Below are 72,089 nucleotides of genomic sequence, written 5' to 3'. Positions count from 1 at the left end.
ATTACAGTGGCAGCCACACCGATCTGTCTGTCGATCTCCCGGTCCATTCTTCCCTCACTCGTGAACAAGACCTCGAGATACTTAAACTCCTCCACTTGAGGCAGGAACTCCCCTCCAACCTGAAGAGGACAACCCACCCTTTTCCAGTCGAGAACCATGGCCTCAGACTTGGAGGAGCTGATCTTCATCCCAGCCGCTTCACACTCGGCTGCGAACTGCCCCAGTGCATGCTGTAGGTCTTGGCTAGATGGGGCCAGCAGGACCACGTCATCTGCAAAAAGAAGAGACGAAATCCTCTGGTCCCCAGACCAGACCCCCTCCGGCCCTTGGCTGCGCCTAGAAATCCTGTCCATAAAAGTTATGAACAGGACCGGTGACAAAGGGCAGCCCTGCCTATAATGATGTCTTGTTAGCAAATGATGGTAGAATGGAGCTAGAGATGGATTGACAGATTGGAGCCTTGGGTTGTTCCATTCTTTTGTAAAAAAGGGAGAGTTTAGCACAAAAATAGCTCTTATTTATGTTTTGACTCCTTTACCTATGATTTTGAGGTATGGAGTATGATGAAATTAGAACACATAAAAACCAATGAAATGAGATTCCTTGTTTGGGTGACTGGCCTTGAAGAAGATGGCGCTCCATCAGCTGGGCGAAGCTCAGACTGAAACCGCTGCAACTCTTCATTTAAAGGAGTCAGTAGAAGGACGTTCGGACATCTATTTAGTAGACCGCCTGGATTGTTCCTTTTTGGGGCTTATCCGGCAATCCCCTGAAGATTCTAGGGCTGACCCAGAAGTCTCAGAAGGGACTCTATTTTGCTTCAAGCCTGGGAACACATAGGAATCCCTTAGAATGAGCGAGAGAGTGCTCTTGGGGCGAATGAAGTCTGAGTTGCACCTGATCTGTTACCTTGTCACCTAATTTCAGGTAAGCAGAAGATAATACATGGATGGATGGTGTTTGTTCATGTGTGGCTGGACCATCTTGTAGCAGCACAGAGGAAATACAAAACATGGCAAAGTGAAGCTGTCAGCTCTGGTAAAATAACAAACACATTACCAAAATATTCATGTCTTTACATGGCTAGAAACTGTTGGCTGCGCTATAAAAGTTTAAATATGGCATTCTAGGGATTTTGGTTATTAGCTGTGTGACTTAATCTCATATAGATACATGTTTCTGCAGAATGTTTCCTGATTTATTCTCTACTCAGCAGAGGTGAGTGATCCCTCTAAATATTTGTCCTTTTGGAACTGAGCTCAGATGCTGAAAATAGAGATTCAACTTCTCACTGAAGCCAGAGAAAATACTTATGCTGGCCTCTTTTCTGTCTCACAACTACTGTTCAGACATTCTTTGCATAGATGTTAAAGAGATTTTGCAGTCTCTCACAAATTATTTATTTTTAAATTACCTCACATTTGAAGCTACGTTTAAAAAATCTTTAAAAATATTACAAGAATTACGTTGACATTACTGTGGTATAAACGTTTGAGTGCAAGGCTCTGCTGAGTCTTACTGTTTCTTGCAACTGTATTCATACCCCTGGAACCTTTTGCATTTTGTCATGTTGCCACCACTAATTTCATAGTATTGTGGAACAATTCCATGTGATGGGCAATATAAAGTAGCACATAATTGTAAAGTGGAAGGAAAACGATTTATGGCATTCTAAAATCTTCCTAGAAAGTGTACTTTGAGGAACCGGCTGTTGTTGCAATACCAGCTACAGGTCTTTTGGGGAACATCTCTATTAGCTTTGCACTGCTTGAAACTGACATTGCATTATAAACTGAAAGAGGGCTGGGTTTTTTCTTCTTCCACTTTAACATTATGCACTACTTTTTGTTGGTCTATGACAAAATTAATGTTTGTGGTTGTAGAATGACACATTGCTAAAAGTGCCACTGGTATACATCCTTTCGCAAGGCGCTAACTTGCTCAACAAACTTACTTGTTACTATTCTTATCATATTCTTAAGAAAACATCTCCAACAAAAGAAAAAAGAGGAAGAAAACGAATGACATCATGTTTAAAGAGTCAAAGCATGGAATCATTGAGTTTCAAATAATTCACCAAAGCTAAAATTAGTTGCTGCTGTAATTAAAAACTTGAGTTTTAAGGGAATCATTGTCTCAAAAATAAAAGTAGGTTGAGCATTTTCTTTATTTTTGCCATTGCTATGAGCATTTGGTTTCGCTCCAATGATCTGGAAATACTTCAAATTTGTCAGTCACTCAAGATAAACCAAATTGTTTGCCTAAATTATTCTAAAATAATGATTTTTGCTCTTAAAGAAGATGTCATTGTACAATTCTTCATGCATCACCTGATTCTTGTGCATATAAGTATTTTTGTGTTTCCATGAGTACCTATTGTGCTGCATATGTTACATTATTTAGGCCTGGAGTGGAAAACCTCAGCAGAAGGAGGATCAGAGTTACGATCTCAAACTAAACGCTGTACACAGGAGCCCCTCGCTCTGAGATCCCATCTGCCCTCTAAAAGCTGCTTCTGCTGGCAGATGCCTGCAGTGCACATTTTATGGGGGGGGGCACAGAGGTCAAAGACGGAGACATGTGTTTTCATGCCATGGAAAGAAGGTGTGGGGAGAAGCAGAGAGCACAGACCTGGAATGCATCCATCTAAAGGAGATTTAATGAGCAGTTTGTGAATGCTGGAGAGATTGTACACTGACAAGCTGGATGTAAAGCACTTTGTGACTTTCCATGTCTGTGAAAGGTGCTATATATATAAAGTTTACTTACTTACTTTACTTATGATAAGCTGCATTAACACTTGTGTTGTCATGTCAGTTTTATTGCACGACAAGTGTGCACTAATGTAGAAATAAAAAAGATGCAACTTAATAGTGGACAGATGAGTCATCTGCAGGTAAAACTTCAATCATGCTATTATCATTTTAATTTAGGGATTCATGCATATTAGTTAAAATGAATTCTCTTCTTCTGAAAAACCCGGAGTCTCTATAGGCTCCAAACAACATGCAGGTACAGTAGGTGCTTCTTATCTCAGTTCTTTTTGCTTTGAGGATTACGAGGCCAAACCTTGACCTTTATCAGGTTTCCTTTTACTGTTTATTCATACAACCTTCTTACAATGTAAACCACAAACACAAGCTTTGCAAGGCAACCTTTAGAAAACAACTGGGCGAGGCATCTTTCACATGAAACACAAACTGCAAACACATCCAATTGAAAGACTGTAATTTGTATTATCATGAAACTTATTTGGCCCATAATGCTCCACTTCACCCCAGTGGTGAGCTTTGATGATGAGTGGCATCTTGTAGAAATCTCGCCACTAGCCCTGAATTTACACACCTCAGTTTTGTTTCACCCTTTTCTCACCTGCAGCCGAACATCCCGTGTCTGTCTAAACGTATCCCAACCTGTCCCCGCCTCTGCAAAAGGCTATAGTGTATTTGCACTAAATGGCAGGCTTTGGTTTGTCATCACATAATCCTAAAAACGTGTGTTTTGAAAGTCATAGACGCCCTGTAATTAGACCTCTCTCATTTCTCTTTGAAGCCTGATTTTCACCCCTTCCCCTGTCATTTGTGTTCTTTTTTTCTGCCCTTCTCCTTATTGTTTTACCCTATTCGCCTAACACTAACTTAACACTCAAACAAAAGGGGAGTACAAATCAGCCCCAGGGATGAGCAGAAATGTGCCAGCCATTAGGAGATGCAAGCAGGAATTTGATCACTGATGCATTACGAGGAAAGATTTAACCCTGGCATGAGCAAGGCTGAACTCTCCGCAGCCCCAGCAACTCCTCATCCATTAACCTACCAGAATGGGTTAGGTGAATCGAATAGGTCAGTTTCTTGGACCTATAGTTATACACCTATAATTTTTTTGCCACCCTATAACCACCAACTTTATTGTGTTTTGTTTGGATGTTTTGTTTGGATTGTATTTGATACACCAAATTAGTTCAAAACTATGAAGTGGAAGAAAAAAAGTGTAGCATGTATTCAGCACACAAGGTTAGGTCATTAAACAATATCACAAGCTTTGGACAACTCAAAGGGTACTGTTCAATAGAAAATCAATAGACACATGTCTTAAACTGACAGATTCTAAAATGGTTTAGATTCTAAACCATTTAGAATAAAGCATGTGTTAGAATTGACCAGTAAAACTCTAGATCTAAATCCAAATGAGGATCAGTGTGACTAATGGCTTTTGATTTTTTGCAAAGAATGGGCAGACAAAGACTCTAGGGACTCAATGCATATGCACACCACACTATTAAGATGTTTATTGGTAAACAGAGCCATTTTACTTTAACTTCACAGTTATGCTGTGTGATTTTGTTATTGCCGGTCACATAAAACCCAAATAAGATGAGGTTTGTGGTTGTAATGGGAAAAAAGGTTCACGGAGTATTAATACAGTTGCAAGACAATGTACTTTGCCTCCAATATTTAAAAGAGGAAAGGGAAGAGCTGTAACCCAAGAGAGAAGCAGTGGAAGGAAGGTTGATTTGGATTGATGAGCCTGAAAGTCCAATGGGTGTGTTATCCAATGTAATTTCAGGTAAACAGACGGTATCCAGGGAGCTTTACTGGCTGGCTTCTCAGCTTAGAAACCAAAATAATAAGTAACATGTGGGATCTAGATATGTTTTTACTCCACAACAGGGTGAAACATTGATAAGAGCTTTGCTCCTAAAACAAGTCTTTAGGAGAGCAAAACCATCTTTTGGATTTATCACTCCTAGCTTTCATTTTCTTTTTACGCCATGAAAACTACAAGCAACATTAATGCAAAATGTCACTGTGCCCTCTCAAGCGCATGGCTGTAATAAAATTTGGTCAAGACAGAGGACGGCGGCCATGAAGATTTACAGCTTTGCTCACTGAGATGGAGCACAGCTGGGGAAATGTTGGTACTAAAACCATCTGTGAAGTGGCTACTGTAGATCTAGATATATTACATATGTCATGCACTTTACAGGCAGGGTCACTTCTTGTTTGGTCAGACACCGATTAAATCTATTGTGAAAACTGATATTTTTTTCTTATGTAGCATGCAATTATTTTGCAATTAGGATGTCAACTCCTGCATCACAGCACCTGACATATTACAGTGATTACATGTTTACCCTGTTCCCAGAGAGGCTGCTTTCACCAAAACAGTTCAGTCTTCTCTTTAAAGCTGGCCTCTGTAACACAGGGAAGTACTGTGAGTCCTGCAATCTTTTTCAAATGTTAATTTCTGAAGTCCAACAAAAAATATAAATCATAGATTAAATTGTCACGCCCATGGATCATAAAGTTCAGTAATATATCACTTGTATATGTTTTCCCATGTGTGTACACTACTTAAAATGGCTGTGTGAAGAGTATATGCAGAATAGGTTTTAGTGTAAAACAGGTATAGTGCTTTCAGACAATCCAAGGCAAAAATTAAACAAATCTTTCAATTTTTTAATGTGTTCCCCATCACCTCTATTAAACAATACCGAGTCAAATTTGCTGAGTAGCCAAGAGGTAGAGAATGAATAATTAATGAATAATATTTAGTACTATCTTCCACATGTAACCACAACACCAACGCAAGAACATTTTCAGTTGAGGTAGTTATTTAGTCTTGGCTACATCTCCTAGCTCTAGATTTGTCTATTGCTATTTTTAGAAAATTTATAAAGAATTGTTTATTTTTTCTGTCTAGATTTTTACAGGTACAGCTGAGAAAATTCAAATGTTGCTTTTTAGAGTGTTGTGAAGTTATGAAACATTTTTAAAAATCATATCATTGCACATGTCTTTAATTTTTGCCCATTAATATTTACAATGGGCTCCACCTTTCCTCATTTCAGAAATATAAATCCAGTGTACATAGAAATAAGATAATCAGGTTTAGGAAGTTTTGTTAACTTAGATTTCTTTTAGTGCAATATTTTGTTTTGTCTTTATTTTAGGAAGGTCCTGATCCAATCCCAGCTATCAGTCACTCATTTTTAAATGATCGGTATCAGAGCCTCTGACTGCAGTCAACGTTCGTGTGGTTACCATGCCTCCAGTGAAATCTAATTAGAGTTTACCAAAATGAAAACTTAGAGTGTTACCCATTACAGCCGATACATGTTCTATTGTTACTATGGTTGATTTTATGTCTGCCAATTTAGCAAATCTGGGATTTTCTAAACTATGAAAGTGTTTTTCATACTTTACATGACATTCACAGGTTAAGTGAGATTGCATTGTCTGCTGCAGTTTCCCGTCAGTCTGTGTCATGTACCGCTGTCCTTTGCTAATAAAATGTTATGATTTCCCCAGACAATGAAAGCTATCTGGGGATATCATTATTCAGTAAGTTTTTCTGCAAACATTTGACTGGTGACACACATGTTGGAAAAATATGAGCGAATCATATAAAAAAAAAAAACATCTCTAACTTAGATCGAAACATATTTTCAAGACTCTTTGTCATTTTTCGTGATCTCTCTAAACAAGTACGTTTTATTCAGAACAAGTACTTTTTATTCTGAAGCTGACCCAGTTGTATTTGCAACTTAACATGTCAAAGTGTGTTTTTAAATTTACCAGGATATAGAATGTTTAAAGCAAATATTCAACTATACAGTGGCGCGTCTTTCATATTTATAGACAGAAAGCTTTCCTCTCAAAAATATGAACATACCTCTCAAAGACTTAGAACGTGACCCAGACTTCCCCTTAAACACTTACTTCTCAAATTCTTGAGAATAGTCTTGTACATTCCCCTTACTTGAGACTTGACTTGGACTTGTCCCTCAAATCTATTGATATGACTTGGGCATGAAATCTCTGAGTTAGATCCAAACTTATTTTGAGGACGAGTGTAATTTTTTTCTAATTTCAATAAAACAAAGGGGCACCTTTGTCATTGGTAGATTTAGGGGATCTTCCTTTGTCTCTCAACTTCTTCCTCTTTGCCTTGTACTGTAAATATTACAGCACATAAACCTCAGTGCTTTGTTTCACGCATACACAGTTTAGCCTTTTTTGAGGCTGTGTCTAAAAGAGTTATGAAACTGGATTTGTCCAAATTAAGCAAAGCCTCCTAACCTTTTCTTTTGAATGTTACAAATGACCCAATTGTATTTGAAAGATGACATTTTAAAGGGCTTTTTTTATATATTTACCAAGACTGTATGTGTTAAGCTATTAACTGGCTCAACATCCATATTTTTTTGGAAAGAAGAGAGAAACTTGTTTAATTCTAATAAACAAAGATTATAATGGGGTAAAATTATGCAAATAACAATGTTTTTTTCCAAAATAAATCTAGTTGTGTTCATTATAGATTTATCTCTTGGCAACAAAATGAAAGTAATCAACAATACTTTGTTGTTTATGTTTTTTTCATCCTTGTCACATTGGACTCTGCACAAAGAGACTTGGCCTATTTGCCTAAGGGTTGCCTTTTTTTCCTTAAAAACAAAGGAAAAGCTCCCCACACACCCACAAACCCACAAAACACACACACACACACACACACACACACATAACACAGCTCTTATCCCTCCCTTCTTCCTGGAGTTTGCCCTTTTTAGGCTGTTCCTCTTTTTTTCCACGAGGGTTAGGGTTAGAAGGAGGGATAGTATGACAGCTTTTCCTGCTCCTTGCGGACCTGAGCTGGAGAGAGAGGAAAACTCTGTTACTCACTCAGTCTCCAACTTTGAGAGGAAGTTACCACCTCTTCCCCAGACTGAACACGCACTCCAGGCGGAGGCACACACACTCACACAAACGTTGCTCAGGACAGCAGCAAGCGTAAAACAGTCAGGACTGTTTGTAAATGTGTTCGGCTTGGGAAAGAAGATTTGCAGTTTGTCTGAAGATCTCGGAGTGGACTGAACAACTTCATCTGGGACATTTTCCTCTCATCACCTACCAGTGAGTTTGACAGTTTGTTTCAGTGTGTATGCAGTACCATAGAAACCTCTGCAAAACATACAATGTAGCCCTCTGTTAAAGTTTGAATGCTTTGCTGATTATTAAAACTTTAGCTGTTTTGGAGGAGTTGGTATTAGAAAATGTACATATTTTTGGGTGAAATTAGACCTCTTTCTAAGGTTGTTTCTTCTCAGTAAGCTTTGTTAAATATAAAAGAATTCGGAGAGTTTTGGAAACAACGACTCACTCAACTTTTACGTGTGATGCTCATAATAACAACCATATGTTGTCATAGATTAAACCACTGTTAATATCATAACCAGGCATTTTCTAAGCTGAATATCCATCCAAACAGTGCATCATTGTGTGGTCTTCTTTCATATGTGTGTTTTCTGTTTGTAATAAGTGAACCGGTGCATAGAGAATACTTGAAGCTGTGCTGTTTCAGGCGGGACAGGGGAGCCTGCTAATGCCTTTCCGGTGCAGCTGCACATTATTTAATGACTGGTTAGTTGCTGTCTTGACAAAATAAAAACAGTCTGTTGTTTTTGTAAATGTTAAGGTTAGAAAAAACTTACTTTATTAAGTCAGAGACAGGCTTTTAAAAGCAAGAACTAGAAGCATGCACCCCTTGGACATGGTTCTATTTCTCATTCAACTTAAGTGCAATCTTACACAAGCATTCTTGCATGATAGCAATTAACCATATGGCTCAGCTTTCATATCTCCCTCTGTCTTTGCTGGATGATTATAGTTAGCCTGTCAGAGAAGAGGGAGAAGGAAAGTGATGGGTGGAGGCTGGACCGGGCCTGCTCTTTGGTGTGTCTAATTCAGACAATCTGAATAGTCTGGCATTACTTTAGCTGCACCTTCTCTTCTCAATCTAATAACCCCTCATTGTGTGAAAGTCAGGTAAATAACACTTTCAAGCATGGCTTCCTGAAGAGTGTTTACTTCTGTGTGACCTTTTTTGGCTATTCAAGTTGGCAGGCTTTCCTTTCACCTGAAACCCCACAGTCTCATTCATCAGTCAGTTAACTTACTTTATTTACCTTGAGGTCAAAGGCAATGCTCTGATTTGAAGTGCTTGTCTAAACCCCCATAGTGCCAGCCTGTTTGGAAGATACTTACATGGAGTTTCAGTCTAGTCTCATTCAGGTAAAACTACGTAAAGGGATTCCATGTAGACAGCACTGTGCAGAGAGATAAACATGGCTTCCCGTAAGAGAAGAGAGGTGAAAAGTGCACTTAGGCTGCTTGTAATCATCATTTAGCAACAGCTCAAAGCTAGACAATATAGTTTGACAAATAATGTTTATCGCATAACAGTTTTGTAACAACTCTACTTTCAAAATCTCTAATCATGTGGAAATGCAGTTGATCTATGTTGCACTTTAGATAGGAAACAGTATTCTGCATTCTTAACTTCTTAGAAGCTCAGACATGTGCCTTTTTGTCCAATTGGAGTTAAACCCGTAACCTTTTTATTTGAGCAAAAATGCATAAGTAAATATTTTCCAATGTGCAGCCAAAATGCTGTAAAATTGGCTAAATGGAGCAGAAGGTCACACCAGATCAGATGATCATCAGCAGATCCCTTAGACCTCCAGCTATTGTGAACACTCAGCATCCAAATAGTCCTTAGAAAAACCATGTTTCGGTTTCTGACTGTTTATTTTTCGTCGCTAGCTGTTATGTCCAAAAGGGACTCAAAAAGTATTAAAAAATGTGTTATTTCTCAGTTAAATATAATTATTTTATACAGTGCAATGACTGAAAATACAAGTGCATGCCCCCTTTACCATCTTCCAGGATGGAATGTGTGAAGTTTTTTCTTATTCAAACGACATGTACCTCTCTTAAAATTTCTGCTTCTGTTCCCATGGTCTTCCATGATGACCAGTGGCAGGTCTTGCACCAGTTGTGGCCTGGATTAGCTGGTACTTCTGTTGCCCCATACCATCAAACACATGCTCTCTTATCAGAAATATCAAGAACATTCACTGGTGTCACCCCATGGAAATAAAAACAAGACATCACAGAGATGTGTGTTTCAGAAGCTTCGTATTTAGAAACACTTACAGGGGTTGGACAATGAAACGGAAACACCTGGTTTTAGACCACAATAATTTATTAGTATGGTGTAGTGCCTCCTTTTGCGGCCAATACAGCATCAGCTCGTCTTGGTAATGACATATACAAGTCCTGCACAGTGGTCAGAGGGATTTTAAGCCATTCTTCTTGCAGGATAGTGTCCAGGTCACTACGTGATACTGGTGGAGGAAAACGTTTCCTGACTCGCTCCTCCAAAACACCCCAAAGTGGCTCAATAATATTTAGATCTGGTGACTGTGCAGGCCATGGGAGATGTTCAACTTCACTTTCATGTTCATCAAACCAATCTTTTACCACTCTTGCTGTGTGTATTGGTGCATTGTCATCCTGTTTCACGGCACCACCTTCAGGATACAATGTTTGAACCATTGGATGCACATGGTCCTCAAGAATGGTTCGGTAGTCCTTGGCAGTGACGCGCCCATCTAGCACAAGTATTGGGCCAAGGGAATGCCATGATATGGCAGCCCAAACCATCACTGATCCACCCCCATGCTTCACTCTGGGCATGCAACAGTCTGGGTGGTACGCTTCTTTGGGGCTTCTCCACACCATAACTCTCCCAGATGTGGGGAAAACAGTAAAGGTGGACTCATCAGAGAACAATACATGTTTCACATTGTCCACAACCCAAGATTTGCGCTCCTTGCACCATTGAAACCGACATTTGGCATTGGCAAGAGTGACCAAAGGTTTGGCTATAGCAGCCCGGCCGTGTATATTGACCCTGTGGAGCTCCCGACGGACAGTTCTGGTGGAAACAGGAGAGTTGAGGTGCACATTTAATTCTGCCGTGATTTGGGCCGCCGTGGTTTTATGTTTTTTGGATACAATCCGGGTTAGCACCCAAACATCCCTTTCAGACAGCTTCCTCTTGCGTCCACAGTTAATCCTGTTGGATGTGGTTCGTCCTTCTTGGGGGTATGCTGACATTACCCTGGATACCGTGGCTCTTGATACATCACAAAGACTTGCTGTCTTGGTCACAGATGCGCCAGCAAGACGTGCACCAGCAATTTGTCCTCTTTTGAACTCTGGTATGTCACCCATAATGTTGTGTGCATTTCAATATTTTGAGCAAAACTGTGCTCTTACCCTGCTAATTGAACCTTCACACTCTGCTCTTACTGGTGCAATGTGCAATCAATGAAGACTGGCTACCTGGCTGGTCCAGTTTAGCCATGAAACCTCCCACACTATAATGACAGGTGTTTCAGTTTCATTGTCCAACCCCTGTATATTGCCAACTTTTGTTCAGCCAAACGTGGCAAACTTTATTCAAGCCAAGTATTATTCATACCCCTGGAAGATTTAGGTTTAAAGTAATTTCTTAAAAGTTTACCACCATGTTTCTTCTGACGGGACGTTATGTTATCGTACAAGAGTACCATTTAAAGGTTTGGACAGTAAAAGGTGCACAGTATCACAGACTGAAGGTGTTTTTCCCAGGATGCTGCAAACATAAAACCTTTTTCAAAATACATAATTCAGCTCCAACATGTTTTGTAAGCAAAATTGGAAATTGCTACAAGACAAAAATGTAAAAGTTTATGCATGTGGGCATGACTTCTGCACCTTCCTCATTTTGTACCTGTTGGTTATTTTATACCAGGGACAGTTCGGTATGAAATAGAAAACTTTGATTAAAGTAAATTTAAAGTTAATGTCTAAATTATGTGAGGAAATGTGACAATATGACTCCAGTAAACAACATTAACCAGCAGGAAGTTGCTTATGGTTAATACACATGATCAGGTGTCTGCCATGTTTAATAACAGTCAACTGGCCCAAATGGGTTAAAAACAAAATAAATAAAAATGGGTGTGTAATATAAAGTTTTCAGATAATAACAATGCAGGTACGTTATATGTAAGATTGGGGATTTTTCATTATTTCTAACCATAATGCATGAAAATACTTAAAAATAAAAAGATATATAAGGGTGTACATGCACAGTTATGGAATGGTTTGTATAAGTAGGGTGAGGCTGCAAATGAAGATGCAAATTGGGCAAACAAGCAAACTGACCTGGGGCTAAATAAAGACTGTCTGTTTGCAACAACCCTTTTTTGCAAAATAGTCCATACTAAGTGTAGCCCTTACATACATAAATACATGCCACAATTATACACAGATCAAGTTGGCTTTAATGTCTTTGCAATGTAAGGGTTTGAGTTATTTAATGTAATAAAACCGTTTGTTAGGTTAATTCTTATTATTCGTTTACGCAAGCATATTTCATTTCAGTGTAACACTTGTTAAATCTGAAGACACTGCAGCACATTCATGGGTAGTATAAACCGATTTCTTTGGACCAGGTCAAACAAAGGGCAAATATGTTTTTTGAATGACAGAGCAATTCTGTGGGTGCATAGATTTAACAAATGATCTGACGTTTTGACAATAGTTTCCCTGACCAGTGACCATGATGTCCTTGCAGCTCCATTTATTGAGCTTTAAATGTGTTAGGATGCAAAAGACACTCATATGAAATGATTTTGAAGTACAAGAGGATATATAGGTATCTTTCACATGTTAACACACTGGCACACTCTAAACACAAATACACACACCAAAAACTGTTTAAATGCTTATGTCCTCCAACCTGGCTTCAAACCGCCATGGGCTTGATTTGCTTCATAGTGTCTTAATAAGGTATGTATGGAGACAAAACCTTGTATATATCCTTTGAATTTACAAAGTGAAGCATTCAGACTCTGCCTCACATCTGCGACACATCTGGATGACATTAACCACTTGCCCTAACCCCCAGCTCAGTCCCCATCTCTATTACCCTTGCATTACTTGCCTCAGCTAGCTAAACATGCCCTTCACACGGCGAGCAGCGCAGTACAGCACACCCTTAACGAAACAATGGGATTCAGTTCTTTGTTTTACTCTTAGCCACACTGGCAACATATTAGCAAAAAGAAATATGTTGATTTTATAGCCCAAAAACTGCTGAAAGGCACATACTCTGCTGTCAAATAATAATAGGACAAGAATGTCTGATTTGGTTGATTTTGTGTTTACTCCTGTAAAAGTTTGTGTGTTGGAGAGAAAAGCTGGTGTTTATTTATTCATGAGTCTGTGTCAAATAAGGTACATGCCCAAAGCAGAATACATCTCCACATGAAAAGCAAAGGAATCTTTATGTTGAATTTATTATTTAAAAAAGAGGTTTTAGTCCCACATATCGAAAGCTCTTTCTAATTCACACTTTCTTAACACAAATGCAATAAAAGTTGGGCAGACCTTAGCATTCTTTGGCACTTGGCAATTCCAGCTAGGAGCAGGCCAGAGCTAAGACTGTTTTCAAATAAAATTGTGGTTACAAATGAATAATTTTAAAGTCAGTTTTGTCTAAATCAAAAACTAACCAAGCTTTAGCATACTGACGAATATTTTACAGCTGTACTCTAACAGACTTTTTTTTAGGTTTTGTGGGTTTTGTACAGGCGAAAATTATTTTTAATATGTTCCATATTTAGTAAGAGGAGTAAATCTTTGAGTTTCAAGATAGGAAAATTAGGAAAAGTGTCCTGAAGTCATAATTCAAAGTGGGAACGCTGGTGGTTTTTCATCAACCCTGAACTTAAAATTAAATATGGCTGCCATTCATTTAAAATGTATTGATAGATGCAATAAAAACTGTTTTAACAACATTTACATCTCTGACCAAATCCAACATACTTTCCACTGTTGCATTCACATTGGTCACAATAACACTTACCCTGAAAATGGGCAGAAGAGTGAAAACCACTCCAACTAATATCAGCTCAGCAAAACCACCTGCCCTTGACCATAAGTGTGAAGTTTTTTTGTCAGGTGACTTTTTCTTGAAGCCTGAGGTATTTTTTTTATGCCAGATTCAGCGCAGTCTCCCTATCCACTGTGATATGGTTTTAAATGTATGGATGCAGAATAACCATAATAATTTACACTGACAAACATCAATTACTTGCTCTTATTAAGAAAAAGGTTTTTGAACAAATGTTCACTTTGATTTAAGCAATAAAAAGGATAATGTCCTCTGAAAGCACCCAGTTGGAGTTTGTGCACGCCATGCTCTGAAAAGAATCATTTTTTCACTGTTTATCAGCTATCAGAAAAGAAACACTTCAGTAATCAAATTCTGTCATGATGATGGTTATAGGATGTTTTCAGAGCTAATGTCTGCTGCTGTCTGATCTAAGAAGAAACAGAATTTTCTACAGACTGGATTATGGCGCTTTCATCAGTGAGTCGATGATCAAAGCTTTTATGAACATAATTTCTTGGTATTGGATAAAAATGTCTGATTAGACTTTCTTAAGTCTAACATATTTTATTTATTGTTGAAACAAATTGTTTATTTACTAAGTTGAACTTTACAGAGTAAAGAATGTCTGGTTACTCGGGTCTAAAATATAAAGAAGTAGACGAAAACCTAAGACTTCTGCACCACACTTTACATTTGAGATGTTTTCTTCACCACTTGTGCCTCACAAAACGTGTTACAAAGTAGTGTGCAACTGTGAAGTACAAAGAAATTTGGTCATTTTAATTTTTGTTTACAAATAAAAACCTGAAACGTGTAGTGTGCATTTAATTTTTTTGTCAGTACTATGTAGAAATACTTTAAAAGCAATTACAGCTTGAAATGTTTTAGGGTGTCTCTCCATCAGCTTTGCAACTATAAGGACTAAAATGTTTGCCAATGTTTGATTGCAGATTAGCTCAAGCTCTGTCTGATTGGATGGAAAGCACCTGTGAACATCAGTTTTTACATTTGCTGGATGTTCTCAGTTGGATTAGGACTGTACTTTGACTGAGCCATTCTAACACATAAATAAACTTTGATTTGAACCATTCCATTGTAGTTGTAACTATATGTTTGGGATCATGGTCCTGCTGGACGTTCTGCAGTCTCTGAAAGGTTTCCTTCCAGGATTGTCTAGTATTTAGCTTCAGGAGTCTTCCAATCAAATCTAACCAGCTTTCCTGTTCTTGCTGCACAAAATAAAGAATCCCCATGGTGGGCTTTGAGTGTATAAGGATATGTGCAGTATTATGTTTTCCACCACACATAGCGTAGGCACAAAAGTTTAATTTCGGACTCATCAACCGGAACACCAAAGAATTGCTTTTCCGAAATTGAAAAGCAATACCTGCATCATTGCTTTCATGGGGAGAATTGAAGCTCCATTATCTTTGAAGAATTTTAGCCTATTTTCTGGCTTGATTATAGATGTAAAATAATTGTCATAAAAATCTCTCCAGCAGAAGTTTTGCTGATATATTTTCAAAATGTTTTGCACTTTGAGAACTCTGATTGACATTTTCTCAGTTGCTCAGGAAATTTCATTATGAGTAAAAGAAAAAGCAGCGCTGAGACACAGCTCTAATTAAGTATATTTACTTAAGCGGAACTTGCTAAAGCACATTTCAAAATGTGCTCCGTGAGTTGAAAATAGTAAATAAATGACCCATATTAGTGCTTTTGATGCCACACACCATTAAGTCTAGGCCGCTTGCTCAGTAGCGGACAAAAAATCAAAGCAGAAATGTTTTAATAAATGCAAGCAAGAGGAAAAACACTAGTTGATATAAATCCTGATGGCAGCCTTGTGATCTCGCTCACTAGAGAGCGCCTGTGTGTGGACTCATAACAGTAAAATATGATTAAACAGAAATGCAGCTATTTCATTGTGCGTAGTTATATTCGAGGCTAACCACAGTTGTAGGAGCTTCGCTGAAATTTGAGGTATGAAAAAAAAATACATCTTCCTTTTCTGTGGTTCAGCATGTGTCATTACAATGGAGAAATAGCCCAGGCTGGCTCCCTTGTGTAATCTGACCTTTTTATCTTCTGTGTATAAATCAAATGTGGCTTGACTCCCTTTGTAAATTTCACTGAAGGGTTATGACTTTGATTTCTTCATTGTGGAAGATGTGTGGACAGTTTATGAAATGAGTATCAGAGATTACTGCTTGTGTTTTGTGACAAGCTTTTGCTGCTGATATGTTTTCTTCAGTTAGGTCCGATGGTCTACCTGAAATAAGGCAGAAACAGATATTCTACATTTTGATTTTAAGGCAGCATTATAGACCTTCAGCAAGACATATTGCCTATGTACAGAACCAGCATCAGAATGGGACAGAAAAGAGATTAAAGTAACTTTGAACATGCAATGGTTGCTGGTGCCAAAAAATAATGGTGTGGAGGATATTTTCCTGAGACACTTAGGACCCAGTTTTAGGAAGAGCACTGTGGCTTTTATCATGACCATGTAACAGTGGACCAGATTTTCACCCTCGCAAGAATTGTTGAAGGTGTCATAGGAGTTTGGTTGGCTGGTCCACCTGTGTTTTGTGGCTCTGGAGAAGGCTTTGTGATTGTGTCTCTTAAGGGATTCTGTGGGTAGTGCTGCAGGTTTTGGGAATCAGGTCTATCAGGTCATTGTACAACCATAGCAAGGGCTGTGTCCACATCTTCACCACAAAGCTTGTTCTTGGCGCAGGTCAAACTCTGTCAGGGCAACCCCTGTTTGTGGTGTTCATGGACAGGATCTTTGCTTTTTGTGGCTGATTTGATTCTGTTGGCATCTTCATGTCATTATCTTCAGCATCCCTGGAAGGGACCACAGTCAAGTGTTAAGTGGGGAGAAGAAAGTCAACTCTTCTTGGTTCCCAACAAGGAAAAAAGGTGGATTAATCTGTATAGGTGTCTGCCTCAAGTGGAGTAGTTCAAGTATCTTGGTGTCTTGTTCAGAAGTGATGGCACAAGTGGGAGATGAATAGACAGATTGGGGCCTCTTCTGCAGTAATGTAAGGACTGCTCTGGCCTGTTGTGATGAAGAAAGAGCTGAGCCAAAAATCAAAGCTCTATTGACTGGTTTGTCTTCAAAAGCTCACGTTTTCAGAATATTGCTTGCTTTATTAATGATTTTTGAATAACCAGAGGCAGCTCAGTGAGAGGCTTGTCTTTGTAGGCCTATGCTGGATCTGGAGAGGACAATGATTTCCAACTTCATCATTATGCTGATGACACCCAGATTTACTTATTTATACAGCCTAGGAAAATTTGAGCTAAGTAACTTCGTGTATTTATTTTCTATTCATGAATTTATAAATTAATGAATTCCTGAAGAACCACATCTAATTTAAGTCTCTTAATTGTGTGCTTTTTTGTATAGCGTCTGATTACTTATCGGACGCTGTCTTTTTAATATTTCATCCTTAAATGTTTTTGTCTATAAATGGTATTCATGTTTTCATTTAAAACATAGACTTTTTACTTTATTTTCTGCTTGTTGAAATTGTCTACGGTCCTGCAAGTTTTTTCTTGTTTTTTGTGTTTTCTTTCCTCTAAACATAACTTTGGGTTGCACATCTGTCATAAAATTGCAGTATTACAATAAATAAGGATATAAGTTGAACTGAACTGATGACCATCACAGCTGACAGGTGTGCAGTAGAAAGCTTAGACATTGGGTCCTCCCAATTTTAATCAATAGCGCCAACGTTGCAGGAAACCTTTGATTTGGATGCTGTCCCGGCAAAACGTGACAGACCTTGGCAGAAGGAAGAGGATGACGGGAAAAAGATTGTGCTACATTTAGAGCTTTTCTTCCTCGCTGCTCTTCCATCTAAACCAAAGCAAACAATCTTTGCCAGAAATAGATTTTGACCTGTTCCCAAGTCACAACAACATATCATACTCTGGTAAGATACCCTGAATAGCTTGTTACTGACTTATAACTTCTGACAAATCCAAGCCTGTCGTTTATTACTGAAATTCTATTTTGTTGTCAACTTTATAATTTAACAATACATGTTTTTTGACTTAGTTAAAGGTGTCTCTGGGTGTGCTTAGAGGTTCCTAAATAGTTTGCAGTTTACACAGAACTCAGGAAGAGGATGCTTGAGTGTTTGACCTGAGGATGTGAGATCAAGAAAGAGCAGATGATAAGCTAGCAGGGACAAAAACATTATCATCACAAGACGTTGTTGCACGAAAGCATGTGCAGCTGCACGTTTGGTCAGGTAGTTGGAAAATCAAGTTTACGCTCTTCTTTATATTTAAGTTTAAATATATTCAAACCCAAAATGTACTAAAAGTTATAAACTTTTAGAACAATTTACCATTTTTATATAATCTAATGTGCATGGTTAAAATACTTTTTTGCTCATCTATAGTTTTTGTTTTTAAATCTAAATACAAAAATATCTCTTGTGTTAGTCTCCTAAAATCCCTGGAGGACTATTATTTTTACTTATAACATTTAATATTGCAGTATTTGTTTGAGTAAAAAATAATAAAACAAAATCATTCAACAAGTCACTTATCCATGACCATTTGTGTAACACAAAGTTTTAATTTGAAGTCTGAAGGGTAGGACAAGGTCTGCAATGGCAAAATACACTCTTGGAAAAAATGACTGCAAGTTGCATCATGCCATACTAAAAATGCTGCTTGGAAAGAGAGGCTCTGGTAATAATTTATTGGTCTGGAAAAAAACAAAAACAACTAAACAACAGAGCTAGGAAATAAAGGTCTTGATAGACTATAAGCAGCTCTCCAGTTGTTATTATCCACCAATACTAGATCCCCGAGAGGGCAAGGTAAGTTTAGCTGCATCTCTGTGTGAGAAAAGGCCAGAGGTTTTACCGTAGTGTCCAAAGATTTGTCTTTACCTTCACTAGTAAAGTGAAAAATGATTTGTCAACTTAAATGACAACTTATTGTCATTTAAGCTGTTATTTACCCCATGACCAAAAAAAAAAAAAATTCAATTCAAAGTATGTTTTTGATAGCGGTGAATCAGTTACATTAATCTCAATAGGAGGGTGGAGATGAACATGGTAATTTTTTGAAAGTAACATAAAACACATTTGGCTTAAAGACCTTTTCCAGGTATATCCTAACTGTTCAGTGCAGAAACAAAAGGTCATCGTGTTCCTCTCATCGGGGCCAAAAACATGTTGGCATAGGGGTTGCTCTGTCCCTAACTCCCCAAATGCTGTCTCACTCAGACACTGTGTGGAGAGTCAGCAAGATCAAAATCAGCTCAGGAAAGCATGGGGGCTCTCCTAAACCAACAGCAGCTAGCAGAGCAGAGGAGTGTTTCCTAAACAGAGGTAGGCCTATAGGTCAGAAAATATACAACTCAGCATATTTCACGGCCACCTCCATTTGGCATGTTGAGTCATAATGCCCAGGAAGTTATAGTGTCTTTACTAAGTTACTTTTTCTGATCAGGACTTGTTTTTTGTCTTTGATACTGATCCAAGCCCTTCAGAACAAGTGTTTGCTGGTACCATGTCCCCAATACTTTATTGCAATAAGTTCCATCTATATACACTAAAATACGGCTACATGTATTGTGATGGTGTAGCACTTACCTCACTGTTGTTTTCCTGCTTCAAAATCTTAGCACTTTGCCCGGATGATGGTAAAATGTAATGATCAGTGTTTCACCTATACTATGCGCAACTCTCTGGGGAGAATCTGACCTACATTTTCTGATCAAAGAAGATCATATGGCACAGACGTACAGGAAGCTGCAGCAGCCAATACAGTCTCACTTTTACGATGAGTGTAATTGCAAATCCTCAATTTAACTTTGATTGTTAATGAAAATCGAGATTTAGTAGATCAACAAAAACTTATGCATGGTCTATATTTAATATTTACAGCTATGGACATAGCAATGGCATCGGTTTGCTCCACAGCTCTTATTGCCAGCTCTGTGCTAACTTGTGATATGTTGTAATCTATGAAGTAAAATTGCGATGTAGTGACACTTTGAATTACAGATGAAAGGATAAGGTATGGTAAGGTAAGGTAAGTTTGTTTATATTACGCTTTTCAGTAACGAGACACTCAAAGCGCTGTACATACAATTACAATACAATCACAAAGAAAATAAACACAGATACAGACACAGAAAAACAAATCAAATGATACTACAATCCTTCTAGGATGCCCAATTTATACAGTTGTTTTCTGGTTTTAGCAATGGCTCATAGCAATTATGACTCACATTTACCCATCTGCACATCAGTTTGCAGCTTCTGGGTTCAGTGTCTTTGCCCAAGGACACATTAACATGTGGTGGGAAGCTGAAATTGAAACTGCCACCTTCCAATTCAGAAGGACAACTGCACTTTCCACTTCTACTTTTAATGGACAATCTAACAAACTACAAGTTTTAAAAAGCAAACTTTGCTTGACCACTTCATACCACTGTAAAAAACTTAGATATTTCATGCGATTTTGAAGCCTTTGTGCAGATTATACTTTACGGAAGCAGCCCAAACACTAGAAACTGCTGTGTTTGCCTCTGGTCTCGTTCTGGGCAGCATACTCTGCAACATGTCTGTTTGCATTGCAGATGCCTCAGTGGGTTTGTGGCTAATGTAGCTTGGCATCTGTGTGTGTGTGTGTCTGTGTTTGTTTGTTCTCATCTCAGGGTGGCCAAATGAGCTGTTTAGCCTGAAGACCAAAGATCATAGGCCTTGGTCAAACGTCAAGCGAGAGACCAAGAGAATTGAGACCACTGCAGCCTCTCTTTGGATTATGAGTCACCATTGAAGAACTCCTTTAAGGTTTCATTTTGTGGTGAGTTTTATTCTCAAACTGAACTGTAATGTGTGAATAGGTTTGCTTTTGCAGTGGAATTCTTGCCATGGTTTTTAGTTCATTAGTCAACGGAATTACATATGGTTTACAAATGTGGTTTTGTGTTTAAATTCCTTTATAATCCAAAATGCATCAACAAATAGGGCTGAGTGTGCCATAATTCACTGAGATAGCAAACTGATGATAGACATCAAGCATTGAAGTTCTCAGAGCTTTGAATTAAGACTTGAAAGCAAACACAAAACCTTGGCTTGTGCAATTAGAGGACATACATTTGGTCTATTGGTAACATGACATGTGGTTTGACTTAAAGCCCTGTTTCTCAAACCTTTCATAACAAGTACCACTTGAGTAAATGCAAAGGTTTTCAAGTACCAGCACACTGGCAAAAATGAAAATTTAAGAAATTACAATCCCTATCTGATGGCACAGTATGTTTTGTTAAAACATACTTAATTAGTTAATTCTGCATTTACTTCTTGCTAAGGAATGTAAATTTCGAGGCTGCTTGTTGCAACTATATATAAAGTCAAAATTCCAAGTGGACAAATCAGAGGTTTCTGACCAAACCAAACCTCAAAATCCAATGTGGCTGCTGCAAGTTTACTACAAAGAGACAATGGCAGTAAAAACTGATTAATTTGCACTTCTGATGGTATGTATCTGATTAAATCAGCCAAGCTCATAATACTGTACAACCCATGTTCCTATAATATTTAAACATATAAAATGCAATGCAATAGCAGTTAGTGTCTCACTGACCACAACAGTTACAAAAGTCCAGTGGATCTCCAACTTGCAAGTCGAAACCTGGTTAAATTGAGTTTGGTGTCATTGTGAGATCAGCATCCTGACTTCAGACCTGTGTCTTGTAATTTTGTGTTTGTTGCTCATTTATCTGTACAGTGTCCTTGGGTATTTTGAAAGGCGCTTTGAAATTAAATGCATTATTATTATAATTACTTTTTTTTTTTTTTTTTAAAGTAGCCTCCAGCATTTCTCTTCACTTATGTCTAATTCAGTTCACTACTACAGTGCTCTTTTGATTGGGTTCTGTTTAATGCAAAAAAAACAAATGCTTCAATGACTCATTTCTATTGACTGTTTCTGCATATTAGCTCCACATAACAGTCAATTAGCTTTGTTTTTACTTAGTAAATGCTTGACTCCAACCTTTCTTCTAAGCACCACCTACGTTGGGAATCCTGGGCTTGAAGAACAAAACACATAGGTTTGAAGGAGAGAGCTTCAGAGATTGTCAACATTTCACCTGAAGTAAAAAAATCTACCAATTTTACCACAAAGTACAAGTTAAAGAACAATATTGTCAAAATTAGTTGTAAGGATTAAAGTTTGGAGCTGGGTGGTCTTTTGGTAACCTTCACTCAGCAACATTATTACGTAATCAGGTATAAAAACGGTTGACAAAATGGTAAAGAATCTGACAAAAGCCAGAAATGAAGGAAGAGATCCAGCTTAAAAACAGTAATGCCCCTTATAGGCCAGCCTAACAAATATTACTGTTGTTTTCAAAGGACAAAAGCTACTTCCTACCAAAGTAATTTGACAAACACTGCAAGAATTGCTGAACATTTAAATTATGCTTCAATAGAGACTGAACCTTTGTGGCTCCTCAACTTCTTTGGGAATCTTTTTCTTTAGGAATGAAGACTTCCGAATGAGTGTCAAGAGTCATGAAAGTACGCACTGAATGGATACAAACACAATGGAGCTCATTAGAGTGAAAGGATACAGGAAGGATAGACCACTTAAATGTCAGGGACACAAACACCAAACAATACAACATGCTACCTTTTCCACTATGAATTCACCTTAGAGTTCTATCTGATTGGCAGGTGATCTTTGTGTAAAATGTTATAAAATGCAGTGAATTTTGTTGTTTTAGCTGCAAAACGTCAAGGGGTATGAATAGTTTTGTAAGGCATTGTATAGAGTCATGGTTCAGAGAGCCTTTGGCCAAATATATAACAATGATCCCACACAAAACCACAGAGAAGCTTTTGTTGAAGACCTGGATTCCTCACCCCACCCACCCCTGAGACGTCAGTGGGTTTGCATTAAGGCATGGCACAGAATGTATATCTCATGGAAGATATAATGGAAAATCACCTGGAGGAGTCCATGTGGAGTATCAAGTCATACCATCTCACAGATAAATAAATATGACGTGTTATATGTTTGTTGTTCTTCAGGTATGAAAAAGTGAAGACAAAAACACCATGGATGTCAAGAAAAAAGAAATGGATCTCCTTAGCAACAGCATTGCAGCTTTTGCACACATCAAAGGTAAGTCAAAAAAGAAGCAACGTTCAGCATGTAAGACACTTTATCTTGGGAATTATTGTTTGTTTGTGTCTCCTCTGCAGCCAATCCAGAAAGCTTTGGGTTGTACTTTGTCCTCGGAGTGTGTTTCGGCCTGGTGTTGACCCTCTGCCTCTTGGTGATCCGCATATCCTGTAAGCCACGGACCAACATCTCTTCTCCTACACCTGAAAAGAACCCCTTAAAGGACGCCAGCGTGGAAGACGAGGAAAGCGATGACGACGAGGATGTTGAAGGGGATGATGTAGAGGCTTCTGTTCCATTGCCCATCACAGAAATCCCTGTTGGGAATCATAACAGCCAGTCAGATGGCACTCTGAGTGTGAACGTTTTTACTTCAGCTGAGGAGCTGGAACGTGCGCAGAGGCTGGAGGAGAGAGAACGGATCATCCGGGAGATCTGGAGGAATGGCCAGCCTGATATCCTGGGGACAGGGACTATTGGGAGAGTGCACTACTACTAACGCACACAAAGCTTGGAAATCTTAGGAAATCTAAGGAAATCTTAGTGCTTAATGGAGTAGATATACAAACCTTTGGGCCTGGTGTCCTTTGAACCTGAAAGCATCTGTGTGATGCAAAGTGACTTGTGGAATATAAAAATATGTATGGTGCCAAATTTGACATATTTTGCTTTGACAGAGCTGAACTTTATATGAACTTTTATATTGCACTTCTTTTGTAGCATTATGCATTACTATCAACTGACTACATGTAATTGAATTAAGAGATGTCTTAATGACCTCTGTGGAAATCACACAGAATGAGTGGTGGAGATGAAGGACTCATGGAGAAATCAATCATTACATATACAGGGGGGATGTAGATATTGAACATATGAACATTTTTTTTCTCAGTTAACACATTCCTAAAGGCCTTACTGACATGAAATCCACACCAGATGTCGGTAACAACCCAAGTAATCCTAACATAGAATGTATTAAATTCCTCTTTTATACAGTCTGATCTTCTGTTTTATCATGGATTATAATTAGATTCATGTCTGGTGATATACTTGATAAACCCAACCATTCTAACAGCTTTATTTTTATGCTTTAAAACGTATTGAGAGTTTTGATGGTTATATGTTACTGTCACTGTTTTGCCTAATAATCCACTCCTGTTTCTTAATGTGAGTATTCTTGAGGATGTTTTACAATGTCTATTCCTCCATCTATGACATTTAGTCACATGAAGTCTGCTAGTACCGCATATTGATAAACAGTCCCACACCATGATCCCACTTACAAACGTGACAGTTGTAATGGCGTTTTTCAGATGCCACTTTGCCAAATATGTTATGTGCAATGACATCCACACAGTTCAGTTTTGGTCTCATTTGACCAGACTATATTCTCTCACTGTTTCATTGAGTTGTGCAAATGTTCTGCAGTAACGGTAACTGCTTCAACATACTTTTTTCTGTAGTGGAGTCTAGCGCAGTGAGTCTGCTTAGAAGTCATGACTGTTGGGTGCATTTCTTGTTAGTTTGATGGATAATTTCTGAAGCTCCCTGTTGTTGGCCCTTGGCTCTTGAAAAACTCTTCTGACACAACTGACACATCTGTCATTAACCTTGCAAGGACCAGCTGGGCATGGATGGTTTATGCAAATGATAGTTGTTTGTTTTTTTTCAATTTGGGATTATGATTCCAAGGGTGCAGCCTAAAACATTCTGAAATATCCCTATAACCAATGCCTTCAGCATGTTTCACAAGTACAGGGTTGCAAAGGTCATGAAAGATCTATGTTTTTACCCATCTTCCTGTTAGATACTATGGTGATGAGAAACCTTTTTATTGGCCTTCATTTAGGATTAAAATCAGCCAGATATTAATGGGCACTGTAAGAATGCAGAGTTCCTTTTTAAATAATGACAGATTTCAATTGGTTCCGTGGCTTCTATTCCTCCCTTTCAATATTCATTCCTTGTTTCATTCCATTTTATTACACATTCCTTAATGTATGGGTTTATCTGTCTTTGATTTTCTTGTATATATGGATTACTTGGGTGGCTACCAACATCCAGTGTGAATTCCATGTCGTTACAATAGATCCATTAAAACACTTTTACTGAGAAAAATGTTGTTGGGTTCAATACCTATTTTCCCACCATATTTGGTGCTTAATGTTAATACTAAACTGCAAGTTTGCAAATAATAAGCAAAACAATGAAACATTAAAAATGTAAAAGGTTTTCTCTCACAGACTGTTGATTTTGGAAATCTCTGAACTGTTTCTAGAATCTCCCCACATACATAAGCAGAATGATTATGAGGAAATTAAGTTGTTTAAACACAAAACACCCAAACATTGTTGAGCAAAACAAATACATTTAAATTGGTGAATTTAAATATCTCCCTCTGAGAAACACTGCCTTTTGTCTTCATAATTTTAAAGAAAGAAGGACGAGGGAGAAAAACCGTCAAAAGATGTCTCCCATAAAACTATCAGCATGAATTGGTTGAAGGAAATAAACATAAATTCAACAATAAATTTTAAAAAGGACCAATAAAAGCGTATTTTCTCAATAACACCTTATTGAGAAAATACGCTTTTATGGGGGTTACATGTTTTAGTTGTATTTCTCTTATAATCAAGGGAAGCAGTGAAAATAATATTAATTTGTTTTCCTGCTTACAAGCTGTACTGCAGCACAAGCTACATGCAAGTCTAAGTTCAAAAAGTAGCATTTTGAATTACAAATGAGCCATTCCTATTAGAAGTTGTGAGAATTCAGTAGATTTTTAACTAATTCTTGCCGTTGAAAAAAAACAGCTTTTAGCAATGAGATATATGCTGCCAGTGATCAAAATGAAGTAAAACTGTGAAAAGCTAAAACCATTTCATACCATTGCTGGTTTTTTGCCTGACACAATTAGAGAATTAGCCAATCACATAGCAGCAACTCAATGCATTTACAGAATTTCAATGTGGTAAAAACTACTTCCTGAAGTTCAAAATAAGCACCAGATTGGGGACGAAAGAGGATTAAGTAATTGTGAACGTGGCATGGTTGCTGGTGCCAGACAGGCTGGTCTGAGTATTTCAGAAACTGTTGATCTACTAAGACATAAATCCACAACCATCATTCAGGGTCAGAGAGAATGGTCAGAAAAAAAAAACAAGTGAGAGGCAGTTGTGTGGACAAAATTGGCGTGTTGATATCACAGGAAAATTCAGACTGTTTCAAGATGAAAGCAAGGCTACAGTAGCTCACATAGAATACTCACAATCAGAAAGCGTTTGTCAATGCATATCATATATACACATTTAAATCTGAAGAGCTGCCACTGAGACGATGCTCATTGTTAAACACAAAAATAAACAGCTATAAGAAGAAGCAATAATAAAAAACTGTTTAAACATTCCTAATCACAGAATATGTTGAACCTTGACCCAGATGGGACAACACAACAATAACAGATAACAGGTCTGATTTCAGCTGTCACATCCAGGTAATTGTGTCAGACCTTGGTGTAACCACCAAAAAGACACAAATTCAGTCTGCCTTTTTTCAGGGTTTAGGCTGATAGTGGTAGTGTAATGGTGTGGGGGATATTTTCTGAGCAAACTTTGGGTCTCTTAGTACCAGTTAAGCTATGTTTAAACACCGCAGCTTACCTATTTACATAAAAGTCTATAGTTATTTATAAGAAGTATAAACGAGCTACAGTCTGCATGGACTGCAATGATCCCCCACTTTAAAAGGCCTTCTGCAAGATGGAACATGTTAAGCACAGCCTTTCAGAGCAACTATCTAATGAAAAATTAAAAGAGTAAAAATCAATAAAATAGTATTTCCTGCCTGTTAACTGGTTTTTTTTGTGTGTATACACACACAAGTAATGCTGTGCAGTAACCCGACAATACCCCCACTTGTAAAACTCTGAACCTGAGCTTTAAAATTCTTCCTAATAAAAGTTTTTAGGGAACCCAAACATGTGGTTGTTTTAACAAGCCTGCTCAGGTCAGGCATTTTCTCGCAAAATAATGGTATTCTGATAATGAAGAGCACTGGACACCAGAGAAACAAACATTGATTAACCAGTACCAACATGCAAAATATCAAGGACATTCTCGTGTGATATTAGTTAGTTTGGTTGTGATCTGCCAACATTTAGGTCATTGATGTTCATTTCCATTCCTCGAGAGCCGATGTTCTGCATGTTTTAGGCATGCCCTGCGCCAGTACACCAGATTCAAATGGCTGAATTACCTCCTCACCAGAAGCCTGGTTATGATCCATTTATTTGATTTAGGTGTGCTGTACAAGAGAAGCATCCAATGCATGCAAGGCACCAAAAATCGAACACGGATACTTCCAACCTAAACCTCACATTTAAAGGTCTATTCATGAAACACAAGTTTCAGAAACATTCTTTCTCAGCTCACTTGTGGGTTCTGTCAGACTCATAACCTTTGCTTCAACAAGACAAACCAGAAAGCCTGACTTTTCATTCTTCTGCTACAACTTGACATTGAGCCACAGACGTTCCTCAGTTCTCCAGGCCAAAAATTTACATGTATTTTTTGATTAATGTTCTGGATTTTGCTTGTAAGCTGTTGCAGGTGCTTTAACATATTTTTTGGAGGCTGGTCCAGATATAGACTTTAGTTAAGGACTACAGGCAATTAATGGGCCCCTAAGACACACATCCATAGCCTTAAATGTTAATTTTCACTTTTGAATGTTGTCTGTTTTTGAATTACATTCCAGATGTTGTTCAGAGGTTAAAGGTTTTTTTCAGATAGTAATTGGGACCTTTCAGTTGATGGTGGTGGTTAGAAAAGTTGATTGATCACTTCCAGGGAATGAAACAGCACATACTAGAATATTTGGATGTGTGTTAAATGGTCCATAGTGTTGCTGCTGATCCCTTTCTGCACTTAAAGAAGATTTTCTCACATGTATTTTGTCTTTTTTGTTATAAAAAAAGATGTTGGTGGTGTCATCGTTTTCTTTAAGGCCGACTTGACCCACATGCAGAGAGAACACTCAAACAGAGAAGCGTGGATTCAATGATTTATTACACGATTTTCAGAGATTTCAGTCAGAGTGGCATGGCCGGAGGTCAGGCTGAAAGGGAAACGGCAGACGGTGAGTAGTGGCCAAGGTAAGAAAAAAAATACAATTCAATGGGCTTAGCTCACAGTTCAGGCGGGGATGGATCCGCCCGGGGGAAGAGAGATGCGAGTCTGGGGCTGTCCTGCTGCGCAGGAAGGCAACGTGGTCTGATGATCCAGAGGGTCTCGTGGGAGAGCGGGCAGGTCGAACACGATCAGACTGGAGGGTACACAAGAGCGGCTGCCCGGCAAAGTGATCCAGGGAAAAATCCAGATTAGTTGTAGGAGGTTCCAAGAGGATCTCCAGCAAGGAGCTCAGTATACAGGCCTAGGAATCAAGGAAACAGAACAGGCAATTAGTCAGAAAACTACTGTTCAAGATTACAAGGTACGGCCAGGTGATCACTACCACAGTGGTCAAAACACTCAGGCGTAGAAGGGCTGGGGAGCCGCCCTCATATAGTCCTCCAGCTGATGAGGCAACGATGTGCACCTGTCAGGAACTCAGACCCGGCTCCTGCGCCCTTAGTGGTGGAAGAAAGCAAACAGCAGGCAGGATGAAGAGCAGACTCTGACACCACCTCCCCCTCAACGGCCGCCACCCGGCGGCCCGGAGGAACCAGCCTGAGAAGCCCAGAAGTCCTCAATGAGGTTCCAGAATAAACGATTGGGGAACCCAGGAGCGATCCTCTGGACCGTAACCCTCCAAGTCAACGAGGAACTGCCACCCCCTACCTCGTCAACGGGAGGACATGATCCGGCGAACAGAATAGGCAGGGTGGCCCTGGAAGTGGAGGGGGCTCCACCGCGATGTGGGACCAAGGTCGGTGGGGAATGCTCAGCGGTTGCAGAAGACCCGCAGGCGGTCGGTTAGCTGTCTTGTTCCGGGCACAGACCGGGCAGGCGGAAATGTACTCTCTGACGTCACGGTGCAGAGTGGGCCACCAGAAGCGCCTAGTGATCGCAGCTATGGTCCGACTGATCCCGGGATGCACAGCGAATCTTGAGGTGTGGAACCAGGTAATCAGCCGGGACCACACAGTAGTGGGGAAGAACATGCGGTTAGGGGGTCCAGTGCCCGGGCCTGGGTCGGCAAGGAGGGCTTGCCGCACGCAGTCTTCAAACTCCCAGGTCACGGCCCCGACAGTACAGCTGGCGGGGAGGATTGGTGCGGCCTGCCTCTCAGAGTCATCGGAGGAGAACTGACGGGACAAGGCATCAGGTTTAATGTTCTTGGTTCCAGGTCTGAAAGAGATTAACAGATTAAAGCGGGAAAAGAAAAGTGACCAACGTGACTGACGGGGATTTAAGCGTCTGGCAGACTGGAGGTAAGACAGATTCTTATGGTCAGTCCAAACCAGCACGGGTGCTCTGAACCCTCTAACCAGTGCCGCCACTCCTCCAGGGCGAGCTTGATGGCGAGCAGCTCCCTGTCTCCAACATCATAATTCCTCTCAGCCGCCATCAAGCGACGGGAGAAGAAGGCGCAGGGGTGGAGTTTGCCATCCAGGCTCTTATGCTGAGACAGCACCGCTCCCACTCCCGTGTCCGAAGCATCCGCCTCCAGTGTGAATTGTTTCTCTGGGTCGGGGTGGATGAGGACCGGGGCTTGGGCGAACAGGCTCTTTAGCTCGTTGAAAGCCGCTTGGGCTTCGGGCCCCCAGGTGAAGGGGACCTTGGTGGACGTCAAGGCCGTCAGGGGACTGGCGATCCGGCTGTAGTCCTGAATAAACTTCCTATAAAAATTTGCAAACCCTAGGAAACGTTGTAATTGTTTCCGAGTGGTGGGGACTGGCCAGTTCTCTACGGCCTTAACCTTGTCTGGATCGGCACGAACCTGCCCACTCTCGAGAACAAATCCCAAGAAACTGATGGAAGACTGGTGGAACTGGCACTTCTCCGCCTTGACAAAAAGCTGGTTCTCTAGGAGGCGCTGCAGCACCAGGCGGATATGTTGGCGGTGCTCAGTGGCGGTTCTGGAATAAATCAAAATGTCATCCAGGTATACGAAAACAAAACTGTTCCAAAAGTCCCGTAGCACATCGTTTACTAGAGTCTGAAATACTGCAGGTGCGTTGCATAAACCAAAAGGCATTACCAGGTATTCAAAATGCCCCAGCGGGGTCTTCCACTCATCCCCCTGGCGGATCCGGACTAAGTGGTAAGAATTTCTAAGATCAAGTTTAGTAAAAATGGTTGCTCCGTGAACGGGTTCGAAAGCTGAGGACACCAAAGGTAACGGGTATTTATTCTTTACTGTTATGGCGTTTAAGCCCCTATAATCGATGCAAGGGTGAAGGGAGCCGTCCTTCTTGCCGACAAAAAAGAAACCTGCTCCGAGAGGAGACGAGGAAGGCTGAATTATGCCGGCTGCGAGGGATTCGGCTATGTAATTCTCCATTGCCCCCCTCTCCAGCCGAGAGATCTTGTACAACCACCTGGAGGGCAATAGAGCGCCCGGTAGGAGGTCGATAGCACAGTCATAGGGGCAGTGAGCAGGGAGGGACAAGGCTCGTGATTTACTAAACACCAAACTAAGGTCGTGGTATTCATGCGGAACCCCGGTGAGATCCCGCGGTTCCTCCTCCTCTCCCTCCACAAGAGTTCTAGGGGTGACGGCCAACTGTAAACAGATAGAAACGCATTGGTTAGACCAGGATTCTATTCTTAGATCTGCCCAATTTAGATTGGGGTTATGTGTCTGAAGCCATGGGAAACCCAGAACCAACAAGGCCTGGGAGATGGGTAAACAAACAGAGCGATGAGCTCTCTATGATTTCCAGATAGGACCAGCTCGAGCGGTTCAGTCTTATGAATAATACTATGGAGCATCTGGCCGTCTAAGGCCGGAACCTGGCGCGGCATAGTTAAAGCCTCAGTTCTAATGTGCATCTGTCTAAACCCAGGTCGATCAGGTCTAACTCGCACCCCGAATCTAACAGAGCAGTCAGGGGAATGGTGTGGCGGTTAACAACTAGGGTGGCTGGCAGCATGAATCGGGAGGGCAAACTAGATTCTCGGTTCGCCGGGCGCCCCCTCACAACCGGCGAACCCGCCCTTTTGGTCGAACCGGACATGCAGATATCAGATGCTCTGGGGAGCCACAGTAGAAACACTGGCCGGCCTCCATGTCGGCATTGCCACTCGTCATCAGAAAGCCATGCCCTACCTAACTGCATGGGTTCGGGCTCGGGCTGGCTTGGTGTGTGCACTGGTTGAGCCAAAAACGGGGAAGGAGAAGCGGGATGCACTCTAGCAGTGGTCCGCTCCTTACGGGCTCGTCTCCTCTCCCTCATCCTGGTGTCCAGGCGTACGGCTAGAGCGATATACTCATCTAAATCATCAGGCTCGTTTAGAAGAAGTTCGTCTTTTAAAGCTTCCTCAAGGGTCTGAAAGAAAGTTGATTTTAGGGCGCTGGGATTCCATCCAGATGCTACTACCAGAGTACAAAAATCTATTGTGAATTCAGTTAGGGGATGGTTATGCTGTTTCAGCGCCCGTAAACGACGAGCCACGCTAGAACGGTCCATATCAATATCAAACGTTAATCTGAATTCTTTAATAAACTCATCATAGGTGCAGCCACAATGGTTGTGATTTGCGAACCTTGCCTCCGCCCACCGCAATGCTCTGCCGGTCAGTAAACCTAACACAAAGGAAATCTTAACGTCGTCGTGGGGGAACGACTGTGGGGACCTATTGAACATCAGCGAGCACTGTAACAGAAACCCCCGGCAGCCTCCAACCTCCCCGGAAAATTTCTCCGGACTGGGGGACGCTGTATCGCGGCTATGTGGTAACTGCTGGGTCACCGGAGGTGCCACAGCGCCCTCCGGGGGTGAGGCGGCCAGAACCCCCAGAGAGTGCTGCATTAAGGCTGTGATCTGCTCAAGTTGCTGACTGACCTGTCGCTGCTGGTCGAGGAGGGAGTGGAGGGTCGAACCGTGAGCCTGAATTAGGTGTCCGTGTTCCGACACGGTTCTCTGGAGCGTCTCTGCTGGGTCCGGCTGGCTTGAGTGTTCTGTCATCGTTTTCTTTAAGGCCGACTTGACCCACATGCAGAGAGAACACTCAAACAGAGAAGCGTGGATTCAATGATTTATTACACGATTTTCAGAGAATTCTGTCAGAGTGGCGTGGCCGGAGGTCAGGCTGAAAGGGAAATGGCAGACGGTGAGTAGTGGCCAAGGTAAGAAAAAAAACTATTCAATGGGCTTAGCTCACAGTTCAGGCGGGGATGGATCCGCCCGAGGAAAGAGAGATGCGAGTCTGGGACTGTCCTGCTGCGCAGGAAGGCAACATGGTCTGATGATTCAGAGGGTCTCGTGGGAGAGCGGGCAGGTCGAACACGATCAGACTGGAGGGTACACAAGAGCGGCTGCCCGGCAAAGTGATCCAGGGAAAAATCCAGATTAGTTGTAGGAGGTTCCAAGAGGATCTCCAGCATGGAGCTCAGTATACAGGCCTAGGAATCAAGGAAACAGAACAGGCAATTAATTAGTCAGAAAACTACTGTTCAGGATTACAAGGTACGGCCAGGTGATCACTACCGCAGTGGTCAAAACACTCAGGCGTAGAAGTGCTGGGGAGCCGCCCTCATATAGTCCTCCAGCTGATGAGGCAACAATGTGCACCTGTCAGGAACTCAGACCCGGCTCCTGCGACCTTAGTGGTGGAAGAAAGTAAACAGCAGGCAGGATGAAGAGCAGACTATGACAGGTGGCATATTTTGAGCACAGTTGCTTGCTGACAGTCGGATTCAAACAGTGTGTTAATTAGGTTGGTTTATGGAGGGTTCTTTACAATGTTTGGCTGCTCATCCTGCTGCCTGTTTTGCTCAGCATGTCTTTAAAAAAATAAGTTTGCACTTTTATGCATCTGCTGCTGCCAATAAATGATTTAAACTTTTGTGCTGAAGTTTATGGAAACGCTTGCTGCCTAATTTCTGATGTCAGTTTATTTTAATGCAGGCATATGAGCTACAAAATAAAATTGATGATATATTATTTATCACATACAGTGCAAAAAAAAAAAAAAAAAAATATGTATATATATATATATATATATATATATATATATATATATATGTATATACAAGATTAATTAAAAATCTGTATTTTTGTTTTCTTTTTTGCTACAGCTAATGTTGAAAAACAATTTAATGGAAAGAAAAGTGTTACCAGAAATAGAAAAGTCTTAGCCAGAGGTTGATGTGGTGGCCGGGAGGGGTCTCAGATTTTATATCCACACATTCTGTTTAAAGCTTTCCTGCAGTTACTGAACAACATTTTTGCTTGCTTATGCACTATTTTTTGATGTTCTGATGTGTTTCAATTTGTAAAGTAAAACAGATTAGTATAATGTCATGGACTGAGTTGGCCTAGTTTCTCTGTGTTACTGATTTGGAGCTCTATTGTTGTGTCTAGTTGTTCCAGGGATGTAATGATTTACCAAATACTTTCCCATTACAACTGGACTCATTGCAAACTCAGCATGCATTTGGACACAACGTAGGTAACAGTTTGACAAACTGCATTGCGAGAAATATTTTTGAAATCTAGGGGAACATCTTTACCTTGATCTTCATATTTCTCATGCTGCTGCTCCTTCTGAAGTTTGGCTCCTGCCTACACATTTACAGTAAGGCTGATGACTGGTACAAGAGCAGTCAAGTTCATGTTCTCATCAGATGTGATAGCTCAGTGTGGACACAACAACAAGCCAGTCCTTCCACAAACAAAGAAGATGCTCTCTACATTTTCTTTTTGTTGTCTAGCTTGTGAACAACCCACACATTGTTTCAACATAATGACTTGTGTCAGCTTCTGTAATGTGGTTTTGGGAGGAGTGAGTTATTATCATTCCCAAAGCTCTGATGTTCTGAGCTTGGTGGATGCAAGGAATTATGAAGTCAGAATTCCAATGAACAATATCTTTGAAATGTGATGAATCTGTCTGATGTGAGCAGAAATGACAGTAAGCTGATGTGGCAGCCAACACAGACTTGCAGAACCCTAGTGAATTGCTCACACCGAGCAAATGTTTGCACACAGTTAATCTTCAATGATTTGTTGACTTCTAGGAAATGGAATTATGAACTTTTGGCACAACAGCAAAGCTTTATAAAGACAATCATTTACTAAATAATCAGTGTATGGTATGTGTCAAAGTTTTTTTCCCCTGCCATTTTGATAACAGATACATGTTTTGTTCTTGCATGCAAACATTGTATTCTTATAGTTCTTGTTGTAAGGCATAGACAAGAAACCTGTGTTTGTTGTCCTCTCTGAGCCCTTTCTTGAGGCATTATTAATACTTACTCCTTGAAGTAGTTTTTAGGTTTTTATTTATATACATATACTCTAAATCTATTAACAAAATGTCCCATTTCCAATTCCAGCTTGGATTGATATTTTTTTCTAAATATCTGAACTCTGAAATATTTTACATTTCAACACACGGTTTAAGCCCCCTCTATAAATCCATTGCAGTTGTTTTAAATTCCACCAATGTCACGCAGCTGAACTGTCATCCTTTGGGACCTGCAGTACTATATTTGCTCAGACAGAGCCAAATATCTGTAAGCTGTTTATTGTGATTTATTGGTGTCCCTGTTGGCTCAGCAACATTCTTTATTGCTGGGAATGTAAACCTGTTTAGAATCCAGTTAAAATGTAAATCCTGAGAAAGTAGAGATTTATAGAACTCCTTATCTTTTATACACAGCAACCTCAAAAACATGGGCAAAACCCTGGTAAAGATGCCTGCAATTAATTAATCTTCCATTGAAGTAGCAAAATCTCACAGTGAAACGTAGTAAAACACAGCCTTTATTGTGAGTACATTTAGTGGGTGGGGTGGGGTTCCATGTTTAGATCTAGTATATAACCAAAACACAAGTGGCAAATTTACTTGCACCTGTAATAATTCCTAAAACTAAATAAAAGTAAAAACTTTAATTAGTAATCACCGCCTTACTGTTTCCCTGAGGTGTAAAATGACATCTCAGAGGCTAAACTCTTCTTCAAAATGGGAAACACAAGCAAACATGCAGGCAGAAAATGGTTACAAGAAATTAGCAACTTAATTAGATATGTGTCCATATCTGCAACCAGTGCAATACTTAAAAACAAGTTTATGAACTGGAACTGTGACAAACAAGGCATAACAAGGACCCAAGTTTATCTTGGCACAGCTAACAGTGGATGGGAAGGAAAGGAAAAAAAAAACTCCAAAGCTGGACCAAAGACTGGCATCTTGTGATCACAGAAATCTCCTTAACAACCATTAGATGCTATCCATATACCAGTTGGTTACTTCTGAGTTATTTCAGGAAAAAGCCTTTTCTGTCCTACCATCACAACAGGTGGATTTGGCAAAAACATAAGTAGAAATTTAACTAGAATTAAAAGATTATGTAAAATGAGACCAACTTTGAGCTTTTTAGCAGCAAACACTACAGGTGATTCTAGTGTAAATCAAAACAGGAAAAAAAATTAAGGATGGAAATGTGGAAAAAGCATTTCATGCCTACATATGAGTATGGTGGAGGATCTGCGATATTGAAGGCATAATTTTCTTCTAAAGCCCCTGGGGACATTTTTAGAGTGCATGGCATAATGAACTCATTCTAACACATAGACATATTTGATAAACATGAGGTGGTCCATGCAGGAATGCTAAAAATCAAACATTCAGCAGGTTAACAATCCAAAAGTGTATGTCCAATGTCAATATATCTGAAAAACGTGCAAAAATTAAAGGTTGGACTTTCCTAAAATTTTCAGTGTGTCTTTATGCTGTTTAAATATTTTTTGTTGTGGCTTTTTACACATCTTTAAGAAGGCCTCCAAAAAGTGCAGAGCTAACCTTTACCCTGCCCTGTGCTCCAATAATAATCATTCAACATGGGCAACAGTCTGCTCCTGTGGGCATTTTAGAAGTGGTCTGTATCTGATAAAATCCAAGTGGTGTCCATGTGTGCTGAACTTTAGGCTGAGACAGTCATTGGAACATAAGGCAATCGTCTCCATTTGGAGCCAAAACCAAATCTTTAAACTTGTGGTGAAGCTGTTTTGGTCCAACTCTGTTGGGGACAACTCTGTTAGAATCACACTGATTTTAGATTTTCAAAGTTAATCAGTTTTTGTTTTTTTTTAAGTAGCATAAATTGGCTTTTGTAGCTGTTCAGAGTTGCCAACCCCCAAAGGTCAGCTGCCACAGCTTTATTTTCCAGTCTGCAATAACACGATTGACTCACAGTAATCCACACCTTTAACTTAGTTACCACTTATGTTTTTAAATATGTGACCCCTAAAGCAAGGTTACTATTACCAGATCACTACTGTCAATCCCAAATTTAATCTGAAGCTCAAGACTTCTGAAGTTGGAATTGCACTGCCCTCCAGTGGATTTTTGCAACATTGCTTTCTCACATGAATCAGATAGGATTTTTTAGACCTAGAGCATCAAACTCTCGTGGAAACTCTCGCGAGGACTAGAGATTAAAGAAACAAACATACCTGTAGGTGGCGATAATACACGATATTTCCCTACTTCTAAGGAGTTATTTTTATGTCACTCCCCCCTAAATTGAAAGAGATGCAGTTTAAAATACAGTATATTGCCTTTAAAGGACAAGTGGATATGATTTGGATAGTGGTAACATTTGTTGTACTAAATCTGAGAGTTTGGAACATTTACTTGTTGTTGTGTGTTGGTATGACTTCAAACTTTGGCTGTAACGTAAAAATGTTATTTCTATCTGAACAAACAGCAATGTCATGTTTGGACTGGTTCACGCAAATAAACACAAAGGATTTGTGATAAATATTCTATGTGGAAACTATTTTATTAAATTCGTTAAATTCAGTCTCTTTAACTTTGCGTACAATATGTAAATGGATTGGTTTTTTACAAGCCCTTCTTTATTATGATTTTGTCTTGAATATCAGAGTATCTCTGTTTTTACCACAATCTAATTAATTAGGTAATAGTTTGTATTATGCTGTTATGCATTTATGTTAATGTTGTATAGTTACAGATAATTTAAAAAAAGTCGCAACTGTTGCCTTTTCACAGCTTCTTTTCTTCATTTGGTGTCAGCATCAGGCAAATGTGCATACTACATTCAAAACATGGAAGAGGAAATTGTTAAACTATTAAAGTTTTAGGATTTATAGCACTTATTGAGGTCATTATCTTTAAATGACGCTGTTAAAAACATCCAACAATTGCCCTACTGGCAAAGTCCTCAGATGCTAAAAATAAGGACTTAACCCATTCCTCAACTGACTTGGTCTTACTAAACATTTGTAGGCGCCTAACTTAAACAGTGTGGATGAAGCTTTTCTGCTGCTTCCATAGAATATAAATGGAAGGTTTGAGAAGACAATAAGATAATTTAAGAATATTTGTAAATTCGTAAAACCTGATGCGGCTATTCTTTTAAAACTGTCATACAGCTTTAAAATGGAGTATAACCATGTTAGCTGAGGGAGAACTACCCTTGTAGTTTAGTAGCCTAATAATTTTCCATTTTACTTTTGGTAGCTGTTCACCCCCTTATGTTCACAGAGCCAGCCTGAGCATCAAGCCAGTGAAAAACCTGTGGGTTGACTAAACATGCTTGACAAGTTTGAAGGTATCCAATTAGAAAACATAGTCTCTATAGAGCTAATCTGCCTTACCAGGTTTTGTATTTGAAATGCCTTGTTTTTTCTGGTTCTCTCAATTCAAGTTCCCTCTCTCAGAAGCTGCATGCTGGTTTGACTATCAGCCAGCAAAAATGGCCTTACCCTGTCTCTGTGATTCTTGCGTATTGTACCTAAGTTTTTATTCACCTCAGCTTTTACAAATACCTGAAACCGGATTTGGAACATTAACCATTTAAACAAAGTCAGTTTTTCTTATCCATAATGCATTGCACCTACCTATGCGTTATTTTCTGAGCTTTAAACACCTCAGTTGTTAGGTTTACCATTTTATACCGTACTCATTTCTAATATTTACCACATACTGGATTCAAAATTCAAATCTCAAATTTGAGCTCTTTGAGTAAACAGAATTTTTGAACTGCAGTTTTGAAGATCTGGGTTTTAGCTTAATTTGTGTTTTGAATTATGCAAAGCAACCAATGTGTCTCTGTAAATCAAACAGCTAATTGTATATGTTGCCAGCTTTTTTAGGACTTTCAGAACACTAGAAACCATAGGCTGTGCTAGCTATAGGCTACAGTTGTTGTTGTAAATGTGACTGTGGGATGTTTCTATCAGAGAAATTACACTTTACAACTCACATAGAGTTACTACAATATCCATGGAAGGGGGTAACCAATACATTTTGAATGGATTTTTGGATGTTCTTTGCTTTAGAAGCAGTAGGAGGGGAGAAAAGATGAACAATGGCTGTGGCCAGGTTTACAACAAATTGTTCTGGCTATAAATTGTGATTATTTCACACTGTTTAAAATGTGAAACTGTATTATGATCACAGATTTTAAATAATTAAAGCCTGACAGAGATGTCTCAAAGGATCATTATCCACAAACAAAGGCAGCAGTGTCATGTTTCTTTACTCAAACTCTCTTCGTCCAGGAGGGTTGTGGATGGTTTTAATTGTCCCTTAGAAAATAAACTATTCAAAAGTCTTAAATATTGCTTTGACTGAATGGTTTACAATACATTTCTCCACAGACTGTAAGCAGAAGTAATTGATTCAAGATATGTTAAAGAAAATGTGTTTTAGAGATTGAAGATGCCAAACGTTTAAATGAAAGACAATTTAACCAATTCACATTGCATTAGTGCTGTCCCTCTACAATACTCTATCCATATTCCTGGCAACTGAAAAAAGTACTACCTCTCTTCCAGGGCCTTTTTTATCTTGTGTGGAAACACAGGGTGGTAACAATGGCTCCAGAAAAGTAAAAAGTTTCCTGCAGTTGAAACATGCTTCAAGTGTTTCACCTTTTGTGATGGTGAAATGATGTGACTTGTGTCATGTGACCTGCTATGGCACTCTGCTCAAGACTGCTAGAGTGCAGCTGAAATACTAACCATTTAGTTATACAACATAACAAAAATAAGTTTGAATAATTAGAATTTTTCATTTTACTGCAAGTTTTGTTTGCACACAAATAACTGGAATTAAATTGAAATGTCCCAATCTAAATAATTGTCAATTCATATGCAAAGAGATAAATATTATGCTAATGTTAGCCTGGCACTCCAGGTAACTGCTCACCATACTGCTCACCAAACACAAACTTTATCAGAATAGGGTAGAAAAGGATTTTAATAAAGACTGTACTTATGGATCAGATGTTTCTTAAATGATACAGATGGAGATAATTTTATGAGGGGTTATTAACATTATAACTTTAGAACTGTAGAAACTCTGGTTGGGATAAACCATGTCATACACCATGTGACACTGCCCTTTAATGTAGGAGATTTTAGGCAAATGCATAACGTTCTTTTTATTAATTTTAATATGGAGGTGGAACTTTTGGGTTCGGCAAAAAGTTTAATTGAGCGATCGGTCTTGGGAAACACAAATCCAAATATTGACATCCCCACTGTTTACATAATAAATATCCACACGGTAAAATTTTTAAACTCAAGTTTTTGACAGCAGTATTTATTAATATTCACAATAGTTCCTGTTATGTACAGCTGCATATATTACAAACTTCACAGAGGTATTAAAAGTAGCCTACGGTAAAAAAAAAATAGATGCAAGAGCCAAAGGTGAACATTGTAAAACATTTCTTCTAAGCGTAACCCATTAAGGACCTTTAGTTGTAATTTGCAGCATTCAGATACGTACATTATCAGCATGTCATTTCGAAGTCTATTTGAGAATACTGTCTCTTCGGTCTATTGACGTTGAGCTTATCCTTATCCCCAACAATAGTTTCCAGTCTAGACATCGCTTGTATATTTCAGTTTAAATGTTTTCTCACCCTTGCTTTACTTGGTCTCAGTAGAAAAAATAAAAATAAAAAATCATAACATTTGAAGTCCAGGAGGAGTCCCCAGTGTCTAACAAAGCTCAGTCAGCATCTGCAAGTTTAATGCTTCGTCTTCAAACTGTTCACTTCCTCCTGTATAAAAAAAAAACAGTAAACGTTTTTAATATTTAAGCTACATTTACCTCAAGAACCACAACTTCTGTATTGTCTTTTCTTGTGGCGACAATCGGCACGTAGTCCATAACAAAATATGCCAACTACGCCTTACTGACCTGCAAAGCCAGTCGCTTACTTCTTTCCTCCATTAGTTCCTCTTTCACTTCCTGCATGTCTCGTCTTGGTGAACAAGACAGTACAAACAAAAAGAAATCATTAATGTGAGAAGGTTTAAATGGGTTTCTTACATAAGAGTGACAGATCTCCTTTTCCTGGAGAGAACGTCCTATAAAGAAAAAGCAGATTGTGAAGAATCTTTGAGCCATTTAAAGTGCATGAAATATGAAAAATACTCACGCTTGTCGGTTTTGCAACAGCTCCAAAGCCATTCGCAGCTCTTTGATCTCTGCCTGCAGGCTTCCCACAGTCGGCTCTTCATCTTTATGGTTCACAGTTTTGTTGCCGACAGCAGCTTTTGGAAAAGTTGGTCGAACTGGAGGTGGCATCTTAGATGGAAGCTCTGGCTTTGCAGGGAACTTTGGGAGATTTTCTGAGACCTTTAAGGATACAAGTGCATTCTCATGACATTATACAGATAAAGGAACTGTGCTTTAAGGTCAACAAAGGGTTCATCCAATTAAAATACTGAGTAGGAACATCTGCTCAATTTCTTGTTAACACAAAGTTAATCTGCCAACAACATTGCCACAACTTAATGCATTTAGGGATATAGATGTGGTGAAGACCAAACAAAGCTACAGAATGAGGAGAAAAGAGCATTTAGGTGAAATTAAACATGGCGTGGCAGTTGGTGGCAGACGGAATGGTCTGAGCAGAAACTGCTGACCTGATGGGATCATACATGAACATTTCTGGTCCATCTAAGAGAAAATATCCACTGAGCACTGTTTAAAAACCCACAGGTCTACCAAAGTGTTGTTGCTAAACATTTTCATCCCTTTATGACCACATTGTAGCCATTTTCTAATAATGCACCATGTCACAAAGATCATCTCAACGTGGTTTCTTGAACAGGGCAATACATTCTCTATACTCCAATGGCCACCAGATCTCAATACAGTAGAGTGGAACAGGAGATTTATATCATGGATGTGCAGCCAATACATTTACATCAACTATAACCAGGCCAGCTGACAGCTTTGTCTGGGCCAGGGACTAGATAACCTTAAAAGCCTCCCCTCATGGCATTTTGTAACTAGTAGAAAATAATTCATAAAAGACAAGAGACTGATGCAGCACTCCGTCTCTTTCTTTCTCCTTCCATCCTGTCCCTCACTTTCTTTGCCCCCCCCTCCATCTGCCCTATACTTTGGATCTGTTTAGATTTCTGGCTTAGAACAGATTTTAGATGATACTCCTGCCGTAAAGGCTGACAGTTAAACAATTTCCAAAAATAATCATCAGGTAGCTTTGTTGTATGTCATAATTTGAATAAAATTGTAAATGTATATGTTTATAAAATAAATAACTAAATATTTTTTTTATTTTAAAAAGATCTTAATTCATTACTCAGTGAAATATTTAAATTCAAATTTTGAATCAAATATATGGTAACGTTTTTTTAAATGACTTTTTTGCTTCCTGTGCTAAAGTACATCATGAAAAGGTTTATACTGCTGCTGTGTCTCACTAAATAACCCTAACATCTGATTGGCTAACCAGTCAGCAGCAGACCATTCATCATTTTTCTATTGTAGTGTTAGCCCCACTGAGTAATTTTGATTTGTAAGGCGGAGAGCTCAAATAAATTATAAGATAAAAAAAAATATATGAAATAAATACTTAGAATTTAAATAAAATACAATTATATGTACAATACAGACCAAAAGTTTGGACACACCTTCTCATTCAAAGAGTTGTCTTTATTTTTATGACTATGAATATTGTAGCTTCACACTGAAGGCATCAAACTATGAATTAACACATGTGGAATTATATACTGAACAAAAAAGTGTGAAACAACTGAAAATATGTCTTATATTCTAGGTTCTTCAAAGTAGCCACCTTTTACTTTGATTGCTGCTCTGCACACTCTTGGCATTCTGTTGATGAGCTTCAAGAGGTAGTCACCTGAAATGGTTTTCACTTCACAGGTGTGCCCTGTCAGGTTTAATAAGTGGGATTTCAAGCCTTATAAATGGGGTTGGGACCATCAATTGTGTTGTGCAGGAGGTGGATACAGTACACAGCTGATAGTCCTACTGAATAGACTTTTAGAATTGGTATTATGGCAAGAAAAAAGCAGCTAAGTAAAGAAAAACGAGTGGCCATCATTACTTTAAGAAATGAAGGTCAGTCAGTCCAAACAATTGGGAAAACTTTGAAAGTGTCCCCAAGTGCAGTCGCAAAAACCATCAAGCGCTACAAAGAAACTGGCTCACATGAGGACCGCCCCAGGACAGGAAGACCAAGAGTCACCTTTGCTGCGGATGATAAGTTCATCCGAGTCACCAGCCTCAGAAATTGCAGGTTAACAGCAGCTCAAATTAGAGAACAGGTCAATGCCACACAGAGTTCTAGCAGCAGACACATCTCTAGAACAACTGTTAAGAGGAGACTGTGTGATTCAGGCCTTCATGGTAAAATAGCTGCTAGGAAACCACTGCTGAGGACAGGCAAAGGCAGAAAAGACTTGTTTTGGGCTAAAGAACACAAGGAATGGACATTAGACCAGTGGAAATCTGTGCTTTGGTCTGATGAGTCCAAGTTTGAGATCTTTGGTTCCAACCACCGTGTCTTTGTGCGGCGCAGAAGAGGTGAACAGATGGACTCTGCATGTCTGGTTCCCACCGTGAAGCATGGAGGAGGAGGTGTGATGGTGTGGGTGCTTTGCTGGCGACACTGTTGGGCATTTATTCAAAATTGAAGGCCTACTGAACCAGCATGGCTACCACAGCATCTTGCAGCGGCATGCTATTCCATCCAGTTTGCGTTTAGTTGGACCATCATTTATTTTTCAACAGGACAATGACCCCATACACACCTCCAGGCTGTGTAAGGGCTATTTGACCAAGAAGGAGAGTGATGGGGTGCTGCGCCAGATGACCTGGCCTCCACTGGCACCGGACCTGAACCCAATCGAGATGGTTTGGGGTGAGCTGGACCGCAGAGTGAAGGCAAAAGGGCCAACAAGTGCTAAGCATCTCTGGGAATTCCTTCAAGACTATTGGAAAACCATTTCAGGTGACTACCTCTTGAAGCTCATCAACAGAATGCCAAGAGTGTGCGGAGCAGTAATCAAAGCAAAAGGTGGCTACTTTGAAGAACCTAGAATATAAGACATATTTTCAGTTGTTTCACACTTTTTTGTTCAATATATAATTCCACATTTGTTAATTCATAGTTTTGATGCCTTCAGTGTGAAGCTACAATATTCATAGTCATGAAAATAAAGACATCTCTTTGAATGAGAAGGTGTGTCCAAACCTTTGGTCTGTACTGTATGTATTTATGTAGTTAAGATGAAGACAGAATAATTCACGTAATGTGTGCACCTACAGTTTAATTAAAACTTATCAATGTATAAATTATAGATTAATTTTGGGACGTCAGTATATTGAATTGTGGCACGTTTGTCTTTCCATACATACTGTTTGGTCCAAATCGTACCCATGTTAGGATAGCAATTGTTTAACATGTTTATATCTAAGCTCCAAATGCCATGGGTTGAACCTTCCTTTAACAGTTCAGGTTCTACAGCTGTTTTTCTCAGCCGCACACCTCCAGCCTTAAATTCACTCAGCAGGCGCAGGTGTGATGCGCCTGCCTGGTAGCAACATCAATTTAGAGCAAGTTACACGCAGCTCAACCAGCCTCCAGACATTACCTATCAGACCTGTCCTAATTACAGCTTTCACTAGTAAACATAAACATGTCTCCGACAGAAACTACTGAGTTTGCTAACGCGATGAGAGGTACAGCTGTACTCTGTAGGTAACTTTGATTGGAGACCGAACCGAAGGTAGGTTATCCCAGTTCCTTCAGGCGTGTTCCTCAGGTGACAGCTGCGGTTCTGTTTCTTTATATTGAAGTGATGAAGCAGGTGCCTAAACCAGAGGAACATACTGAGGCTACACATTATACCCTCTCTGCCTGTAGCGCACCAAGCATTTTATACTTTAATGGAGAACCCAAAGTCAGAAGTTGCATCTGTGCCCAAACAATTTGTATTTTAGTGCTATGCTTTTTCTTACAAATCGATCTATATTGAAAAGCATATTCTTGACCAGATCAGGTTGTCTCCTGACCTAATTGTCTATATCTGATGTGAATGATACTTGCATAACCTAGACACTATGCCCATTTCCAACCTCTGAAATCACAAGCTGTAGAAAACCCCGCCTTCTTAAGGAGAAAACTATAGCTGTGGGCAACAGTTTTTTGTTTTTTTTAAGTGAAGTGTGAAAGAAAAGAACAGAATGTACAAATTGTACTGAAGATGAGTGCATAGATAGCTGGAACATGAAGATGTAGACAAAAAGTGCAGACATTTGGAAAGGAACAAAGAAAGAAAATAACAGACTGATAGGATTTTAAAATGTTCAGAATCCACAAAATGCATCAGTAAATGTTCCAGACCTTTTGCAATCCAGGCAGTTTGTCCGTTTGAAGCATTTTTGGTGATGGTTCTGCGTCTGTCTGGTCTGTTGCATTTTGAGTCTGCAAGAAAGAAATCAGACAAAAATTCAATCTCATACGTTGCAATCCTAACAACGAGGTGTGTTGATTGAGCAGCCAAGTTAAAACCTGAAAGATACTTCAGAGAACTATTTTGTTTTATTTCCCAGAATTAGTTGATAACCCACAGAGATCATGCTTAAACCTGTTGCAGTAAGTAATTAAAATGTGGGCAGCCCATGGAAACTGGAGATAAATATGGCTTTATATTGTTTTTCTAAACAAAACTCGAATCCTATTTAATTACTGCTAAATGTGTGTATGCAAAGGGTCCTAAAATAAGCAAGACCTATACTCTTGCTTTTTTCTTACTCCATTGGACAAGAAAATTGTCCAAAGCATTTATAGCCTTTAAATGTCTCCCAGTTTGTTACATTACAACCAAAAACTTTAATGTATTATTTTTGAGAGATTTTATGCACATTAAAGTCAAGTGGAAGGAAAGGTATACATGGTTTTCAATTTATTTTATTAATAAAACTATTCAATCCATTATCCAAAACATGGCCAAAACACCCAAAACCTAAAATGATAGCAACAAGGACAGCATTCATCAAAAAAGCACCCAAACGGCTAAGGGTAACTCTGGAGGAGCTGCAATGATCCACAGCTCAGATGGGAGAATCAGTAGACAGGACAGATATTAGTCATGCACTCTCCAAATCTGGCCTTTATGGGGGAGTTGAAAGAAAAAAAGCAAGACGTCATCTCATTTGCATTTTGCTACCAGCCATGTTGAGGACACAGCAAATACACAGAAGAAGGTGGTCTGGTTGAATGAGAGCAAACTTAAACTATTTGGTTTGTATGCAAAACCCAATGAGTTAAGGAGAACTAACACTGCCCAGGGGAAAAATGGTGGGGCAGTATGGTGCTGTTGGAGATGCTTCCCCACTGCAGGGACAGGGAAAATAGTCAAAGTCGATGTGAAGTTGGATAGAGCTAAAGACAGGGGCATCTTGAAAGACAAAGGGATGGTTCAGATCAAAGCATATTAATGTACTGGAATGTCCCAGTCTAAGTCCCGACTTAAATCAAATTTAAAATTTGTGATAAGACTCTTCAGTCTGACCTTGCTTGACCTACTTTCCAAAAAAGATTGAGCATCAATGCCAGTCTGTAGCTTTGCAAAGATGGTAAAGCAATACCCCCAAAATACCTGCTGCTGTAATTGCAGGTGCTTTTTAGTTTTAAAAAAAAGAAAGAAATCTATGTATTCAAATACTATCCTTTTTTTGTTGTTGTTGGGAAACATCAGGTTTGCATTAGTATAGCAGAATGCCAATAAGAAAAAGCCTCGTGAATGGTAACATGCTGCACATCCCTAGTGTGCATCAGCAGTGACAAGTGAAATAGAGTGATATTCATGTGATCTTGCGGGTGTACAAAATGTGGTTAAAACAACCCATGTTAAACATCATTTAGGCCTTCATTATGAAACATTTGTTTAATAGCAAGGGAGCAGCTAAAATAAAAAAAGAGACTAATACAGAACTTACTTTTGTGGTAATACTCAGGGCTGTTGGAGGTCTCCTATGTGGAGGCTTGGCTCTGTTAGCTGTGGGATGGCTCAGCTTTTCAGTTTGCACATCCATCCCATCAAACTCGTCGACATTCTTCTCCTCAGGCTCTTTTGGAGTGATTGGAGCTGCATTCCCATTGGTGATACTGAATGTAAAAGATCAGTGAGATTTAAATATTCAGGTTTTGTAGTAAATGAAATGTCTAGAACAATAAATGGGAGAAATTTGTTCACAGTGTGTTATTCATGGTTTCAAAAGAACAAACCCTAACCCGAAAGACACTTTCACTTGTTTGATCTCTACAGGTGCAGAGCATAGCAGCTGGGGCTTCAAGTATGTGTTGGAAATTCTTGTAAAGTTTGTTCATGCATATCTTCTTGTTTCACTGCATGCATTAAATAATTGCAGACACCACCTAACTTATCATTTCATCAACCTCTTAGATTCATTTGGTCAGAGATTTTGCAGATGTACCTACTTTAGATGAGATAAAACTCTATTGACTTATCTGCATGCTGCCTTCCTCATTACCAACGTCTTCTAGACAGGACCAGTTTTCTTTTGAGTTCAGCGCATGTGCCTGTTGTGTGCATTTTGCTCCGGAAGCAGGAAATGAGTCGCTCTAATCTGTTTAGGTATGATTTGACTCATCTGAATTTCCACTCAGCCACTAAATATCATGCATCCTGGCATTCTTCTCTTCTTTAAGGAGTCCAACACAACTATAGGTGGCCACCAAAAATCTGCAGTAAGATTTAAAGACAGAGATTCTGGTGCCAGACCAAAGAGCAGAACGGGTTCCTGTTATTTTTTTTTTTAAAAGGCCCCTTTTCATTGTAGGCAGGCTATAGACTTTTCAGTCTCTGGTGGATTAGCACTGAAATTGGTATTGCAAGACAACAACTTCTGTGTTACTCACTTTGGTAAAAGTGTGTTCGGTTTTTCTTTGACAGGAGGCGGAGAGGGTTTGATGCATGGCAGCTTTACTTTGGTTGGAGGATTGCTTCTGAAGTTTTTATGCTCTGGTTTATCATCTGAAAAACCAAAGCCATGTCATCCAACGTCCTCATTTATCTTTAAAAGTAATAAGGTCTACTCATATGTTGGTACAATTTGCTGTCAGCTCTACCTTTTGTCTTTGCTTGATCATTTTTCTCCACTGCTGCTCCTTCTTTTTTTGCTAGAAGAAAAATATACATCAAATTACCTCAAAATAACCAATTATGGTGTCAAAACAGCAGATCTGGGCTAAGATTCAACATAGGCAGTCTTTTATTTCTATTGTCCTACAGTGTCACTTTCTTAGAACATGATTGCCAATTTCCCAGCTAGGTTTCAGCACAAGCAAATCTGGAAGATGACATTGCAACAGAGCCATCATGCTCAACAAACCACACTTGCTAAAAGAGGCCACAGAATGCTGCATGGTGCTTCTCCACTCTTCCTGTCTGTTGTAAATGGCTGGAGTGCCAAAAGTCCTGTGGCACAGAAAACACGGCTCTGAAACAGCCCGGGTACTTTGTAGGATCACCTCACATGTAAGGTGAGGTAAGGTAAGTTTATTTATATAGCGCTTTTCAGCAACGAGACACTCAAAGTGCTGTACATACAATTACAATACAATCACAAAGCAAATAAACACAGATACAGACACAGAAAAACAAATCAAATGATAAAATCAAACAACAGAGGAAATTTAAAAAAGTAAAATAAAATAAAGAGAATAGAATAGAATAGAATAGAATAGAATGATGGACAAGAAAATGAAAGGAAAATTGGACTGAAAACGCAAATAATCATGCCTAAATGGCACAGTCAAAGGCCACTCTAAACAAATAAGTTTTTAATCTTGATTTAAAGCAACTTAGGGTTTCAGCGCTTTTACAGTTTTCTGGGAGTTTATTCTAGATTAGTGGAGCATAAGAACTAAAAGCTGCTTCTCCATGTTTGGTTCTGGTTCTGGGTATGCAGAGTAGATTTGAACGAGATTACCTGAGAGGTCTGGGTGGTTGATACACTGACAGCAAGTCTGTAATGTATTTTGGTGCTAAGCCATTCAGTGATTTATAGTCTAACAGAAGTATTTTAAAGTCTATTCTCTGAGCTACAGGGAGCCAGTGTAGGGACTTTAGAACCAGGGTGATGTACTCCACTTTCTTAGTTCTAGTGAGGACCCGGGTAGCAGCGTTCTGGATCAACTGCAGCTGTTTGATCGACTTTTTAGGCAGACCTGTTGCAGTAATCAATTCTGCTAAAGATGAACGCATGAATTAGTTTTTCAAGGTCCTGCTGAGACATTAGTCCTTTATGTGCCATGTGTGAACGTTTTCAGTGAGGGTTCTTTAAGAAACAGAAAACTATTTATTTAACAGAGAAGTTGAAATGTGCTGCAACAAAGAACAGAATAGAAAAAAAACAAGTTTTCTAAACATTAAAGCATCTGAACTTTAAATGGACGGCAGCAACATTTGAACTATAGAAGCCGCTCTTGAATAAATAGTTTTATTGCAAAATGTAGACGCAACTGTGATACACTTAAATACCAACACTCAGGAGTGGCACATCTAATAAAAACAGCACCCTGTGCAAATCCCTGTCATTCACGAGAATGAGGCAAAAAGAGATTTTAGCAATGTTTTTTAAATAGGTAAGAATTTGTATTCAGTGTAAAAAAGTTTTTGAGGTTTTACTAGAATACATTATGGTTTTTGAACTCGTCCCAATTTAAGGTTGCCTTACTGCCAAAAAATACGTCAAAATTTGTTTTTATTTATAATTTTATAAATAAAATAAATGCTTCATAAATCTCAAACTGAGCTGTATCCAAAATCTGTTCAACATAGAAATATTTATACCTAAACCAGTTTGACCAGTCTAGGTATTTTATAATTTGAACTGGAGACACAGTCCAAATTTAAGTTGGTGGCAAGTAGGAATATCATATCGGATGCCAACTTTATTAGTCAACTGTGTTGTATGGCCACATTTTTCACTGTGCACAAGGAAGGGAGGGTCACAACTCCTTATTGAGTAGAAATGAGAAAAACAATGGGAAATTTGTGTTGCAAGTACTCAGTTCCATCCCACCTTAATACAATTGCACCACAAGTAGTGAGCCACATTGCCAGTATTACCCACCACTGACAACACGTTTTGATAACACTTTTTAGGAAGAATAATGGTTTTAATTTGAAAGATATATGTAAGTTTCGGAAAATGTGCCACAATTGTTGTAATAGTTGTATGGCACCAGGTAGAATTGAAGGTGAATTTGACAGCTCTTCATAAATACTTCTTAGTACACTTATCCAATTATTAAATCGGCAGGAATTGGAGATGATGTGAGAGAACTTACAGGCCTGCTAAAGGGGTATAATGTTAATGTTAATCTCAATAGCACAAAGACCGCAGAGCATGACAGAATTGTGCTTCATTATAGATATAACAGTTGAGAAACTGCACAGTTTTAAGCCAAAAGCCCTACCTTGGCTGCTCAGAGCACTCTGCCACATTTTCCTCTCAAGCAAATCATCCACAAAGCAGTAGTGGCTCAAACGTCGTTTCTAGCTGGCGGTAAAGATCTCTGTGAGGGCTTGAGTCTCCCCCTCCACCCCCTGGTTTCCTCTAAGACTCCTGAACTGTGCCACGTGACCAGTTTAACCATCCCCCAATCATCTGACACATCCTGTGAAATTCTGATACTGCGTTGGAAAATTTTAAATTGTGATGGCACATTAAGATGCAAGTTCAGGTTCAACTTGTGCAAAGAACTTAAGAGTAACATGCCTTCTAACAAATGTTTTGAAAAGATGCCCATTTGAATATTCTACCAAGTTTTACAATGTGGTAACTGAGACATTTATTGTTTTTGATAATAATGTGTATCTTGTGCTACAGATGGCAGTCATTACCTAAATCATGAGCCACATCCTCCTCTGAGGTACCTAGAGATTCTTCATATTTTTAACATTGCAACCACAGACTTCAGTGTATTTTATTGGGATTTTGTGTGGTTGAGAAAATTGTGTGGTACATAATTGTGAAGTGGAAAGAAAATGTGTACAAACAAAAATCTGAAAGGTGTGGTATACACAGTTTCTTGACACAATACATATGCAAAACAAACTTGTCTCTGTCAAGTATTGCCCCATATAATCAGATAGATGTAGGTCTGGATGTTGTCTAGGCTATTTCAATGCTTTAAATATGCTTGGGTCTAAACCCTTCCATTGTAGCCCTGGCTGTATATATACAGTTGGTTGGGATAGTATGTTCAGTATAATATGCATTGCAACTTATTTTTTCCTCAATGTGTAGCATTTTGCAAGTAGGCCAGAAAGTTATTTTGGTGTCATCTGGAGAGAGCACTTTCTTCCACATGTGTGGTGTCCCCTACACAGTTAGTGGTAAATCACAAATGGGACCTCTAATAGCTTTCTTTCAACAATAATTTTTTCCTTGTGGCTTTTTCACTAAAGTAAGATTAGTGGGGTGCATGACTAATAGCTATCCTATCAACAGGTTCTCCCACCTGAGCTGTGGGTCTCTGCAGCTCCTTCGGAGTTATGAGTATCTTGACTGCTTCTCTCATTAATGCCTTCCTTGCTCAGCCTTTCAGTTTAGATTAAAAACCGTGTCTTGGTAGGTTTGCAGTTGTGCTATACTCTGCTTCACTTAAATCCATGAGTTTTCCGATGATGAATTAAACTGTGTTGAATTGTGTGTTCCTCCATCTTCATGATGTTTGTTGTTCACTAAGTTTTTCTAACAAACCTCCGAGGCCTTCACAGAACAGATGTATTCATACTGAGATTAAATTGCACACAATTTACTAAAGAAATTATTTCTCAAGTTCTTTTTACAGGACTGTATTTAGGAGAATCAGGAAAAAGTTGGCTAAATAGATATGCAAACATACGAACATGTATTTGTATACAAAACATAGAAACATTTTCCTTCTCGTTTAGTTATGTGCTACTTTGTTTTGATATTCACGTTGCAATACAATACATAGAGGTTTTTGTTTGAAATTCTATAAAATTTGAGAAATATTAAAAGGTTATGAATCCTTTTGCAAAAATAAAACATAGACGGTGGCTTTTTGACACCTGATCCTTTAAGTATAGCAAGGTTTACAGATTATGCCAAAGGAAAAAATCCAGATCAGCATCAAGAACAAATTTATAAAACCACTACATCTCATCTACACATTTATAAAACATTGTCTCTTATGAGGATAAAGGAATACAATAACTGGTTAAATCAGAACCTGTTCTCAAGTTCTGACACAAACTGTGGCTCTTCTTGCCAATTGTAACATCTGCTCAGACAACAGTTCACCCAAGTCCAAAAGTATAAGCACAATGCCAGACCAAAAATCCAGAAACTCTAACTCAGACTCGCCAGACAAGCGTCAAACCTCATTTGCTGTTGTGCAGCTGAGTTTTATCAAAGCACAAAACAATGGTCTTCTCTTACCTGGGACCTTTATGCTGTTGCCCCGTGCAGGTGGTTGGCTTGTCATTCCAGACTAGAAGAGAAGAAACAGAAACTTACAGGTTGTTTTTTGTGAGTTTTTGTCCATTAAAAGCAGCTGACCAGTTTTTCCACAGCAGGAAATTTCCAGTGAGTAAGTCTAAAGACGAGCCTGAGTCATAACGGGCTGCAGTGCTGCTAAAGCAAGACACTCGATGAAAATATACAGATATGATGCACAATTTCTAATAAAAAGTATTACTATCAAACATGTCAGAGGTTTCATGATAATGCAGCAAGATGTTTTTTAGTCCTCCTGACCGGATAATGGAAAAAAAAAAAAAAAAACACAAAACACCAACTGTTGTGGGTGTGTGCTCACTCACTTGCAGACTGTCTTTTGGTGGCAAAACCAGGACAAAGTTATCAGGAAAGAAGCCGCAGCGTCCGTTCAGCTCCCCCTCCCACCAGCCTTCATCTTCTGTTTCCTTCAGAACGAGATTAAAGCATCACATTAGAGCACCCAAAATTGACCCTGTCCTTTGGGAGGTCAAATTGCTGAACAGAATGTTTCTAAAAAGGTCAAACAAAATACAACTTTGTTGTTGTCATTTTAGCTGAGCGGAAAAAATAGATTCTAACTTATGGCTGATTGCCACGTTTTTGTGTTCTGACTAATTATTTTAAACAGTCTGGGTACCCTTAAATTTCTGATTTGTGTTTTGCATACAAGGTCTCAAAAACTATCTAGATTTCTAGAAATTTAAGATTTTTAACAACAATACAAACTTCTTCTTTCAAGAGAAGGTGTAAATTAAATCTGAACTTCTTAGTCAGTAAACTGTTATTTCTGAGTTTTTAAATGAGTAAGATTGGCCCTGCTGACTAATGTAGCTAAGTAACTACATGGTTTCCAAATTATTTTCTATATTAAATTATGAAAAGTAGTTGTGCAACATTACCCAATCGGAAACAAAGACTATAGGACAGTACTATCTCTTTCAATGCTATTATAGAATCAAAAGACAGTAGTTCCTATCGATTTGTATTTTTAGCTAACTAAAGTATGCACAAATTTACTTTTTAATATACATGTGAGAATTAATGCATTAAAGGATCCCCCAAAAAAAGTTCCTGTTGAAGACAAGGATATGGCAAATGATCAAATAATAAAACCAAATATATGCTTCTTATTGACCGTTTTAAATATCAACAGCACCGTCTCAGTCGCCTATCAATGTTTTCACAATATTCCCTGGCAAATGTAATGATGCCCTTAGTACCACTGCATATGCTTTATCACACAGATTGGTCCTCACGCAAACACAAATGTGGGCAAACATGATGTTTATAAAATAAACTTCCTCCATGCTGATTCGTATCGTTACACCCATGGAACAAGTCAAAATTTTTGAAACAACTGATATGTAGTGGATCTCCAATGTATTTAAACTGGGTTTTAAGTGACAGATCAACAAAAACTTGCACTTTACTGTGAAGTAGGGAGGAAATGATACATGGTTTTATTTCTTTTTTTATTATTAATCTCTGGAAAGAGTGGCATGCATTGTCATTCAGCATCCCTTACTCTGATATCCCCCAAAAAATCCATTAAAACCCAATTGCCTTCAAAGGTCACTTAACATTGCACATCACTGTGAAATCACAATCTGACATTGAACACGGCATCATGCTGAAAGAATGCGTTTCTTCCGCAGAGTCGGAGAAGCTGGTCAGAGTTAAAAGGGGAGGAGGAATTCAGCAAAATACGGAGAAAGACTGGAAGAAAACCTGTTAGAAGCTGCATAGGAACTGAGACTGGGCTGAAGGTTCACGTTCCAACAGGAAAACATACAACCAGAGCTACAGTGAAATAGATATTTATGCATTAGAATGGCCAAGTTAAAGTCCAGACCTAAATGCAATTAAGAATATTATTAATCTGGGATGGATGGATGGATGGATGGATGGATGGATGGATGGATGGATGGATGGATGGATGCATTTAAATAAAGACATTTGTAACTATATAGATATAAATGGATTGTATTGAAGTTTCCAAAAATATTTTAGGGAAAGTCAAAAATCACCAATCCTCTCAATCTGTTTTACAGGAACAATGGTCAAGATAGGGTCATCTAAGCCTTCCTAACCCTTTCATCTAAGCTTGGCCAGTCTCTATTTCATGCTTTTCACTCAAGTCCTAACTTCAGATGGTCCAAATGAGAAAATAAACATTTTTATTTTGCATTTTTACTAAAAATAAATCTCAGATTGTATTTTAAGGAATCTCTGTTGAAAGTAGAATAGCCATTCAAGATCTGACTAGTCTAACTTTGTAAGAAAAATAGAGAAAAAGTCCTTTAATTTGGCAAGAAATCACATGCTTAGATTGTCACTGTCTTCAGTCACCTGTGGTGTACATCAATATTTTCTCACAGTGCTTACTTACACTATGCACACCAAAGGGGAAAAATAAAAGGCACTCCCCCCCAGGGAATGCTCTGGACAGGGAGCCATATCACCCATATCAAACATTTTTTTATATACTGTCATAAATAAATAATTTATTTTGTATTTGTTGCAAAAAAAAAGAGTCACTTAGGCTGTGGTTTTCTATTTATAACTGAAGTTGGTTTGTTCCTGCAAATGTTTTTTAAATATGTCGCTACATGCATGCTCAGTATGAGGGATTGCTGCAAAGTCAACGCCAGTGACTGTTCACTGTCTCTACATGCTCATCCGGGAGGAGTGAATGCTGCAAGTCACTGACTGGATGCAATCTGCTGGGTTTCCTTAGATAGAAAAACTTTTTATCCAATTTGAATAAAAAGCTAATTCTGACTGCACTGTTCAATTGTTAGGATTACTTGGAGTGTATGTACGTGACTGTTGTGAAGTGCCTTGAGACAACATGTGTGAATTGGCGCTATATAAATAAAACTGAATTGAATTGAGATTATGTGGCCAGAAATATGAAAGTATATGGGTTAAAGTTATACAACTTGAAAAGTTTTTTTTTTTTTCTCCCTGCAGTATCAAACCTGTTTTTTATTTTTTCTTAATTGATCTCTGAAGAATGTTTTGTATCGTGACAAGCTTGTCCCCTGCCTACATGTCAACACAGCCTGATGATACCATTTTCCGATATCTCTGATTTCCTTCAAAGTGAAACAGCTGGTTTGTCCAGTTGAACAACATGACATGACTTGTTCAACACAGCAGCTTCCGTAAAGAGAGACTAGACAACAAGAAGGGAGGACTGCCTACTGACACCATGTGAGAATCTCTGCCACGAAAGGACACAGTGTTCAAACCTTGTTCAGTATGGCTACAACGTCTCCTTTCTTCAACTCCAACTCATCCCCCTTTTTGGCCTTATAATCAAACATGACCTGGCAATACTCCACACCTTGGAGAGAGAAAGAGGTGAGATAACATGATAGCAAATCTTGAAAAGAAAATGAGGATGACTGGAAATGATGGTTTCAACAGTGATGACTACATCTTCAGGATTCATGACAATAAAAGTTCAGAAGATAAATGGATTTGGGAGTGACTAACTCCAGTTAAATGCTATAAACCTTCAGCCTCTCAAATATTTTACCCTGACTAATCGAGGCATGACTCCACCTATGTCACACAGATGAGAGAGCAGCCATTGTCAAAGTTTGGGTCAGGCTAAAAATAAACCTGACAATCTGCTTCCAAATGCCATTTTAAATAGAAGGTGTTTTAGCTGTGTGTAAAGACAAAGAAAAGCCTTCAAGCAGCTGGTAAGATTTCAGAAGGGTGGGAACTCACGGTTCTTTGCTTTGTTTCTCACGCTGGCTCGCTGAGATATCTTTATAGGCAAAAAAAGACAATAATTAACAGAACAACAGTCCATAAAAGTCAGAGTGACCTCATTCATAAATACCTCCTTACTGAACAGCGCATCAGACAGTTTAGGCCTGGCCTTGCCCTCATTTTGCTTCACATCTGTTGGAAAAATATAAACATTGGATTTGGGGTATATGTGAAAAAAAGAAAAATATTAAATTGCTTGGCCACCAACCTTTGGGAGAAACAAAAATTTCTTTCACGAAATTTGATGGAAATGCTCCAACTTTGCCATTTTTTAGGCCCATCCACCATCCGTCTTCAATCTACCAGGTGAAAGAAAGAAAGAAAGAAAGAAAGAAAGAAAGAAAGAAAGAAAGATTAAAATCAATCTACAAAAGTTGTTTGCAAGATAAAAAAAAATACTTTTATAGTAAGGTACATCAACTTCCAAAACTGTCACAATAAAATAAATACATATGTTATGATAAAAATAGAATGAAAAATAAATGCATTTCATTGATATAAATTAATCTATCTAAATGTTAAATATATAATTAAATAAAATTTGAAGCCAGCATTTATTAAAAATCATATTTTGTTTCCGTATTATTTCATAACTTCCTAGTTCCTATGTCATAATGTACCATCAAATATTTTACTGTAATAAATATAATTTAAATTCTTTTAACTGTCACTGTGGCTCATCAAGTAGACCTAGATCAAGTGAGCTTCTGATTAATTATATAGTAGAGGACTGTTAGCTTCTATAACTATACTAAATAATTGTAAAATATTTGTATTAATATTTTCAACAAATTCTATATTTCATAAATATTTTTTTATATTTGTTTCCAATCTTATTTATTGACCCATTTAAGTAATTATTTAATGATTTCTTTGTTTATTTACTTGTAGCACTGCTGGACTTCCAGAAAGGATTGCTAAAAACCAGTAAAGGTCAGCAAAGCAAAGATTTCCCTAACATTTGGATTTGAATGAAATGCTGAGGTTTTTGCTTCAGGATGTGGTAAGATAATGGCTGTTCTTTCTAGGCATCTAAACTGTAATAAAAGATTCAGAAAATGTTTAACAAAAACAGCCTTGGCAGGCTGAGCTTTCAGGCCATAAACACCAGGTTAAATGAGCTCAGATGCAGCTATAAGAGAAATAAGATGTCTGTGTACCTCTCTAAGGATCACCAAGGTTTCACCAACTACCAGCTCCAACTCGTCTTCATTTTGGGGGCTGTATGCAAAGGCGACCTCACATTTCCTCGTCTGTGTCACCTTATTTGCTGAAACAAGCCACACCAACAATCATATATTAATTTAAAATCTAATCGCTCAGTCACTGTGCTTATTTTTTACCTTCCCCCTATCTGCACAGGATACTGTAATTAGGATTTGTGTACACAGACGTGGGTGCATGGCTTACTGCCTTGTTTGAGCCTGCTCACCACAGTAACCACAGTCTTTATCATGTCTTTTTTTTAGATTACAAAAGACTAAACTAAAAAGCTTTACCCCTTTTTCTTCTTGGTTTATTTTGAGTCGACTTATGTACAGACTTGGAAAAGTGACATTTTGTGAGATCAATTAATGTTTTAATGTCTTAAAGGGATGGCTTGGATTTTATAATGTGAGGGTCTGTGAGGTTATCAGTAATATTTTCATTAGATCTAATAGATGGATGCCATATCACAATGAGTTTGTAATAAACTGAATAAATCCAGAGAGCAGTGGAAGGCTAACAGCCCGTTTTAGCGGATTTCAGTCATTTTCAAACTGAAAATGTTAATATTAGTGGAATACGCAACACTAGTGAATAATGTATATCTACACTTTATAAAAGAACATTGTCAAGTTTAACGGGAAGTCATCTTTGGAAAATAATAAACAGTGATTGGTCCAAATTTTCATGCTTCAAAACCTGTCAATTGGGCATGTCTGTGGTTTTTATATAGTTTTATACAGTTTATTTAGATGTTTTGTATAGTTTTAGGGTCAAAATGTTAATAAAATGTGTTAAAAGAAAAAAGCAAAGCTGAAACGTTGCACAAAGGCAAAATAAAAAGTATTCAAAAACACCCAAAATATATGATATTTGCTAGTAAACTGTTGTATCCTTTGGATAAAAAGGGGCCATGCATGTTTTGGTAATAAGATTTTCTTGTCAGGAACCATTAAAGACAAACAAAAACTAAGAACCCATTTGTGGCTATTTCCTTTTAACATACAACATATTGGACTGAGATATGGGCCATAATTTTTGATGGCCAAAAACATGACTAGAAACTTTCATTGTACTTTTCTTTTGATATTTAAAACAATACAAACTTTTTTTTCTCATCCAAGGTTATCAAATGTTTAGGTGGTTTTATTTTTATGTTTATTTATTTTAGTTTTGTGGTGAAGGAGTTTGTGGGACAATGCCTCTGATGTGTACAGCAGAAACAGCGCCACCTACTGTTACAGTATAAAGTAAACTAGGCGCCTATCAAGGAATATGAAAAAAATGCTAATTTTGTCTTTTATTATGATTTTAGAAATAAAAAAAAAAACAGTTTTACAATTCCGGTCATCTGTTTTGACTACAAAACAAAAAATTAACCACTTTTTAAATTATTGTTCCCGGTTTCTGATGAGAACGTCCAATCACCAAAATATACAAAGAACAAAAAATCAGTTTGAGCTGTTTTTAACTGCCAAGATAAGCTAAAACATTGGGTTCATCTGACCAGCACAAGCATTCCCCTGCTGTGTTGAGCCATCCTCATTTCCACCAACTGTATGGCATCTATTACAGGTAAGGGACTGACTGATAACTCATTTAAAAATGTATCACTGTTTTAAAGAGACATTACTATGCTGATCATTTTTAATGCCAGAGACAGGTAGAAAGACATACAAAAGATATGTGGAGCATTTTAAACAAACCTTGTTTTAGAAAGTAAACATTACAAACGTGAATGGTCACCCTCTTATAAAACAATTCTCCATTCAAATTATGCCGATTTTACTTCCTATAGTGACTGCAGCTATTTTTCTGCCTTGAAAGTATTTGCAACAAAACATTAAAGATATTTTACTTTCATACTTTTTCTGAGGCTTCGTGGTTCCATCTTGTTGTCACCAATCAAATACACAGGTATTTCCTGCATTAGAAATGACAATATTGACATATTAGGTACATGTGCATGTACATGAAAAAAAAGTGATCGTTCCTAGTGACTTGACATACTTTGACAAAGTTTCCAGGGAAGATGCCTCTTTTCCCCAGCAGCTCTCCCTGCAGCCATCCTTCCTCGCTGGCCTTGGTGACGTTTTTTACCCTGTCTCCTATCCTCACTGTGAGCTCATCACCCATGGTGGCCTCAAAGCCAACCAGCACCAGCACCTCTGCAGAGAATCCGCAAATGGGGCAGAAAATCAGAGCCGTTTTATAAAGGCTGGGGCCTCACAATTGATGCGTCCTGACACTCAAACACTAAGACAAACCTCTTTAAGCACCGGAGGTTACACGGGACTCTGTGAGGAATATTCCTAACTGAATATTAGGTTTCTTTTGTTATTAGTAAAAACTCACTTTTAATGCTAATATTCTCATGCATCAAGAAAACACAGCAAATTAGGAGAAAAACAGAAACATCTCAGTTCTTATCACAATATCTGGAATGAAGCTTTAATAAATAGCAAACAAAGGCATTTCAAGGTCAAGTAATGCCGTGTTGTAGTGTTTACTTACAGTTTAAAGACTCTGGTTTGCTCTGCAAATCAAGTTAAAGTACTTACCTCATAAGAGCCTATTTCTAATAGGCACCATAGTAGCTTATTTCGTTCATTCGTCAGCAGTTGCTCTCCATGTTTAAGGTTTAACCCATTCTGGCCATCAAAATATGAAATTCCACCAGTATAGTAGTATATTCGTAAAGCGGACTCACCCATGTTGTCTGTCGCTCTCCCTCAGATTGTAATTCCTTCACGAAGCGTCAAACAAGCAGCTGAGCAAAAGGAGAACTGAAAGGTTGTGGGTCTGCTGTCGGGCTAAGAATTATAGAAGCCAAGGCCCTTCTTCCTCCTAGTCAAACATTAACATTGAGCAACGTTTCCTGAAGCGAGTCATGACAAGTCAGCAGCAAGGAGGAGGACGGGTTTCACAGCTCGGGATTGTGAGCTGAAGAAGCGAGAATAAAACAAACAGGTACAACGGGTTTACAGCAAAACAAAAACAACCAAAAAAAGACAAACCAGAAGGGTCTCCTTTCAGCGCATGACAAAATAAGGCATCTGTTCCATTTAAAAAAATTTAAGGCCATAAAAGTTACAATGGGTTCGTGTATTTTACTCTTCTATAAATATCTACAAACATTTTATAGATTCAGTAGAAATATCTAAAAGTTTCCCTTTCAACTAGGTGCTGAAGTAATACTTTGATACATATTTTTAATATTCTAGTGATTCTTATTAGATGTCGGAAGAGACTTTTCCTAAGCGTGTTTTCTTTTCCTCACAAAACCTTATTATGATCAATTAGCATATTTTGAGACCTGCTAGAGTCATGCATTTCCTTCTTTCACTTTTACAGTTTGCAGATGAGTCATCTTGGTCCAGGCCTTAACATTACCAAGATTGGAAATGTAAATTGTGAACATATTGGTATAAATTGATTATAAAAGCAGCACTAAATGGACATTTCAAAGGTACCAATCATTGATGGGCAATAACACCTGTTTCTCTAAGGTAGCTGCTGACACTTTTGGTCATTGGTATTGTACCTTTATTCTTTAGATCAGGAAAACTGTCAGATAGGTGCGTTTTACAGAGGTGGTCACACCTGCTGATGTTTAGTTAACCAAGTGCTTCAATTACCAGCACCTGGTTCCTGCTTTCCCTAAATGTGAACGGGAGCACATCAGATTTGACCTTTAACTTTACAGGTATTTTTTCAAAATGGGTTTGTCATGATTTTAGTTCTAGCACCAATAACGTTCTCATTCCACAGAAGTAAGGGCTGGGAATGTCTGAGATCTTAATGTTTTTAAGTTGTTTGCAGTTATGTTGTGAGCCAGCTCTGTGACAAAACCTAATTTAAAAAGCAAAAATTCTGGCTGCATTTCGACAGACGTAATTTTTGCTCATGTTTTAGTTAGCATTGTTTATCTGATGTGCACAGTCATGCATCAACATGTTCCATGCAACAGCGATAACCAGAAGGCCATGCAGTGATTCTGCAAGTCTAACTTTTTTCTACCTAGTCAGTGTTTTGCTCTAGGGTCAAAACTGTCAAACTGTCAAACTGTCAAAAACTGTTTTCCAAGGAACGAGGGATTCAACTCCAACCAACAGCTGAAGGTAAATATTGTGATCTAAACACACAGGATAAACATGCAGTTGGTGATTTAATGCAATCTGCAGACCTCAACAGACGTTTTGTACTGATAGAATATAAAAAATTGAAAACTGCTATAAGTGAATGCATTTGCCTACCTGATCAAATTTGTGTTCACAGCTGTGCTTGCTGTCTTAACTACGTCACAAACTTTGTGTCCTCTTTCCTCCTCCTTAAATCCAAGATTCTAGTTGTTTAATAATCCTGTGGCCAAAAACCGAACCCTTATTTTACAGAATAATATGTTTATATCTCGTTTTCTGCTTAATATGTAAAATATAATTCATGTTGGTTCTTTTTTTGTAACGGATTGCTGACATGCAACTCACAGACTACTCCATTGTCAGGTATTTAAGTTTAGAGGCAAGTTGAGAAAACTGTTGCTAATCAAATGTGTGAGCATTTACACAGCAATGACCTGTTTGAAGAGTTTCAGTCAGGTTTCAGAGCTCATCATAGCACTGAAACAGCTCTGCTGAAAGTCACTAATGATATTCTTATGGCCTCAAATAATGGACTTGTGTCTGTTCTGGTTCTGTTAGATCTCAGTGCTGCATTTGATACAGTCGATCACAATATTATCTTAGAAAGGCTGGAATATGCTGTAGGGATCAGGGGAACAGCACTAGGCTGGTTTAAATCTTATCTGTCTGACAGATTCCAGTTTGTTCATGTAAATGATAAATCATCTTTAAACTCCAGGGTTAATTGTGGAGTACCACAGGGTTCAGTACTTGGGCCAATTCTCTTTACTATATATATGCTTCCAATAAGTCAAATTATCAGGCAGCATGGGATAAATTTTCACTGTTACGCTGATGATACTCAGCTTTACTTATCCATAAATCCCGATGAGCCCAACCAGTTAGATAAACTACAAGCATGTCTTGAAGATATAAAAACTTGGATGACGTTAAATTTTTTGCTTCTAAATTCCCACAAGACAGAAGTTATCGTCTATGGACCGGAGTCTTTAAAAAGAAGCTGCTTAGTCAATCACTTAACCTGGATGCCATTAAATTGACCTCTGATAATAAAGTAAAAAACCTTGGTGTTATTTTTGACCAGGACATGTCATTTAAATCCCATATTAAACAGGTTTCTAGGATTTCCTTCTTTCATCTCCGGAACATTGCCAAAATTAGAAATATCCTGTCCAGGAGTGATGCTGAAAAACTAGTCCATGCATTTGTTACTTCAAGGCTGGACTATTGTAATTCGTTACTATCAGGATGTCCACAAAATGCAGTTAAAAGCCTTCAGCTGATTAAAAATGCTGCAGCAAGAGTTCTGATGACAATTAAAAAGAGAGATCATATTTCTCCTATTTTAGCTTCCCTTCATTGGCTCCTTGTTAAGTCCAGAATAGAATTTAAAATTCTCCTCCTCGCATATAAAGCCCTTAATGATCTAGCTCCATCATACATCATCTGATTGTTTCACATATTCCTAACAGAGCACTTCGTTCTCAGACTACAGGTTTACTGGTGGTTCCTAGAGTCTCTAGAAGTAGAATGGGAGGCAGATCCTTTAGTTATCAGGCTCCTCTCCTGTGGAACCAGCTCCCAGCTTTAATCCGTGAGGCAGACACCCTGTCTACTTTTAAGACTAGGCTTAAAACTTTCCTTTTTGATAAAGCTTATAGTTAGAGTGGCTTAGTTTATCAGGGAGGGAACCTTCCTCCCTCCCTGTTGGTTGGAGTAAGGGGAAGTCAGGTTTAGCCTAAACCAGCTCAGTTATGGTTGAGGTGCAAACACACCCTCCATTTCTGCTACCTGTATGACCCCTTCTCTTTTCCGATGGTTGGGATCAGTCTGACTGAGGGAGGTATCCCAATCCTTGTGGTTTTTAGTATAACAATGACCATCAGTGGGACCCTTTGTGGGGTGCCTTGAGACGACATTGTTGTAAATAAGCACCGTTTAACTAAATAATCTGAACTGAAACTATCTGTGTAGTTATGCTGCTATAGGCTTAGGCTGCTGGAGGACATAATGACCACTTTCACCCTCTTCGCTACATTCTCACACTACTCTCCAATTTTGCATTATTTATTGTTATTTCAGCTTTTAACCTTGTTCTCTCTTTTCTCTTCCTTGAAGCTACACCTGGCCTGACTCTGTGTCTACCTGTGACACCTTTCTGGAGAGGGGAATCGTCTGAGCTTCTGCTGGCAACAACTTAATGCTCACCCCTCTACCGATGATCCACATAGCCCTGTCTTTTAGTGTTTAACCCTTTCTCTCTCCTAGACATGGAAATTGACTGAGCTTTTACTGTAACTAATTATATGTGCTCTCTTTCAGACTCTAACCTTGAAAACTGGCTCAGAGTTTATCTGTTCTTTCTTTCTAGGTGAAACGACTAAAGGAGCTACATCCATTAACATTTACTTTTCCTTCCCATAGAAAGTACTTCTGGATCAGTGCTTCTGTGTTCTTTTTGTGTCTCTGCTCTGTTCTCTCAAACCCCCAGTCGGTCGTGGCAGATGGCCGCTCACACTGAGCCTGGTTCTGCTGGAGGGTTCTTCCTGTTAAAAGGGAGTTTTTCCTCTCCGCTGTCGCTACATGCATGCTCAGTATGAGGGATTGCTGCAAAGTCAACGCCAGTCACTGTCCACTGTCTCTACATGCTCATCCGGGAGGAGTGAATGCTGCAAGTCACTGACTGGATGCAATCTGCTGGGTTTCCTTAGATAGAAAAACTTTTTATCCAATTTGAATAAAAAGCTAACTCCGACTGCACTGTTCAATTGTTAGGATTAATAGGAATGTACAGGTCCTTCTCAAAATATTAGCATATTGTGATAAAGTTCATTATTTTCCATAATGTCATGATGAAAATTTAACATTCATATATTTTAGATTCATTGCACACTAACTGAAATATTTCAGGTCTTTTATTGTCTTAATACGGATGATTTTGGCATACAGCTCATGAAAACCCAAAATTCCTATCTCACAAAATTAGCATATTTCATCCGACCAATAAAAGAAAAGTGTTTTTAATACAAAAAACGTCAACCTTCAAATAATCATGTACAGTTATGCACTCAATACTTGGTAGGGAATCCTTTTGCAGAAATGACTGCTTCAATGCGGCGTGGCATGGAGGCAATCAGCCTGTGGCACTGCTGAGGTCTTATGGAGGTCCAGGATGCTTCGATAGCGGCCTTTAGCTCATCCAGAGTGTTGGGTCTTGAGTCTCTCAACCTTCTCTTCACAATATCCCACAGATTATCTATGGGGTTCAGGTCAGGAGAGTTGGCTGGCCAATTGAGCACAGTGATACCATGGTCAGTAAACCATTTACCAGTGGTTTTGGCTCTGTGAGCAGGTGCCAGGTCGTGCTGAAAAATGAAATCTTCATCTCCATAAAGCTTTTCAGCAGATGGAAGCATGAAGTGCTCCAAAATCTCCTGATAGCTAGCTGCATTGACCCTGCCCTTGATAAAACACAGTGGACCAACACCAGCAGCTGACACGGCACCCCAGACCATCACTGACTGTGGGTACTTGACACTGGACCTCTGTCATTTTGGCTTTTCCTTTTCCCCAGTCTTCCTCCAGACTCTGGCACCTTGATTTCCGAATGACATGCAGAATTTGCTTTCATCCGAAAAAAGTACTTTGGACCACTGAGCAACAGTCCAATGCTGCTTCTCTGTAGCCCAGGTCAGGCGCTTCTGCCGCTGTTTCTGGTTCAAAAGTGGCTTGACCTGGGGAATGCGGCACCTGTAGCCCATTTCCTGCACACGCCTGTGCACGGTGGCTCTGGATGTTTCTACTCCAGACTCAGTCCACTGCTTCCGCAGGTCCCCCAAGGTCTGGAATCGGCCCTTCTCCACAATCTTCCTCAGGGTCCGGTCACCTCTTCTCGTTGTGCAGCGTTTTCTACCACACTTTTTCCTTCCCAGACTTCCCACTGAGGTGCCTTGATACAGCACTCTGGGAACAGCCTATTCGTTCAGAAATTTCTTTCTGTGTCTTACCCTCTTGCTTGAGGGTGTCAATAGTGGCCTTCTGGACAGCAGTCAGGTCGGCAGTCTTACCCATGATTGGGGTTTTGAGTGATGAACCAGGATGGGAGTTTTAAAGGCCTCAGGAATCTTTTGCAGGTGTTTAGAGTTAACTCGTTGATTCAGATGATTAGGTTCATAGCTCGTTTAGAGACCCTTTTAATGATATGCTAATTTTGTGAGATAGGAATTCTGGGTTTTCATGAGCTGTATGCCAAAATCACCCGTATTAAGACAATAAAAGACCTGAAATATTTCAGTTAGTGTGCAATGAATCTAAAATATATGAATGTTAAATTTTCATCATGACATTATGGAAAATAATTAACTTTATCACAATATGCTAATATTTTGAGAAGGACCTGTATGTACCTGACTGTTGTGAAGTGCCTTGAGACATGTGTTGTGAATTGGCGCTATACAAATAAAACTGAATTGAAATTTTTCCTGAGATCTTTCAGAACATGTGACTGATAGAGAAATAACATCATTGTACTATGCTGTAGTGTATAAATGTGCTGAGCAGAAACTTTGTTTTTCCTCCCAAGAGCCATATTTTCATAAGATTGAGTAATCTTTAGCAGTATGTCATCAGGCCTTGTCATAGACTTCTAATCTAATATCCCAAAGCAATTTTTGAAGGGCCTTTTACAAAATGTGGGAGATTTTTACTTTTAAAATGACAATAGCTAGCTTGGTTTAAACAAGACACGTCAGCACAATCACTTAGGCATTTTTTTTTTTATTTAGAACCCCAGAGGAAACAAAACGCAATGAAAACCAGAAGAAAATGCAACATTATTTAACATGACCGTCTTAAACAACTTAAACTGTCATCCAAATCAGTCGGCATGTAAGATAAAGGTAAGACCTGTAAATCTAATCCTAAACTTAAAGAAAATAAACTTCCACAGAATTAACACATTTATTCAAGCATCTTTTCTGTTTGGTACAAACTACATACAGAACAAACTCACCTGCTTTTTTTTTTATTGTTGAGTAAGCAAAGTTTCCACAATTTACAAATATGGGTATTATAAGATGAGTAAACATTTGCAAATCATAGAAATATATTGAAGACTAAAGTAAACAATTCTCTATTGCCATCACACTGAAAAGCCAGTTTTCCCAGTCAAAACATCTAAAAGTAATCTCTATATTAAAAATCTATAGTGTTTAAGATCAACCAAAACCAACTGTAAAGAAATATCTGACTGCATATATTCATCCATGCGCAGTACTCCAAGACAGTGCTGGTGTAAACTGGTTGGATGTTGTAAAATTACAGCGCTGTTTAAGCTTTAACCCTCCACAGTTTGGTCCCATTGTCAGATCAGGGTCACATGTTCATTTATTTGGTTGTTTCTATATTAGTTTATTTTTAAATGATGAAAGTAGATTGTACTTACTGCAGTGATTATGATCTAGATGAGACACCACTTCGGATATTCACAGAAGGGATATCCTACATTTAATCTACTAGCAGTGCAATATTTTCTCCTAGAAAACGTACTTTTGCTTTCACAAAGACTTGTTTGATTAAACAGCGAAGGCAATTAAAAAGCAATTAAGATACATTCTCTTGGCCTAAATGAGAAACAAAATGTTGCAAAAACACTGCATGAAAAATCTCAAACAAATGGAAGGTAAAATGTAACATTTATAAAAACAAAACGCCCTTAAACAGTGCTGCTAATGGTCACAATGTGTAACCTGATATAGGAGATGACGAATATGTAAAGTGAAAGGAAGGTATCCTGCTCTGTTAAAATATAATCAGCATCAACCGATCCATTCTGGTTGATGAAAGCATGGATTTGAGATACAGCTGATTATTACTCTACTGATTTCTCCATTGTTCAAGTGGTCTGTCCATTGATTTCTTTCACTTTGTGGTCCTGATCTGCCTCCTTATCAAATGCCCATTTGGAGCTGATGGCATGGCCAGTGGCTTTGCGGATGATGAATCGTGTCCTTCCAGGAGGAAGGGTTTCCCGACCTTGCCCTTGGTTTTCTCTCCACATAGCTTCATTGTCTCTGTCATCATGCTAAAAAAGTTAGGAAGCAAAGAAGATATTTAAAAGAAAAATGAGAGCTGGAAATAATGAAAAGACTAGAAGGATGCATTGGGAACCAGAGGAACCCTTACCAAGAAGTATGTTTTGCTCATGGGACTGAATGTTGGGTTCCAGTCTTCAATTTTCTCCTTTACTGCCATGTTCACCTGGTCAGTGTGCGAGCTGTTTCCCTGATGGCTGCTTTTGTCCCAGCTCCTCCTTTGGATTTGCATTTTTTGGAGCTGAAGAAGGAAAAAATACGGATAAAATGGCTAACACAGAGAAAAACACACCCACCAGTCAGTTCATTAGGTATGCCTTGCTAATCCCAGTTTACCCAACTTTTGCCCTTAGAAATCTAATTCTTAATTTCATCTCTAAGTAATTTTGCTCCATATCACTATAATGGCATCCCTCAGTTGCTCCCTCAGACTGATTCCGCTCGCTGCTGAGAGCGACTCTGAGCGAGGAGACGATTCCTATCTTCGTGAGGTGTGATTGATCCCACTGCTAGGTGTGACGCTGTCTTCTAAGAGCTGTGATTGGTTGTTGCAAAAGGCAACGAAATAAAACAAAAAAGACATGTGCTCCAGGTAATCAGTGGAGAGAAATTAACCAATTATAGAATTTAGACTGGTTTAAGAAATGTGTAAGTTATGATGATGAAACTTAGCAAAATTAAATTGTCACAGCTTAAATATTTTAACCTTATTTTACTTGCTCGTAATAATTTTGATTTTCTTATTGTTATGTTTACTCACCATGCTGGTCATTTTCCTACTTCATCTATGTGATATTAACAGCAATTTACTCTGATATCTTTCTTGTTTAAAGAGGTTTGATTTAGCAAAACAAAAACAAAACTAGACAAAAAGGAGGAGGAAACCAAGCTGGACAGTGGAGCAGAACCAGCTGCTGGCACAGCTGAAGGAGGGGAATAGTGGAGTGTATATAAGGTATATAATATTTTAATTTGTCTGTACTGTATTGTTTATACATTTTTTCACTCTCCATTAATAGTTATTCATTATTGTTTTTATTATTTATTTATCCTTCATAATATTACCTTACTAGAAGGTCACCTTTACCCCATCCTGCTGCTCAAACTATGTAATTTCTTCCTAGGGTGGTGATAAGGTTTATCTTATCTCCATATCAATAATTGAATGATTGTTATAGAAGTTTATGTGCTCATTCACTCAAATGTTTTTCCCTCCACAATCAGTGCAGTCGCGTTTTATTATTTCATTGTCCATTGTTCGGAAAATACCTCTCCTTTCTCTCGGTCTTTCCACCATCTTCTCTGCTGAAGACATTCTCAGGCTCACTAAAAGTCCTCCTCACTACTCTTAACATTTGTAAACTTTAGGAGTTATCTTAAGGACTAAGGTGGTTTGTGAATAACTTATCTTGCCAATGACGTCACTAGGAGCTACTTTTAGTCTTAGCATTATTTGTGAATATGGGCCCTGGTGACTGTGGAGGACACTGGAGTACATTGAATTTAATGGGATATAAAGGAAATCAGCTGAAGAGGATTTGAGATTTTTGACATGGTTCATTATCCTGTAATAGCCATTGGAAGATAGGCACACTGGTCATAACTGGATGGACAGAAAGGCAACTGTCCATCCAGTTATGGACAGTTGGATTGACAGTCCAACTTTACCTTCACCACCAGCCTGAACGGTTGATACAAGGCAAATTGGATCCAAGCTTTCATGTTATTCACTCCAAATTCTGATCATACCCTCAGATTGTAGCAGGAGGAATCGATACTCAAACCAAGCAACTAGATTTCTGTTTTTGTCCATTTTTTTGTGAGCCAGTGCAAATTGAAGCGTCTGCTTCCCCATCTTGGCTGCCAAGAGTGAGAATGGGTATGGTCCTCTCCTGAATTTTTGCTTCAAAGTTTGGTGTGTTGTAAGAGATGGTATTCTGCATACCTTGGTTGTAACAAGTGGTTATTTGAGCTTCAGTTGCCTTTCTATCATCTAGAACCAGTCTGCCCATTCTCCTCCAAACTATGAAATCAGGCATTTTCATCCACACAGCTGGATTGTCTCTTTTTTTGGACTCTTCACTGAAATCCCAACATAAAGTTGTGCATGAAAATTCCAGCAGATCAGCAGTTTCTGAAATGCATAAACCTGCCAGTGTCAACATGCTACGATTATTGTTGCCAAAATCCCTTAAATACCTTTCTTGCCCATTCTGATGCTCAGTTTGAACTTCAAATAATGTTTATCACTATTTCTGTGACTAAATGCATTGACTTTTGGCCATGTGATTGGCTCATGTGTTATTTGAATTAACAACACATTAAACAGTTGTCTACTGAAATGGTCAGTGATTACACATTTCAAACCAAGATGCTAAATATACTCACAAATTCGTCTTGTTTCTGTGCTCCTCCCATTGTTGCGGGTGGTTCCTTCTTTCCAAGTTGGGCCCTACTAAAGATTTCATCTTTTGCCTCAAAAATCCCATGCACTAAACCTTCATCTTTGTGAGACTTGGAGGATGAGGAAGAAGAGGATGAGCTGGAACGTGAACGTTTCCTGACACTTTTCCTGCAAAATTAATGACATTTCCATAAATTCTTGACTTGCAGTCTACATGACCAGAATTACATAACACAACTGTAAGTGCTTCACAACTCTAAAGTACAGAATAGTTGCACATACTTTGACATCTTGCGGTATTTTGAGAAATTTTCCTCAGATCTCTCCTGACCGAAATCTTGGGAATCTCCTGTAACTCTTTCTTTCATGGAATATTTTTTACGACGCTCTATGTCCAAACGAAGGTCCATTGGGTCACCTTTTACTTTTTCTCCACCATCCTGGGCAAATCATAACACAGAACAGAACATCGTGGACAGACTTTGGATTAGCATGTAAATGCTGCCTTTCTGCTATCAGCCAATGGGGGTTGTAGACAAAATGGTGAAATCAATGTGAGAAAGAAAGGGGGCAGGTACAGGTTATTTACAGCCAGATGACCTGGATAAGACCAAGCCACTTTAGAATGAAGTTACAAACAAGTTCGGGGCCAAACCAGTACTAGTAGTAGTTTTTAAAAACCTCTGATGCAGCATTTTCAATATGGCGTGGACATCAGATTGAAAAGGATTGTTTGCCTCACCTACACAATCCCTCACATTTATAAATCAACTTTTTTTGCTAGTCAAACTTTGTTGTGCTTTTATCTGAGTCTTAAGCCATCAAATAGCACCGGCATATCTTCCAAACTTCACTTGTCTTTGATGTTTCACAATGCTTCTTGAAGTTGACAGATATCTAAAATACAGGTGCTTTCAGAACGTATTCTGGTAAATTTCCTGTTTTAAATCAGTTTCATCTTATTTGAATTTGATTACCATCCCAGTACAATAGAGACAATAATAATTGTATAAAAGTTAGAATCTAATTTAAATTTCTCGTTCAGGAGTGTTTTGAGTCATTTTTAAAAACTTTGTGAAAATACAAGTTAAATATGTATCCAATACAACCCTGTTCATTTTAAGGCTGATTAACTTTAATCCAATTCATTTACAATAAGTAAAGCCCTGTCCAAACCAACTGTAACTCAGTTCAATGCACAGTGGTGTTTGCTTTTCCCATTTACAATCCGACTTGATGTGCCATAGTACATCGAAAAAGAAATACTGCAATAGTTGACTCAGAATCATATGTGAAACCAGGTCCAGCTGCATTAGTGCTAACAGTGCCTTGCTTAAGTTACAATTATTTGTATTTTATTATGGTTTTATGTGGTAGACCAAACAAAATTAACACATACACTTGAAGTGGAAAGAAAAATGACACGTGTTTTTGCAAATAAAAACCTAAATATTGTGATATGCATTTGTATTTAGCATCCTTTTTCCTTATACCCATAAATAGAATTCCGCCTAAATACACTAATTAGTGAATAGAGTCCACCAGTGTGTGATTTAATCTCTGTATAAAATTAGCTTTTCATAAAAGGCTTCAGTGTTTTATTAAAACGGGATAGGTTATAAAACATTATTCCAATCTTTGAACATCTCACAGAGAACTGTTCAATCCTTCATCAGGCAATAGAGGGAGTTTGGTATAACTGCAAATATACCAACTGAAAAGTGGGGCAAGGGGAGCAGTCATGAGAGAAGCAGCAAAGATGCCCATGGTAACTCTGGAGGAACTGCAGAGATTCACAATTTAGGTGGGATAATTTGTTGACAGAAAAACATTTAGTTGGGCACTCCACAATTCTGGCATTTACGAAAGAGTGACAAGATGAATGGGCAAAATCTACAATCTCTAATGTGCAAAGTTGCACGAGATATACCCGAAAACACGGACAGCTGTTATTGCAGCATAACATCTACAGGTCCTTCTCAAAATATTAGCATATTGTGATGAAGTTCATTATTTTCCATAATATAATGATGAAAATGTAACATTCATATATTTTAGATTCATTGCACACTAACTAAAATATTTCAGGTCTTTTATTGTCTTAATACGGATGATTTTGGCATACAGCTCATGAAAACCCAAAATTCCTATCTCACAAAATTAGCATATTTCATCCGACCAATAAAAGAAAAGTGTTTTTAATACAAAAAACGTCAACCTTCAAATAATCATGTACAGTTATGCACTCAATACTTGGTCGGGAATCCTTTTGCAGAAATGACTGCTTCAATGCGGCGTGGCATGGAGGCAATCAGCCTGTGGCACTGCTGAGGTCTTATGGAGGCCCAGGATGCTTCGATAGCTGCCTTTAGCTCATCCAGAGTGTTGGGTCTTGAGTCTCTCAACGTTCTCTTCACAATATCCCACAGATTCTCTATGGGGTTAGGTCAGGAGAGTTGTCAGGCCAATTGAGCACAGTGATACCATGGTCAGTAAACCATTTACC

General features: G+C 38.8%; 3 protein-coding genes across 3 annotated transcripts in view; 1 reads left to right on the top strand and 2 right to left on the bottom strand.

Annotated features, from left to right (window-relative positions):
- The first annotated feature begins 7,649 nt into the window (after positions 1-7,649).
- eva1ba (eva-1 homolog Ba (C. elegans)) lies at positions 7,650-25,202 on the top strand. Its single transcript, XM_047361042.1, has 4 exons — positions 7,650-7,913; positions 20,486-20,634; positions 22,869-22,962; positions 23,043-25,202. The coding sequence occupies exons 3-4, from the start codon at positions 22,896-22,898 to the stop codon at positions 23,459-23,461; spliced, it is 486 nt and encodes a 161-aa protein (XP_047216998.1). The 5' UTR covers positions 7,650-7,913; positions 20,486-20,634; positions 22,869-22,895; the 3' UTR covers positions 23,462-25,202.
- A 14,481-nt stretch (positions 25,203-39,683) lies between these two features.
- On the bottom strand, positions 39,684-60,372 carry sh3d21 (SH3 domain containing 21). The gene is made up of 18 exons (XM_047361984.1): positions 60,262-60,372; positions 59,656-59,888; positions 58,956-59,113; positions 58,812-58,869; positions 56,900-57,009; positions 55,948-56,038; positions 55,810-55,871; positions 55,695-55,734; positions 55,208-55,302; positions 52,277-52,378; positions 51,894-51,945; positions 47,545-47,595; positions 47,335-47,449; positions 46,392-46,560; positions 44,794-44,874; positions 40,552-40,751; positions 40,311-40,374; positions 39,684-40,170 (listed from the first exon to the last, which is right to left on the bottom strand). Exons 2-18 carry the CDS (start codon positions 59,657-59,659, stop codon positions 40,138-40,140), a joined length of 1,485 nt encoding a protein of 494 aa, XP_047217940.1. The 5' UTR covers positions 59,660-59,888; positions 60,262-60,372; the 3' UTR covers positions 39,684-40,137.
- A 5,475-nt stretch (positions 60,373-65,847) lies between these two features.
- The window catches only part of thrap3a (thyroid hormone receptor associated protein 3a), a 22,472-nt gene continuing 16,230 nt past the window's right edge, over positions 65,848-72,089 (bottom strand). The window contains exons 8-11 of the mRNA XM_047361642.1: positions 69,866-70,023; positions 69,568-69,751; positions 67,271-67,420; positions 65,848-67,169 (exon numbers count right to left, since the gene is read on the bottom strand). Of these exons, the coding sequence (XP_047217598.1) occupies positions 66,981-67,169; positions 67,271-67,420; positions 69,568-69,751; positions 69,866-70,023 (681 nt within the window). The 3' untranslated portion in view covers positions 65,848-66,980. The remainder of the gene's footprint in view (positions 67,170-67,270; positions 67,421-69,567; positions 69,752-69,865; positions 70,024-72,089) is intronic.

This window comes from Girardinichthys multiradiatus, chromosome 3 (assembly GCF_021462225.1).
Source record: "Girardinichthys multiradiatus isolate DD_20200921_A chromosome 3, DD_fGirMul_XY1, whole genome shotgun sequence".
Taxonomy (NCBI): Eukaryota; Metazoa; Chordata; class Actinopteri; order Cyprinodontiformes; family Goodeidae; genus Girardinichthys; species Girardinichthys multiradiatus.
The sequence above is the reverse complement of the archived record's forward strand: the minus strand, read 5'-3'. Positions and strand labels throughout refer to the sequence as shown.

Bases quoted from the DNA above. Each gene is read 5' to 3' on its own strand.
- eva1ba (XM_047361042.1), top strand. From the start codon at position 22,896: ATGGATGTCAAGAAAAAAGAAATGGATCTCCTTAGCAACAGCATTGCA. The intron at 22,963-23,042 runs GTAAGTCAAAAA...TCTCCTCTGCAG, and splicing joins AGCTTTTGCACACATCAAAG to CCAATCCAGAAAGCTTTGGG.
- sh3d21 (XM_047361984.1), bottom strand. The intron at 52,379-55,207 runs GTTTGAACACTG...CTCGTTCTGAAG, and splicing joins TTGTAGCCATACTGAACAAG to GAAACAGAAGATGAAGGCTG. The intron at 44,875-46,391 runs GTAAGTTCTGTA...TCTTTCTTGCAG, and splicing joins CCCTGAGTATTACCACAAAA to ACTCAAAATGCAACAGACCA.